General features: G+C 37.0%; 1 protein-coding gene and 1 pseudogene across 1 annotated transcript; one reads left to right on the top strand and one right to left on the bottom strand.

Moving 5' to 3' along the window:
- Positions 1-28381: 28381 nt before the first annotated feature.
- Positions 28382-44211, top strand: LOC130829805 (60S ribosomal protein L23a-like; annotated as a pseudogene).
- Positions 44212-55922: 11711 nt separating this feature from the next.
- On the bottom strand, positions 55923-56810 carry ZFP42 (ZFP42 zinc finger protein). Its single transcript, XM_057696396.1, has one exon. The coding sequence runs from the start codon at positions 56808-56810 to the stop codon at positions 55923-55925; it is 888 nt and encodes a 295-aa protein (XP_057552379.1).
- Positions 56811-72089: the final 15279 nt, after the last annotated feature.

Genomic DNA, 72089 nt, shown 5'->3' with positions numbered 1-72089 from the left:
TCTAGGACAATGTGGGCGACTTGGAGAAGGTCATCTAGACAAAAAGAATGGCACCATACAGTCAAGGAGAAGAAAAGTAGCTGTTTTGAGTAGGAAAAGTACAAGGAGTTTAGTATGGCTGGAATGTAAGGTTGCTCATTGGTAGGTGGTGAGTAAAGGTAAGACAGGAAGTGATTAGGGCCTCTCGAATGCTAACGTGCTATGAAATCATCTGGGGTTCTTGTTAAAATGCAGGCTCTGATTAAGCGGAGGGGAAGTGGGCCTGAAATTCTGCATTTCTGAATGCAGATGCTGATGGTGCATGTCTACAGCTCTTAACAGAGTAGCCCAGATTCAGACCAGTGGGTTGAAATCCTGCAGGTGTAAGAAGGAAATGAATGAAGCAGGGCAGACCTAACGAGGGTGATCTGGAGAGCCTTTCCACTCCAAGAAAGTGTTGCTAGATGGGAACAGCTGTTTCTGCCAGATCTTCCCATTATTTTCCAAGAGAAATAGGAATCAGTATTTGAAATCATTCAAGTAAAAGTCTAATAACTGAGAAAAAAAAATTGGTCTGCCAGTGCTTCTAGCTTTTGACCCCTATGAGGACCTTTGAGATTCTTTTAGGGGGAGTGTCCTAGTGGCAAAGTGCAACCAAAAAATAGTCTTGAGAAATAACCTTGCTGAAGGAAGTTGAGATCAGGATGGCCTGAGGCACTGTGACCTTCCATTTACTCTTGGAACACCTGAGATCCCACCAAAAAGGCAGAAATAGCAAGTACTGTATAGTAAAGCAAATTCCAATTGTTGGAAATGATGACTTCATTCTGAGCACATGGAATGACCTTATGAGATTTCTTAGTATCAAAAAAAAAAAAGGGATCTCCTTAGTGGCACAGTGGTTAATCCTCCTGCCAACGCAGGGAACATGGGTTCAATCCCTAGGCCGGGAAGATCCCACATGCCTTGGAGCAACTAAGCCCATGTGCCACAACTACTGAGCCTGCTCTAGAGCCCACAAGCCACAACTACTGAGCCTGAGTGCCACAACTACTGAGGCCTGTGCTCCACAACAAGAGAAGCCACCGTACTCTGAAGCCTGCGCACTGCAATGAACAGTAGCCTGTGCTCGCCACAACTAGAGAAAGCCTGTGCACAGCAATGAAGACTCAATGCAGCCTAAATAAATAAATAAATAAATTTATTTAGCGAAAAATAAAAAAGGAAGAAAGAAAAAACCCTCCTGATTTTCTCAGGTAAGTGTAGTAAAATGAAACTCTGGGGTTTTTGAATGTCTAGTGTTTGGTAAAAGGCAGTTTTCTCAAGGCTGCAGCATAATTTGGCTTTGGGAGGTTCTTGATCCTAGTTTTCCTTCTGGATGATATGTAGTACGGAAATCAACAGGGAAGGGCTCGAGTGTAAATCGTTTAAAATCAGCTCTGATTTTGATTTGGCAAAATCGAGTAACTTTGTGTTTTCCTTGAAGAGCCACATTGATGGTATTCTCAGAAGGCGGGGTTACGAACAAGTCTGGGTCCCTGTGTGTGTCGACTAAAAGAACGGTTCTAACACCTCCTCCCTCCAGGGAAGAAAGCAATTTAATGGAGAAATTTGCATCTATTCTGTTCTCCCAAAGAGGGTCTAGGACAGAATTGTATGGTTCCAGTAAGGTGATTTGTTGATTCACTAATATGCTATGAACTGGGACTCTGGTCTTTGCTGAATGGCCTGGGAAAATAACGGAATGTTTTCTTTGCACAGAAGGAAGGAACTAATATATTATCTTCCTTCAGGTTTTGTCAGGAACAACTCCTTATGATAGTTCATGGAAAACACTGAAAGTTTGTGTGATTAAATGTCTGAGCTGTCATGAAAATGGAGAAATATGAACAACCCCCTCTAGCTCCATCACACATACAACTGTAGTTGATTTAATATGGAGTATTTATTACAATTATCCTTCCTCTATTAAGGTTTTAATTTGTGTAACTGAAATCATACTATATATAATTATAAAATGCACTCTCTTTTCTTAGATGACTAAACTATAAGGCAACTTGTTTTTTAAATTTATATTTTGAATAGGTAATACACTTCCCTCTCTACATCTACTCATCCTCCAACCAAGTATCCCTCTCCAGAGAATCTGCAAATATACAAATATGTATATATTTCTTTTTAACAAACTAATTACAGTACTTTTCCATGTTTTTTTGCAAAATAATACACCATGGAATTCTTTGTATTTATCTGTTTTCAAAATTTCACGGTAACACATGATGTTACAATAAATAGCCTTGTGTAACATCATTTCATATAACATCATATAACATCATTTCAGTTACATTTTAGAGGGAAATTCCTAGTAGAATCAAAAAGTATGTGCCTTACAGTTTTTATATATGTCATAATTCTCCACAGAAATACCAACGTATATTTTCATCCACAATTGTCTCTTTCCCTTTGACTCAGTATAATCAACCTTTTTCAATGCATTTAATTATTTTTTTAGAAATACACATACATAATATATGTATGTATAGATAGATACGCATAAGTATGTTTGTGTGTATATATATATATATTTTTTATAAGTTGATAAACCTTTATTACAAATGATTCTACAGAATGCAACTTGCCTTCGGAGGGTTAAAAAGTGTGTTAGATACACACACAGATGCAAATGATAAAGCAAACAGGGCAAAGACTGAACAAAGCAGGGTAAAGCATATTGATTCATGTTAAAAGAACAGATCTAGCTTAGAGAAGTCCATTATGCAAAACTACTCATTTGGGTTTGATGAGGAGGAGCCACTGAAAGAATATGGGTTCAGGACATGCCCAGGCACCCGGTCAGTGATGTATAAAGTCTAGACCCATCTGTAGAGAGACACAGGTTAGGGCTGTGTTTCTAGAATTGCACTGTTCAACACACTAGCCATAGCCATATGTGGCTATTTAAATTTAAAATAACTGAAATGAAACTAAAAATTCACTTCTTCAGCCAAGTTGGCTGCATTTCAAGTACCCAGCACTTGGCATCCAGTGGCCCCCACGCTGGACAGTGTTGCGGCTATAGAATACTCCCATCACTGCAGAAAGCACTCTTCTAAAAAATTAAACTCAGAGCATTTTGCAAAATACACTGGGGCCAGAGAATGGGTGGGAAGGATCCTAACAGAAGGCTGTTTTTGTAGTCCATTCGAAGATGGCGTTAGTAAGAAGGGAAAAGGAGATTGATGTGAGACGGTGCTCAATTGTTATAGGGTGTAAAACGTGATGCTCTAACTTCTAACTTGGGGGACCGGGAGATATAAGTGTCATGAAGAGAAATATAGGACACATAAGCAACAGCAAGTGTAGGAGGCAAGGTCCTCTGGGAATATGCTGTGTTGGAAATGGGGGCCTATCCAGATAAAGCAGATCAAAACATGGGCTCATGGAGTGAGTCTTATAGTCAAGAGTAGATTTTGGAGACAGATCAGACAGTTACTTTCTGTTTTTTGTCTGTTTTCGTTTATTCAGTTATTTATTTGGAGGATTTGTTTGTTTTTCATTTGACTTTTAGTAACTGGATATGCACAGCCTATTAGGAAGCTTTTGTTTTTTTAATTAGTTAAAATTTATGTTGAATAACCCAAATTTAAAGGTACGGCTTCATTAACTTTTACACATTTATGTACCAGTGATACTACAACTTAAGGTTTAGATTCAGGTTTCTGACACACCCCAAAGTCATCTAGTGCACCTTCCTGTACCATACCTCACCTTCCCAAAAGTAACCACTATGCTAACTTCTGTTACACAAAATTAGCTTTGCCTGTTCCTCAGTGTTATGTGAATGAAATGATAAAATACTGGCCGAGAGATTTTGCCATGCTATTTCTTGTATCGGTAGTTTTATTATTGTTGGCATCACGGTGTAGTACCCCATGGTAAAAACAAATCACAATTTTTAATCTATTCTCCCATTGGCAGACGTTTGAATTATTTCCAGTTTTTAGCTGTTGTGAACAAAACTGCTATAAATGTTCTTATGCACATTTTTTCACAGACACGTGTTGATGTCACTTGGGTAGATGTTTAGAAGTGCAGTTGTTGGGCCATAGAGTTCTGAAACATGCAAATAAAATAATGCATCCAAAATTTTATGTACCTCTCACATTTTTGGATTTTATTCTTTGTTGCAGGGTATGTGTGCATGTGCACGCATACAGTAGATGTAACATCAGCGCTAACTTAGTAAAATAATGGAAAGTCACAAGTAATCTCATTCATTGAGAGAAAGAACCCTCAAAATTATAAACTAGCTAGGCATTAACAAGAAACATGAAAGACTTATGGAAAAGTTAATAATAAAGTTTACTTCAAGACCTTAAAAGTAGGAAGACACACTATGCTTCTCAATGGAACACTTTGTATCGTACAGATGCCAATTCTCACCTAATTTCTAAAGTGATTCCAAATGTAGTCCCTTTAGGATTTTCTTGGAACACAACAAATGGTTCTGAAGTGTGTATGGAATAATAAATGTGTGAAAAGAGCCAATGACAAGTATCCAAAAGAAAAAATAATGAGATGGGGACTCCCAACCAGATATAGACGATAAATTATTCAGTAAACAGTTTGAGACAGTTGGCTCTGCCTTTAGGAATAAAATATATACCCTTACCTCAAACTCAATAATAAATTCCAGATGGATTAAGGGCAAGTGCAAACAAATTAATCCAACACTGTGAAAGAGACTACAGAAAAAAATAGCTTTATAATTTTGGACTAGGAAAGACTTTCCTAAGCAAGACATAAATCCTAGATACCATAAAATAAGGGTTGCAATATTTAAAACTACATAAAGTTAAAGACAAATGGTGAACTAGGGGAAGTGTTCTGCAACATATATGACAAAGTATTAATAGTCTTAATATAAAGAGCTCCAACAAATCAATGAAGAAAAGACAAAGAGTCCAATAGAAAAATAAAGAACATGAAAAGATATTTCACAATGACAGCGATAGACAGTAAATATGCTTTTACCTTCACTAATAATACATGATATACAAATTCAGACATTAAGAAGATAATTTTTTTTACATGTGCAAATATTTATAGCACCTTTTTCCCAAGGTTATGGGAAAACAGATACTTTCATAATTGCTTGGAGAGTGTCTGTAAAAAATCTATTTAAATGCATTGGTTTTGATCCAGTAAGTCCACTTCTAGGACTTAACCCATGGAAATAATTGGACAGGTGTACAAATATGGATTACAAGGCATTCATTTTAACGTTATAAGAAGGGAAAACGTCAGTAGGGGAATGTCTAAATAAATTATGAAATGTTATGTGATTGTTAAATAGGAGATGGATGGATGGATGGATGTAAGGAAAAGATTCCTGAAATATATTTTGAGCAACGCAATGATAACTTCCAGAAAAACTTTTAAGTTTATATGTATTGAGAATTCTGGGTTAAACAATTTGCATGGAACCTCTCATTTAATCTTTAGAACACTGATTGTCTAGTATATCAAAACATTTATTACAAATATGTCTTCTTAATAAGAGCCTGCCTTAAATGTGCAATAAAGTAACAGCCAAGGCTTTGTGAAGGAAATCTATCTTGAGATACTATTTCTTACCCATGAGATTGGCAAAAATCCAAAATTTTAACAGCCTACTCTTTCAGGGCTGTGGAAACAGGCACTCTCTTATCATTGTTTGTAAGACTATGAAGTTCTTTATACCCATCCACACTGGTCATGTCCTTCCTCAGGAACTTCCACTTGAAGTTTACTCTGTGCAGAGCCCGCTAACTTTTATTCATTTGTCAGAGCAAAATTTAACCTCACCTCCTGAAGGGTGTCTTCTCTGACCTTACCTCCCTCCCCTGTGTCCTTCTGCCTTAAGCATTCATAATACCCTTTCCATAGCGCCTCTCATAAATGGCATTTATTCATCTAATATTTGTTTTCCCCAATCGAATTCAAAATATGTGAGGCTAGTAACCTTAGCTATCATTTCCCCCACTACTTAGCACCTAGTAGGTACAATTGTATAGCAATTAACAAGTATACTTTAATTGTGGGTGCCATTTAACTAACCTCTCCCAACCTCTATTATATCCTCAAGAAAATCTACATCTCTTTGGGTTATTTCAACTACTAGGTGGGTACCATAAAGTACATAACATAATGCTTGATACAGAGAAAACCCTCAAAAAAAAGGAAAACTATCTTAATATTTAATTACAATTATCATTACCAATACAGTGTGTATTTGGTTGCGGTGTGACAGATCAATAGTTACCAAACTTCAGTCACCCTCATCTCTACTTCACTGTTATTGCAGTAGCTATGTTCTGTCTGAACTCTTATTTACTTAATATTTTTCTTTGCAACTGGCTTCTTAAAGTTAAATGTCAACTGTAACCTCATGCTAAATTGATCCACAAAATTATTAGTTTCTGTAATATGTTTTCTGCAATAAATCATTATCTAATAAAAAATGTTATTGGTGATCAACAGCAATCATGAGAAGGTGGTACTTGACTCAATCTTTGGAAAATGCTGAGACACTCACTTGATGTTGATCATTTCTCTTCTTTGCATGTCTCAATTGCACCTATTAAAGTTATTTATCTTCCCATTTATCTTCATCATTACCTAGATCTCTAAGGGCAAGGATTGTGACTGTAAATTCTATTGCCAGTGATTACCAAGATACTCTCCCAGAACCGCAGCTCAATAAATGTTTGCTAAATGAATTAAACAGCTTTTGAGTACCTACATTGATTAAGGAATGTGCTCAGCATGTTGGCAGAATTCAAAGAATAATCAGACTCAAATTCCCAGTTAAGAAGATAACAAACTACAGGAGAAATGCTTTTATTTTTTTATAAAAATACATATGTTATACATTTTATATGTATATTATGCATGTATAGTTAATTTTCATGAATGTTAATAATAGTAAAGATAGAAAGCTTTCAACTCAAAATTACACTCAAGCTATATCTTGAAAGTCAAAGATGTGAATTATTAATATGTGTGTATCAATGCCGATTTAAGATTTAAGGAAATACTAGAAAAAGTCATGTCAGGAAGAGAGAATTGCAAATACAAAGCCACTGATGTGGGAAAGTGAGGGAAATGTAGTGAATGAAATTACAGTAGAGTAGAAAATAGTAAAAATGAATCAATATGTAGAGTTCTTGACAATTCATGGAAAAGAAAATACAAATATCTTTAAAATGTGAGAATGACTAACAAAATGTTTTATTTCATTTACAGTTAAAGAAAAGAACACAAAAGTTACAATGTGATATCCTTTTTTGTGTTGGCTAGCATGAAGGAGAATGGTGCCCTTATCCATTGTTTTTTTTTTTTTTTTTTTTTTTTTTTTTGTGGCACACGGGCTTAGTTGCTCCGCGGCATGTGGGATCTTCCTGGAGCTGGGATCGATCCCGTGACCTCTGCATTGGCAGGCGGATTCTTAACCCCTGCGCCACCTAGGAAGCCCCCCTTATCCATTGTTGATGGAAATGTGGATTGGTATAATGTCTTTGGAAGTTTGACAATATTCATTGAAATTTTAAATATATTCACTCTTTGATCCAGCAGTTCCACTTATAGGATTTTATCCTCCATATACTTGTACATATGAGCAATGATATCCATACAAGAACATTTACTGCAACATTGTTTAAAATCACAAAATCTTTGTACCCTATATACCCTAAATACCTCGATAACTGGTCAAGTAAATTGAGAACATACACCTTCAAGGAATACCTATGCCATCTTTATGAAGAAGAGAGTTTTCCAAAAATTATTGTGAAATGACGCCCAAAATATAGTAGTTGCAAGAGATAAAGTTGTTCCCATTTGAGGGGAGAAAAAAGGATAATTATGGTGTACACACACACACGCACACATACACATCTGCCTATTCTATAAATGCACACATGTTTGGTGGGCTTATAATACCTCTAGAAAAATACAAATGAAATCGGTAAAATGCTAATTGTCTCTCTGGATAGAAACTGGGTATCTGGAGAGATAGAAAGGAAAATTACTTTCCCTTTATACCTTTTTGTAGCTGTTGAATTTTATAATCCTGAGCCAGAAAATGTTTATTGAGTACCTGCTGGTTCCAGTTATGTTCATAATTGCTGAAGATAAAGCATCTATCCTCATGGAATTTACACTGCATATGTATATGTTATAAACATTTTTAAAGCTCATAGGACAAATATGATTAATGTAATATGGCTAACATAAATATGATTTTTAAAAATTTCATCCCTGTACATAAAGATTAAATTATTTTAGCCCTTGCTCGCTTTCAAATCTAAAACTATTTTAGTTTTTACAATAAAACACAAGCAGTAAAATGTACTGTCCTTTTTAATTTTAAGTGGAAGTAAAACTATACTTTTAAACTTATTTTTACTGTAAACATTTAACAATTAGAAAGCCAAATCTTAAAGTTAGAAAGTTAGGGATCAAATAAAGGATGCTACAGCTTGGATGCTAGATTTACAAGTTTAAGAATGAAAGTCTCAAATTTGTTGGGTTAAGTCAAAGATTATTACAGTGGGTTTTTCAACAGGTTTTATGAACCTGAATGAACAAAAGTGACAGCGTAGGTGAAGCAAGAGCAGCAACAAGAGGAGAGCCCAAACAGAATGGTCCAAACTTTGGATTTGGAGGTTTAAAGGGCAAGGTCTCAATCATGATCCTAAAGATCTGAGTCTTCTTGACTTCAAGGTAGGATGTGCCAGAATAGGAGGGAGAATAACATATTGAACTCAGTTTGGGACATGTTCAGCTCCAGATGATTTCCAGACTCAGAAATAGCAGAAAATGAGGATCAAGGACTAGAAGAAGCAGACAGGTTGGGGTTTGAAATTTAATTAAAAAAATTTTTTTTTCACACAGGAGGTTAACTGTGCGATGACCAATATCAAGCCTGCAGAAAGAAGATGGAACTTTGGGGATGAAATCAATAAGAGGAGCCGTGAAGATAGAAAGGGCAATAAATGGATTAAGGGGAGAAAAGAACTTGAGAGACAAAGCAACGAGGGAGAAGAGTTTCATAAGGATGACATACTTAATGAGGTCATTGTGCAGGGTAAAAAAGCAGATAGCTAAAGGGAAAGTCAGCCACTAGTTGTAACAAGTGAGGTATTCCTTTTAGGAAGGCAAAATTTGGAAGTGTCCTGAGGCTAGAGGGCATTTTTTTTTAGAAGGTAATTTTTTAGAAGTTAATTAGTAAGCTACAAGAGAAGACAGAAGTTAAAGTAGAACTATAGATTACTATGGGGTCAAAATAGAAATGACTTAGCATGTTGATTTCACACATTTCTTTCAGATCAGCTAATTAAGGCCATTAAAATGCCTTAACGTGAGTATGCTTTGTGGTGTATCAGGAGGCTTGCAATTGCTGAGATAGCATTCTACACTAGCACTGTATTTACCTTGATTGTTCTTCTTGTTCGGTTGATCGAATTAAATTCCTTTTTATTTTATTGAGCTAATTGTTCCATTATAATTTCTATGTATCCCCCCAAAGACTATTTTCTTTATGATAGAATACAATGAAGTAGCCAAGAGAGACAAGCAAAGTATAGGCATATTATCCTTTTAGTTGAAGTAGAAATGTATTCTTATTTTGTTATAATTTATTTTTTTATTTTATTTTTTTCTTCAGATCTTTATTGGAGTATAATGGCTTCACATGTTATAGTTTAGGTTGGATAGGGAGGTTAATTCTATTAAGTTAAACCCCAGAGACGTTACATGAATATGGATGGAGGGAATGTTTGTTAGGAGACTTTCCAATTATATGCTGAAATCTGAAAGGAAGGAGATGTAGCAAAACAGGGGAAGTTAGGTGAGGTGGTCTGAATCATTAGTGTCCTTAAACATTGCAGTCCTTGGAAAGCTTGGGAACATTAGGTGCCTATGCTGTTGAGCTAATATAACATAAAAGGCGGGTACGCTTTTGTCTGTTGCTAACTCTAAGAATTACATTGCGACTGAAAAAAAAATGCACAGCCTCAAAATTGAGAATTGTATTTTATTTGGTTGACTTACTGAAGATGAAAGCCCAGGATGCAGCCTCTCAGAAAACTCTGAGGAACTGTCCAAAAAGGTAAGGGAGGAGCCAGGATATATAAGAGTTTTTGCAACAAAAGAAAACAAACCTAGGTAGCTGAATATCAAAAGATTACTGCTAATTAAAGAAAAGTCAAACATCTCAAGTTAGTGAATTTAGAGCTTTTCTATGTAAGGGAAGATGCAGGAGTCTTGGGCTTATTGAAATTATTCCTTTGATATGCACCTTCACTGTCTAGGGCCAGTATCCTGTTTTTCCACCAAACTGAATCCCTTCAGGGTGTTCTGTTGGGGAGCAGCTGCAGTGGCTGATGGCTTGATGGCCACAACATTCTTTGTTTACTGAAATGACAGACAACATTCTTTGTTCACAGGGTCTATGAACAAGGAAAATGGCTGTGCTTCTCATACCTAAAGATAGCCAGAGATTACTTAGTTGTTCAGTTTTTTTTAAACCATATAAACAAAATAGCAATCTTTGAATGTGGGTGGTTTTGCAGGTTTTGCCACCTATCTCAAGAATATCTGCAAACATAAAAGGCTTACTTCTAACTTGAATAAATGTTAACTTTCAGTCTGTGAGACAGCCTTAATTTGAAGAAGATGACGAAAATCAAAAGCGAACAAACAATATCTTGTTTTCTTTAATTAAAGGTGAAGTGAATTTAACATGAAAACCAAAATCCATCAGGAACAATGGAAACTACTTGTTGGCAGGCAAGCATGTTCCGCTTGTGTGTTCTTTTTCACTTCCAGGAGAACATGGCTCAGTAAGTGCTTCCCAAAGAGAAGGGGACAAACCATTTCTGGGAAATATATATAAGGACCTAGCTGTTTCCTGCAGGCAAACACAGCATGTCGTGTGAAAATATACAAACCGGAAAGCGTGTTCTCCTGAAATTGAATAGTTGTTAATCACTTAGTATATATATCATATATATCTGATCTTAAATTAGGGAGTCTCCAAAATATTAATAGAATAAACCAGTTTAAAAAAAAAGTATGCAACATAGATAATGTTTTTTGGGAAATCAGAACATTTGTCCAGAGGTATGCTGCTAATTTAGTTAATTGTTGTTGTTACTGATGGTGGTTATTCAATATAAACTATTCCTCTAAGGAAGTGCAGTTTGTTCTGTTGAAGTGGTCAGCGTGTTTATTCTCTATCGTGAGACTTGTTCCCAGTATTGGTTTGGTTGTTACTATTGTGCTGTTTATCTTTGTAGAGCCCAAGTGTTTTCATCTATAAAGATTTCAGATTTCTGGGCTTCAGTTTTTCTGTAACAAATTCAAGTACCCTAGGTCAGTCTTCAGTTTTGAAGTCACATTTGTGGTTAGATAGATTGGCCAGGGAAAAGATTGAGGTTGGCCCACTCAGATGTAAACTTAGACCATTTTGTTTGCCTTCTTATAGTAAATGAATAATACTAAACTCTGCAAAAGATAGTCCCTTATTCTTAAAAATTTGAGGAGTGTTAGACATAGAGACTTCACACAATGTTTACTTGAAAAATAATCCAGATAAACGTAGAGTCAGAAGCAGGTCTTAACCTGAATAAATCTGTATTCACAATGGTTACTTTTAAAAAAGATATCCTTGTCTAACTTTGTCAAAGGTGTTCTCTAACATTTTCTTGTAAAAGTTTCTTGTGTATGTTTCCAGATTTTCTCTAATCATTTGGCCAGTTATTATTTTCTTTTTAAACATAGATGGAAGTGTACTATATGTAGGGCTCTGAAACTTGCCTTCTTCACTAAATAAATCTTGCCCAGCATTCTGCATGCGTAGGCAGAGATCTACTTAATTGTCTTTAATGGCTGCATAGTGTTTATATTATGAATGTTCCACATTAAATTCAGCAAGTTGCCTCTTGATGAATCCTTGGCCGTTCCTACATTTTTGCGACTAAAAATATTTCTGTCTTGAATATCCTCCTAGATTACATTTATGAACTTGACAATTGTCTGTAGAGTATTTCTAGGCGTAGAATTGGTGGGGCAAAAAGCAAATACCAAAGTTTTAGACTCTGATTTTAAAATGTATTGGTATTTCATTCTTACTTGCAATTTTCTGGTGTTTAAGGATGTATACTCAAGAAACTATTAAATGTATTTACTGAAATCAGTAAAATCTCATTTACAATCATTAGCTACTAATAATAACTCATTTGAATAAAAAATAAACACGAGTTTTATGAATGTGGTAAAAACATTTTATTGTGTACACAGATGATGAAATTACATTTCAATTTAATAGTAGGGTAACTATTAAATTTAATAGTAGGGCAACTAAATATTATATGCTTCCTAATGTCATACAATATAAAGTATAGTACAACTTATAAAGTGTACTTGCCAAAAATACTTACCCTGTAGCTAATGAAATCCTTACATCTCACTTCCATGTTACAGGAAATACAGATAATAAAGAAAGTTAAATGATATGAGGAAACTAGGACAAATCTAGAAGGTGGAACGTTACAGCAACTCAACCAGTCTCTTCAATATGTCGATATAGAATTTAAAACAAAGAAAAGCTACTCTTCTAGATTAAAATACTCCTTAGAGGCATAACAAAATGAGAAAGTTTGTCATTTATGGTATTTTGATTTAAATAAACATCTTCTTGTGCCAGAAAACAAAGATGTGGTCAAAAACCAACAGGGACATGTCGCAGAGACATAGAAGTCAACTTGAAAGCACTCCTGCTTGTGAAATTTGGGACAACTTTAGAATCCTAAATGAGCAGTGACAGAAAAGTATTAGAAAAAATGGATAAAATACATTCATGAGTCCACACTGGCAGAAAAAAAAAATTAAAAGAGGAAGAAGGAAAGGAAGGTTATTTTCTGAAGAAAAATTCCAACTAATATATTTTTTTAAATCACCATTGCATAACAACCGCCATTACAACTGATTCTGACAAGGTTCATCAATGAGCTAATGAGTGAAAGGTTGTTGGGGAGCATGATATTCACACATCAAATTATCAGCCAAATGATAGCTTATTAATTACAAAGATAAAAGAGTACTTTTTAAAGGTGAGATCTGAAAGACACCCATTTTAACAAACCTCAATAGCCAAATTTTACATCCTCAATTATGGGGAAAACTGACATAAGCTTCCTGACATGACAGGCACATCACCTATGTGGTATTCCTGCCAGAAATGTTTAACCTGAATCTATTTATGAAGAAACCATTGTATAAATGCAAATTGAGAGATATTCTGCAAAACAACTGCTATTTTAAAAGACGATGTCATAAGAGACCTAAGAAATGTTGGGTAACTATTCCACATTACAGAGACTTGGGAACTGAATGTAACCTGTGTGCCTTGATTAAATTTTGAGTTGGTGAAAACAACAACAAACAACCTAGCTTTATTAGGACAAATTGGGAAATTTAAATAAGACAATATATTTGATAAATGTGTTGAATCACAGTTTACATTTTCTGAATGTAAAATTTGTAGTGTAGTCAATGTGGAATATGAGAAAATGTGCTGGTCCTTGGGAGATGCCCACTGAAGTCTTTAAGGAAAAGTGTGGTAATACCTGCAAGCAAAACTCAAAGGGTTCACCCCTTTCCCCAGCCCTGTGAAAAGTGTGTGTGTGTGTGTGTGTGTGTGTGTGTGTGTGTGTAGACATGCGAATGTAGCCAAATGTTAACAATTAGTGAATCTATATGAAAGATGTATGGGTGTACTCATTTTCTAAAATACCACAGATGAAGTAAGTGGCTTAAACAGAAATTTAGTTTCTCATAGTTCTGGAGGTTGGAGGTCCAAGGTCAAGGTGTCAGCAGGGTTGGTTTCCTCTGAGGCCTGTCTCCTTGACTTACAGGTGGAGGTACTCTTGCTGCCTCTTCACATGGTCCTCCTCCTGCACTCACATATCCCTACCATCTTTCTGTGTCCGAATTTCCTCTTCTTATAAGGACAGCAGTCAGATTGGATTAAGGCCCATCCTAACAGCTTCCTTTTAATTTAATCACTGATTTAAATCCCTGTCTCCAAAAGCAGTCATATTCTGAGGTACTGGGGGTAAAGGCTTCAACATATGAATTTTGGAGGGACACAATTCAGCTCATAGAAATAGGTATTCATTAGACTGTTCTTGAAATTTTTCTGTAGGTTTGAACATTTTCAAAATAAAAAGTTGGAGGAAAAAATTAAGGACCCAACTGGTCCCCATATACTTCTCTAAAATCAAATTGAATTGAGAATCTGAAATATTTTGGTGTGTGCTTGTGGCTAAATTACATAGACAAGCTTTGTAAGATACTATAGAAAGATTTTGTTTTGTTTTGTTTAGAAAAAAAATCAGCAGAAGCTAGATTGTGTTAGTCAATTTCCATGTGTCAGCCCAGTCTGGTAAAGGAAAATTACTTGCACCAACAATCTCTCTACACCCCTGTCCCCAAAATAAAAATATCCTGGAAGCTGAAGCACAGATTTGAAATTCAAAATGAAAAAAAAATCCCCCGTTACATTTTCCAAAAAGTTACTTCTTCACTAATTTATTAAATGTAATGTCTCATTGACAAAGAATATTCTCAATGTGACACAGGCCAACATCATGATATTGCTAATTCTTACCACCATAATCTTCAGATTTTTAAAATATTTCTATTTTGGGTTTTCTCCTATTATAACTTAGCTATAAAATAAATGAATATACTGTAATTGCATTCACCTTTCATTTCTAATTATTCTTGATATTCTTCAGTCCTCAAGCTTTTTTTTACCTCAAGTCGTGATTTGTCAGGTTTTATAATCTCTGAGTATTGTCAGTGTTGCCTGTGTGTGGATTGGAAGCCTCTAGGGAAAATCCAGGGTCTATAGAAAAAGACATTGGTGATTCAGGAAGTGCTGTCCATTCCTCTGAGTAAGTATTGAACCAATGCCCCAGCGCAAGAGGTGCTATCTTTTTGAAAATGACATCAAACAGAGGTCTTAACTTTAGTATGAGGCTCTTTCATAAAAAGCACCCAGAAACTACCTCAGTTTCAGATTTCATGAGCCATCTTAAGATTTTTTTAAAACATATATACAAGACTTTTAATACTTCAGAAGAGGAGAGGAATTTTACTGAGTTACAAAGATATCTTTAATACCTGATTGCTTTTTCAAAAGGAAAGTTCTATTTTTTTTCTGAATATAAGGTTAGATAGTTTTCATACAAGAAATTCCAGAAATAAAAGTATAAATGAAGTGAAAATGCATACATAATCCCATCATCCAGAGACCAGAATTGTTAGTATTTATCCAATGTATTATTCTAAAGTCTAGTAAATAGGGGCTTCCTAGGTGGTGCAGTGGTTAAGAATCTGCCTGCCAATGCAGAGGTCATGGGCTCGATCCCAGCTCCAGGAAGATCCCACATGCCACAGAGCAACTAAGCCCGTGTGCCAAAAAAAAATAAAATAAAGTCTAGTAAATAAAGAAAAATTAAAAAACCAAACATTTATCCCGACTTTTTTTGTATGAACTATACCTCAGGATAACTAAGAAATTACTTCTTGACACAAATATTAGCATGGAATGTTTTTATTGTTGTTTAATTCTAAATTCTTCAAAAGGATTCTCATTTTGCTCAGGAGCTTTTTAATAGCATGCTGTTAATTTTCCAGACAATGTTTTAAATCAATCACCTGCTAATGATTTTTAATTTATTGCATTATCAGCAGACCATAATCTGTATGTTATTGAATATATTGAAGCTTTCTTACAAGCATTTGGTTGTATATTTTAGTAAAAGTAGATGCAGAGAGGTTAAGGAGAAAAACAACCAGCCTTTAGTATGTAATTTATTGGTATAGTCACCACCTAGGATAGGGTCGGCATTCATAACTATTCTTTTTTTTTTTAATTAATTAATTTATTGGTTATGTTGGGTCTTCATTGCTGCACATGGGCTTTTTCTAGTTGTGGTGAGTGGGGGCTACTTCTCGTTGTGGTGCACGGGCTCCTCATTGCCGTGGCTTCTCTTGTTACAGAGCACGGGCTCTAGGCACATGGGCTTCAGTAGTTGTGGCACATGGGCTCAATAGTTGTGGCTCATGGGCTTAGTTGTACCACATTATGTGGACTCTTCCTGGAGTAGGGATTGAACCCATGTCCCCCTCATTGGTAGGCAGATTCTTAACCACTATGCCACCTAGGAAGTCCAGTAACTATTCCTAATATACTTCTTGGAAGTCCTGCCCTCATTAGCTTCCAGAGCTGGTCAGATCTCCAATTTATCACTTTTCCTAATCTCTAGACACATCATGAATTGGGAGGAAAAAAACCCTCTTTCTTTCAGTTCAAGTAATTTTTGTTGTAGCTAATAAACTCACACAAAACATAGACACACAGCAGGATGGGAATCATTGAATAACTAGCTCTCTGAAGCAAAGTGAAGTTTTAAATCCTATCACCCTAATTTAGTCTTAGGAACTAATAACTCAGTGTTTATTTGCTATTAGTTGTTGGGTGATTTTGTATTTGCCACGGTGGGGACAGAGGTGGGAGAGAAGGTGCATAAGCAGTTATTCTGAGAGGTAGAACTGTTACTGATCCTCTCCAGTCGGTCCCCAGCAAAGGTTCTTCTGCCCAATGTCATTCAAGCCAGTGGAATGAGACAGAGTTCAAGTTCGGTTCAGAAGCCAAGGAAAGCTTTATTCTCTGATCAAAGAAAGGAAAGGTGTGAGCTCGCTCTAGAGCACATGCTCTCCCCAAAAGGTGGTGGCGGGGCCGCTTGACACAGTTCTCGCGAGTTGGCGGGGTCGTGCTGCTCCGCTCCAGACGGCAATGCCGAGCGCAGCCTCTCTGCACGCGGCACGCGGCCGCCATCTTGCATGCACGAGGTGTGCACGCGGGCCTCTTGGCTGACGTGTCGGCGCAGCAGGTTCACACTAAAAACTCTCGTCTGAAGTGCCTGCTGGGAGGCCTCTGCCCGTGGCCCTCTGTGAGGAAGTGAAACCAGACGAAGCACAAAGGACAAAAAAAAGGTTAGACTTTATTTTATTCCTGGATTCTTTTTTTTTTTTTAATCCAACTATAGTTGGTTTACAATGTTGTGTTAGTTTCAGGCGTACATACCCGGATTCTATTTTTATTTCCCGGGACTTGCTACTGGGCTTTGCCGGTGACGAATCCCTCCTCTGCCTTTCGTGCTGCTCCTGGTTCTGGAGGGGCCCTGAGGGCTAAGGTGCGGCTTCTGTAACTGCCTCCTGCTGAGGCCTGCGTGGTCTGGACGGGGGAGGGGGAGGGGAGGAGGGGGAGGGGGAGGGGAGGAGGGGGAGGGGAGGAGCGGGCCCTCCGCAGCCGCCTTTAGGTGCGTCTGGTGGTCACCAGGCCTTGGCCCTAACTGTTCGTAGCCCTGAGTCACCCCCCCTTTGTCTAACCTTTGGAAACGAGGGACACCAGACAATTTAGGATGCATAGCTCATATGTCAGCAAGAGAATAATGGTCACACATCAAATTTTTCTTAAAAATGAAGGTCTCTCGGTCTTTCGTCTGCAGGCACGTGTGCCGTGATGTGGAGGCTCACTGCCGGGGCCTGAATATCCCTGGTCTCACTTTATTGTTATTTAGAAAAGAAGCTTCAGGTCAGAGAGAGGTTTCCATGAGTGGTCGAGGGGGCCGTTGCCCCAGGTTTTCTCTGTGGAGTTTGAGGTTTGAGGGCCTCTTCACTGGAGTGTGATGTCCCCACAGGGTGACCCCTGCAGCTTCGGGGCAGATGGGTGGTTAGGATCACGAGTGGGTCCCTTCCACTTACGAGTGAGCTGGGATTGCAGGCTGCCAGTTTTCCAGGTTTTTGGATGCAACCTGTCTCCTGGCTGGAAGGAGTGCAGGGCCAGGTCAGTGGGTGCGGGCAGCACCTATCTGGTCACCATATTCCCTGAAGGCTTTCTCAATTTCTTCTACCTGGTAAGCATACTTGAGTTGTTCCTTTTTTATTTTTATTTTTTATTTATTTATTTTTTGGCCATGCTGAGCAGCTTGCAGGATCTTAGTTCCCTGACCAGGGGTTGAACTCGGCCCCAGCAGTGAAAGTGCTGAGTCCTGACCACTGGACCGCCAGGGAATTCCCGAGTTGTTATATTTCAAGGGGACTAAGGTGTCCCTTCTCTTGGGCCTGGGAAATATGTCTACCATACATGTGTTCAAACGCACTTGACTTTAACTTATCCCCTAGGGCAATTGTAAGCAACTTAATCCAATTTTCTTGAGTTTTCTGGCATAGCTTACCTAAGGCCCATTTCAGGGTCTGATTGGATCTCTCTCTCTTCCCCGACTACTGGCGTCTCCAGGCTGAGTGCAAAGTCTGCTATGCCCAGAGTACTTGCATCCCCTTCCCCACTTGGACCGTATCGCTTTGCAGGGATCCTTGGACACCAAACCTGGGGATTATTTCTTTTAGTAATGCCTTACCCACTTTCAGCTCCTGTTGCAGTTGTAGCAGGAAATGCTTCTGTCCACCCAGAAAACATGTCCACTAGCACCAAGAGATAGACGAAATGCCCAGTACTCTCAGCCATGATTGTGAAATCAACCTACTAGTCTTCCCCAGGGTATGTTGCTCATGCAGATGGAGCATGTCTCAACCATCTGACTAACTGTGCAAGAAGTTACCATGACCTCAGCTAACCAATTATATAGGGCTTCCCTCTGATAATCAGTTTCTTGATAGGACTTCCTGATGGCTTGACAAGCTGTAGTTTGGGGGAAGCAATATTGCTCACATTCATTAATTAGCCACCCGTGGCCTCCTAGATCTCTATTGAAGCCCCATTTTCAGACTTTGTCTAATTCTTCCTTTGTGTAGATTGGGGAGTAATTAGATGCCATGGTGTGATCCCCTCAAGGGGGCACAGTCCAGATGACTCTGAGGACCATGCTGTGTGCACAGCACACCTGGGTATCGGGTTGCTGGGCAGAGTTGCTCTGAATTTGGCTGAAGGCTGCCTCCTTCTCCTCTGTCAGAGTGTCCTCAGAGATCAGTCAGTCATCCTCACACCAACCTCCCAAAGCCTCTGCTGTCCTCCCGCTGAAGCCTGGGCAAGCCCAGAGCCTAGTAGATGGGCACAGGAGAAAAGGCCACAGCTTTTTTCATCGTGGCCACCAAAATTTTGTTACCAACCCTCCCAAGTCAGTCCCCAAACAACGGTCCTTTTACCCAGTGTCCTTCAAGTCAATAGAATGAGACCAAGTTTGATTCAGAAGCAAAGGAAACGTTATTCTCTGATCAAAGAATGGAGATGTGTGAGCTCAGAGATGTGAACTTTTGCTCACACAAAAGGGTTTTCCGAACGGGGGTGGGGGGAGGGGAGTCTGGGTGGTGCTTTATAGGGATCTGTCAGCTGGGGGAGGGGGGGTGGTTCTCACAAAGTGGGAAGGCTGTGTTGCTCACAGCTCCAGGTCGCAGTGTTGGGCACAGCATCTCTGCACGTGGCCCCCGAGCTGAATTGTTGGGCATAGTCATTTTGCACTAGGAACTCTGGTCTGAAGTGCTTGGTCAGTGCAAGGCCTCCACATGCAGTACCCAATGAGCAAGTGAGACTAGACTAAGTACAAAGGAAAGGAAAAAGGTTAGACTTTATTTTATTACCCAGATTCCATTTTTGTTTTCTGGAAATTGTTAATGGGGTTTGCCAGTGACAGAACTATTTCCTTTAAAGTTTGTTCAAGTAGCATCTATTGACAAGACCTGGAACATACTTTGAGTAATGGTGTATCAATGAATAGTGTAGCTGACAGGAAGACTATCATGATCTCCGATAACTAATTATTATTTCCTTCCTTTTTTGAGTAGGGAGACCAAAAGCCCATCTCTTTCCTCTGCCACTGATCTCTATAGAACTGACTTTCTGATTGCATCTTTTTTGTTTGTTTGTTTAAATATTTATATATTTGGCTGCACCCAGTCTTCGTTGCGGCACACGGGATCTTCGTTGCCGCGTGTGGGATCTTCGTTGCGGCGTGTGGGATCTTTAGTTGCTGCGTGTGGGATCTAATTCCCTGACCAGGGATTGAACCTGGGCCCCCTGCCTTGGGAGCGTGGAGTCTTAGCCACTGGACCACCAGGGAAATCCCTCTCATTGCATCTTGAGTGCCCTTCCCGCTATGAGGTCTGCGTGTAACATAAGACAGCTTCCTAATGGTCTTCCCCATGAAGGGCCCAGCAATGGCAGCCATGCTGGAAGCAGGAGGCACATATTAGGGAAAGTTTGAAGCCTCGTTTCATGTATGGGTTCCATTCTGTTCACAGAATTTTCATCATGCCATGGCAAACCACAACTGCCATTTTTAATGGGGCATGTATCCTGAACCCTCAATTCAACTCTACAGCAGTCAGTGTTGGGCCCTTTGTTGTTGTATCCCCAGTGGGGGGCCCAGTGATGTTTGCTGAGTCATCGAATGATATGTTTATCTTCAGAATCCATGTTATTCTTCGAACAAGAAATTACCCACTGTACTCTTTCCTCTCATCCGAAAGATCTTTATTTTGCAGTACAAGGCAGCTTTACTGTTCAGAGAAAAATCACAGCATTTTAGTGACCGACTATGATGCTTTCAAGGTGAGAATCATTTGTCCTCTATTTTGGGGTCAGCAAAAATATATTTTTATCTCTCGGGAAAAGCAATCGGGTACATTTTTTTTTCCTATTGAAAAGGTTTTTTTTAAAATTTATTTGGTCTGTGTTGGGTCTTTGTTGCTGCGTGCAGGGTTTCTCTAGTTGTGGCGAGCAGGGGCTACTCTTCCTTGTGGTGCTCAGGCTTCTCATTTTGGTGGCTTTTCTTGTTGCAGAGCATGGGATCTAGGAGAGCAGGCTTCAGTAGTTACAGCACGTGGACTCAGTAGTTGTGGCCTGTGGGCTTATTTGCTCCGCGGGCATGTATGATCTTCCCAGCCCAGGGATTGAATCCATGTCCCCTGAGTTGGCAGGCAGATTCTTAACCACTGCACCACCAGGGAAGTCCCCAAAAGGGTTTTTTTTGAAGTGTGAAAGCGCTCCCTGCCCACATCATGCACACACACAATTGTTCAATGATAGGAAAATGGGTAGCATGGGGTAATCACTGGACTGTGAAGATCACTAGTCTGCGTTCTGTAGGAGACCAGGTGGCCAGAGAATAGGCTTTGGGGGACAGGTTAGTGGCTGCTTACAAATAAAAAAAGAATATATTCACTTTAAGTTCTGAAACAGTTCGTTTTCTGAATATGTGAAAGTAATTATTAAAAGAATATATAGCCCCTTGAGCTTTACTTTAAAGTGAGATATAGTCTATATTAAATTAATAAAACTCATAGAAACATCCAAGAATATGACCTATTCAGGAAAACAGATCAGAGTTAAAAATACTGCCACATTTTCAAGTTATTATGACTTTTCCAAGAGGTTACACAACAGTAAAGAATTATAAGTTAATCTACTGAATTACATGGTGGGAGAATGTGTGGCTGGGGGATTATTATGAGAAAGAGACTGACTTTTCATTGTAGGTCAATGTATTTTGAATTTTATGTTTTTTGAATTTTGTATTATGTGCACGCATGTATTATCTACTCTTAAAAAATTAATTAACAGCTGGCTCTGTTGGGAGATAATAAATATAGCTAAAACCCTATATGTAGGTGAAAAGCTGCCTCTCCCAGCCAAAAATGACAAGATTGAGGCTGATAAGCTATACAGTCAGTGGCCAGGTAAATTAAGCTAAAGAGCAGATTGCCTTTTCGTGCCTGGCAGAATTTCAAAATTGACACTACCTCAACATTTGATGCATGCCAAATAATACAGCCAGGGTTTGACAAAACAACAACAACAACAACAACAAAACAAAATTCTAAAGTCTGGAAATTTTCTACCAATGAAAATTAAATATTAGCAGACTAAAAAGGCAATTTGATGGTATTAGCATAGTCCTTTAGCAATAAAGTGAAACTCTTAAGATGTAATTTTATATTGGCAAGACATAACTTTTCCAAAAATATCACCCTAATGAGGGTGGTCTTTGAACAGAACATTAATACACATTCAGGCTTCATATGTTTTATAATCATAGAGTTTGGCAATTTTCATTAGCTTTTAAGTTAACAAGGAAAGTTATGAATAGGAAGATTTTCCAAATTACTCTGTGGCTTTCTTTACACAAAGGTGTTCTAAGACCCTGAAGAAAATCAACAAATGTATAGAGTTTCAGTTCTATTTCTTGAGCAGTTGCTAATGCTGTGTCTCTGTATCTCTTTAGTTTATCAAGTTCTTTTGTTGGTGATAATAAGAAAATCTGATCTCTCATGACTGTTGGCCCATGAGCAAACTAAGAATCTTGTAGAAATCTGACACCCCCCCCAACAAAAAAATAAATAAATAAAACTAAGTTTCCAAGGACTCATAGGATTGTAGAATGACATAATCTATTTTAGGGATCAATTTCATCAAATCCCTTTATTTCATAGATGAAAAATCTAAGGGTCATAGAAAGTAGATAACCAGTTCATGGTCACTCAGCAAATAGTTGGTGAACAGAACTAAAATTCAAATTTCTTCCCAGGTTGCCTTGCAAGGAGTGTATATATGCCTATTGTTAAATACACATATATCATTCACCGATATTCCCAATGTAGCCCTTGATATAAAAATACTGGGATAGAGAAGAGCTATGCAGGAGGCAAACCAATTCACTACAAATGAAGTCATGGGAGAAATCTTGAGTCCTAAAAAAAAAAGAAAAGAAATTAAGCAGAGGAGAGAGAAGATACCAATCTAACATCTCACAAAACAGGCTTCTACTCCTTAATTCTATGACAAATTCTCTCCCCCTACTACACTCTAAATATGGGTCTTCATTCCCAACGAAGTAGCTCTGTCTGAACATTCACCATGGACTGTATTGTTTTTGAGACATTTCTTGATTCAAGCTAATCTTATCCATGCTTCCTACTTGGATCAATACTGGATGGGGAAGTTTGGAAATAAGGGAAAGGGGCATGATGCTGGGGCTGAGAGCAGCAATAGCCAATTCTAGGGATAATGGCAATAAGGAAAGCTCTAATTAATAAGATCGCAGGCAATACAAAATAACATACTGAGGATTTAAATAATTCTTAAGAACATCTCTTCACCAAATCCCAATTTTCCTGGTACACTGCCATGCCTGGAATCATGTTTTTGTTTATTAGCTTTAGCTAAAACAATTCTTTACTCTCTGTAATTATAAACAATATTTGTAAGCCACTTCTCTTCAGTGTAGTCTTGCTACAATCATCCTTAATTATATGGCTTCTATTTTGATCCATTATGCAGAATTATTCTTGGACTTTGTGTTCAAAAAATGCAAATTATGCACCCTACTAGTTCTACTAATTAGACACACATGGGAATAGTGGTTTCTGAATAAAAACATACTTACAAAGGACCTCTATCATATTTATTTAGGAGTAGTTTTTTTTTTTTTAAGGAAAAAGAACTCTCTAGATTTTCTTATTGCCCTTGCTCTTTACTTCAACAAGAGTAAGAGAAATGCAACCAACAATCTCTCAGTAATTCCCTGCTCTAGTATCCTGCAGTGGGCACTTGACATTTTGTTGTAGGGGTTTTGATATTGCTGTTTTCATACTTATGTTTTGATTCAGACTGAAAAAAAACCATTAAACTTTTCCCTCAAATGGAAAAGCTTTATTATTTTCCTGCTTATAAAAATAAACAGAAATCTTGTTGTTAAAAATGGAGACTTGATTTTATCTTTTAAAATTTTATATGCATCCTGAAATGCTACTGAAAACATAGCTATGAATAAAGAGAGAGTTCAAAGAATTTTTGGAAAGTGGTAACAATGATTGAGAGCTTAAGTTTAGTACCATGTAAAATAAGGCATTGTAAATAACCCTAGCTTCAATTAGTTTACCGCATAGTTGGAAAACAAATGCACCCACATGAAGTATTATAAGACAATTCATAATTAAGAGCTAAGTTGAATTGCAGGGACCAAGAATGCTACCAGTTCAAAGCATTGAGGGCTGGAACACAAAAAAATTCTTCCTGATGAAATGTCTTTCATGTCTTCCTCTCTTCATTTGCCTAATTCATAGGTTTATATCTCCCGGAAAATTACTAACTTGTTCTTTAATCAAGAATATGAGTGCTAAAAAAATATGTAGGAAAGATCATTTGGGATCAATTATAATTTTATTGGATGTGATGATGGTATTATGATTGCATTTTAAAATTTTCCTTATCAGTTAGAGATGCATATTAAAATATTTATCAGATGGTATATGTCTGAAATTTGTGTTAAAATACTCAAAAAACAAATTTTTGGTGCATTAGATGAGGTAAAAGAGCAGAATATTGTTCATTAATGAAACTGGGTAATAGGTACACAGAGATTACTGTTCTTTCTACTTTTCTATATGTTTAATTTTCTTTATAGTTGAAAACAAAACTGAAAATAAAAGCAAAACAAAGCAAATGTTATGCTGAAATGCAAGATTAAAGTTAGTAACAAAAATAGAATGTTCTCTGTCCTCATTTCTTTGGCATCTCTAGAGTTTAGCTGTGGAAGGAGACCAGTGGCCTGTGCCAATTCTCTATTTTCCGACATATTGTTCACGTATGGATATGAGCATAGTAACAACACAAAATATAAAAACCATGGGGTTGTGGGTGGCTTGCCAGATCTTAGTTCCTTGACCAGGAATCAAACCCGGCCCTGGCAGTGAAAACACCAAGTCCTACTACTGGACCGCCAGGGAATTCCCCATTTTCTCTTTCTTCTATAGCCATAGAACCACTGCCTTGCTGTTAGGTAAGGCCGTGTAACTAAGTGTTTAGCAATAGACTGAGAAACTAATTTGTAGCCTTTGTGGGACCGAGTTTTCAAGCTCATTTCCCCCCTGCCCACTGGCTTCAACAGAGAGGCGGTGGCAACCCAGCCTTAGCCATATAGATGATAAGAGAGGGAATGGCAGAACTAAAGAATGGAGGAAAGTTACATCCCTGAATGACCACAGAGAGCAGAGCTGCCACAAAAATGTGGACTGCTCACATTGAGATCACAGAAAAAAGAACTAAAGTTTTATACATTATGTAAACTAGTGGGGGATTTTTAAAAAGTTATCACTGTTTTATATATTTATCCCTATATAAAAATGTGTATATGAACACATTTCTAAAAAAAATTACTGCAATCTTTAAGGTATGGTAAGCTAAAATTATCTTTATGTATACATACCTACATATTTGAGTAGTTATATAGAGAAATTAAATATTAATATTTAAAGTCTGTAAATTATATAGGTCATATGTATGCCTCCATTTTCACGCCTGCTTCCAAAGACATTGTAATGTATAGCAGTTAAATTTTTTTTCACTATAGTATTTTGGTGGTATTACTTTGATGTTCATTGAATACAATGAAGTTTCAATCTTTCAGCCATATAACTGACATTAGAAATTGAGTTACACGTACTTTATGTGTTAATAAATCTCATTTGAAGTTCTGAGGAAAAATGTAAGCTTTTGAGTAAAAAATTTAATTTTGTGAAACCTAGAAAAATATGTACAAAGTTTATTAGCAGATAATCAAACTTAAATGACAAATGTTTGACTTTTTTTTTAGAAGTAAAGAGAAAAAACCCTTCAATTAAAACACAGAATTTCAATTAGAGATTCTAACTAATTAGGCTTTCAATAATTATTTTGAAAATCCTTTTAAATTTCTATATATAGGAAGGTGTTTTTGTTTGATTTATCTTGATCTTAGTATAAAAGGTAATTGTACCACACTCAATTTAAGTGATAAATCTATCATAAATGGATGATAAAATTTTAAATTGAGAAGATAGTTTTACTGAACAAAACTGCTCAGTGTATTTAGCCAAAAACTTTTGAATGCTTGAATTTCTTTTCCTTGTAATCTTTGAATAAAATAATGTATGAAGTCAGAAGTAAATATCTTGTAGTTATTAGGTGAAAATAATGTTTAAACTCAAATATCTATTGTTAGAGATCTGTTAAGAAATTATGGTATGTCCATAAAAATATATAGGAGACAGCCACAGAAAGAATGAAGATTCTCTCAAGGTACCAATAGGGAAGGACTCTAAGACACATCATTAAATGAGAAAAATAAGGTGTAGAACAGAGAGTATATAATATGCTGTATTTGCATTAAAAAAAGGATAATTTTTTGGCTATTTGAACTACGTGAATAAATTATTATATAGTTTTGCAAACAAATTAAAAAATAAGAAATTGTGCCAAAACATATCTAAGGAGAAATATTAAAAAATAGGACACACTTCAGAAATAGTTACTCAGATTCAGTTTATTTTATCAGTAGGTAATCTTTTAAATAAAAAATTATTTTTACTGAACTTTTAAAGGGATGAAAGATGGAGGGAAATAAAAAGAAAACTAATTTCATAATATCCTAGTAAATATTTTTAAAAGAATACTTAAGAAACTGCCTATTTTTCAGAGCACTCACTTTTGCTATTATATCAATGTCATATCTATCCACTCACAAGTTTTTGCATTATTATTTATCACAGATGAATTTGCCTTCCAGCACTTCATTAACCTTTTCACAGTTTCTGTTTTTACCATTCCTCTCTATTTGCTTATTATCTAGCAAGGTTTGAAAGGGAACCAGTTTCAGATTTCTTTGTGACACAATGGCTCACCTACTAGGATATTTATTTTTCAAGTCAAAGCAATTCTCCTTCCTGTCCTTCCTGGAGGAAACTAAGCAGGAGGCTTAAATCTGCACAATCTTCCAATTGTTATGTCACCTCTTCCTAGAGAAATGTATTTTTTCACTTGGAGTGTCTTCCCGACTTCTTAGATTATTATACATGGCTATATTCAATTTAGAATCGAAGACACTTGAGAAGAGTCACTTTTTACCTTTCAAATATATCCTGTCCATTTTCATTCACCCCAACTCATGCAAGGAAATAGCTCATATTTTGAGACTATTTTAATACTTCCTGTGACCATAGATTTTCTGCCAGGAAGTTCTTTATACACATACACACATATATTTTTACTACAAAGGAATTTGATTACTCAGGTGATTACTCACTTGATATTTGTCAAATATTGTTACTTGGGCTTTGTTTCTAGATATTAGCATTTTTCTAATTTGTCTAAATAAAAAATAATTACTTATTTCTATCCAGTGACAGTAAATAAAAGAAGTCAAACTTTTTTCTTTAGCAGTCTACACCAGACTGAGTTAAGCTGATTGCCTTGCACCGAAGAATTTTAAGCTAGTTTTCTTTTTTTTTTTTTAGCCATGCCATGCAGCTTGTGGGATCTTATTTCCCCAACCAGGGATTGAACCCAGGCCCTCAGCAGTGAAAGCGTGGAGTCCTAACCACTGGACCACTAAGAAATTCCCTCAGCTAGTTAAACTAGTTCAAAAATTTTAAGAGTAAGTGTTATATTATCTGGCCCAGTGTTCAGCATCAAAATACAAATTTTAAAAACTTTACAGTTTTTAATTAATTGCTAAGCCATATTGATTTTTACCTAAACATGGCTCATTTGAACTACTATAAGAACCTTACAACTGGTTTTTATGCCTCCAGCCTCTCCCTATCCAGTTCATTCTTATCAAATCTATCTTTCTGAAGTTCCAACTTCCCGTCAGGTCATTATTTGACTCTAAACCTTTCAATAAACCTTTGTGATAATTTTAATGACAGTTATTTGAAAAGATTGGGCTGGTAAAACATCAATGTGTCAATAAGAAGGGGTTGGTTAAATAAACTGAAGAATTTATGGCTTTTTTGGAGCTAAAGCCCAGCTTCTTCTTCTTTTTTTTTTTTCCCCTCATTTATCATCTAAGAACATGGATTTGTGAGTTATTCTTGAAAACAAAGGAAATGCATGGGGAATTTGGTTCAGTTAAAAAAGATTAGGTGTGTACATTTTTTCTCCCCCAATAAAGTAATCCTCATTATGCTATGTTGAAATATTATATGTACTGTTCACCCTATTGTATAACATAACACAGTTTTATCTATAAATATTTCACATCATGTCTTTAAAAATTGTGGTATTCAAGTGTGCCAGAATTTTAAAAAAATTTTAAACCATCTGATTACTTGATTGGGAACTTTCAAAAGCACTTGAAGAAGAATCTGTACAGGCCTAGGTCCTAGTGAGCAAGTTGAGGACTCTGAGTAAGATGAGCTGATAAAATGTGGCTATAAATGCTAATAAACCCTCCTGGTTCCCACAGGCTGGTAGGCTCTAGGTTCAGTGTGTCTGTATTTTTCGCTCACGATGAGTGCCAGAGATGTTGAAGTGGTGCTATCCAAAGATATAACTAACGAATGGAGTTGGAACAAAGGTGGTTGGTGAAAATTCTAGACAGTGTAGGGACAAGTAGCAAAGCCATTTTAGGAGCCAATAATTTTATCAGCAGTTCTCAGATTCAGTGTAGCTGTACAGGGAATTGTCTTCAGCAGCTGTGAGATAGGTGAGTATTTTGCTACTAACAATAAAGTACCAAAATTGTAAATTGTGTTGTACATAAATTAGGACAGTTATTCATGTAATACCTTATTGTCATGAATTTCTTGAGTGAAACATAAGAGTTGCAGGTAGAACACATGCATGTGGAAAGAATAATCTTCTGGTTTGTGTGATGTAATTTAAAGTGTTTGGAGAATGTCTTTCAGTCCACACTCCCTCTAACACAGTCCAATCTCTCTAAACCTCCTACATATTGATATTTTATTTTGTGTGTTAATTTTTTTTAATTTTATTTTTTAATTTTTTTGGCTGCATTGGGTCTTCATTATTGCACTCAGTCTTTTCTCTAATTGTGGTGAGTGGGGGCTACTCTTTGATGCAGTGTGTGGGCTTGGCTCCAGGTACACAGGCTTCAGTAGTTGAAGCATGCAGGCTCAGTAGTTGTAGCATGTGAACTCTAGCACACAGGCTCAGTAGTTGTGGTGAACGGGCCTAGTTGCTCCTAGGCATGTGGGAACCTTCCGGACCAGGGATGGAACACATATCCCCTGCATCGGCAGGTGGATTCTTAACAACTGCAACATCAAGGAAGTCCCCTGATTTGCAATTTTAAATGTTAGTCAGTAAGATAGTATATTGTGCTTATTTGAGAAATAGGCCTTTTGTGTCAGTTGAAATGAAAATGTAGGATGGGGTCACTAGTTGTCTAAATTTTTAATTACAGGAAAATCTAATTTCATGGTTCAGACTTTCCTATAATTAATAAACAAAAGTAATTGGGGTCATCAGCTGTCCTGTGGTAATTCAATTAATTCTCTTTCTGTCAAATATCCATTTTCTACCTGGTACCGAGCCTAAGAAGCTTGAAGTAAATACCCCCCGCTCCAGGTTTTAAGATTAATCTCTTTGGTTTCCATAGTTTCTTTTTTTTTTTTGAAGTTTTAATTTTTTACAATAAACTGCATATATTTAGAGCATACAATTTGGTATCCCAATCTTCCAATCCATAGCTTCTTAATCCTCTAAAACTGATAATAATAAAAAAAATAATAATGAACATATAGATCTGTTTAAAAGAATTTTACACGTGCTGACTCTAATCACTCACAAATAACTTGAGATGTAATGTTATTATCCTAATTTTGCTGATAAGAAGACCGAATAGTTGAGAAACTCTCCCAAGATAAACCTAGCCAGTAAATGGCAGAGGCAGAATTTAAAACTGTAGTCTACAACCAAAGCCTATTTATAGCTTTACAGCTTCTCTAATGAAATGGCTGTTGGGCCTCCCTTTTGAAAAAAGCCAATGCTAAACTTTTAGAAATGCGTATTCTTTAGATTTTTTAAAAATGCAAAATAATTATTTAAAGCAACTTAAATATAATTTAATATGAATACTCCTACAGTCTATGGACATTATTTTAGGTTTTAAGTATGTATGGTTTTGCATATTGCATATTCTATATGTTAGTCTGTCTCATCATGAACTGGGCAATCAAAGACACTTTGTTTCTTCAACCTTCTTTTTTTTAACATCGATATGGGCATATGATAATTATGACATTAAACATTAAAGGTTGAATTCTTTGATTTCATAAGTATGTTTGTAAACAAATTATGTTTTAGAAAAAAACTACACATTTGTGTAGCAACTTTAATTCTCAGATCCTCATGCAATATCCCATTTTATCCTAAACCTAAACACAAGAAAATAAGACAGGCGTTACTGTTTATATTTTACAGACGAGGAAATTGAAGTACAAAAATTAAGTGTATTGTCCAAGGTCACACTGCCAAGTAGAGGAAGAGGCTGTTAGGATCTCAGTTCTCTTGAGTTCCTGGTTTCAGGGTCTTTGTTATCCTCCTCTAAGAAGCTACAGTCCTTGTTGAACATCTTCTGTTACTTCTTTTCTTTTCTTTTTATTTTTTTAAGGCCCATTTTTAGAGGAATCCTTGGCAGTAGCCTTGATTTGGCTATTTTTAAAAGTTGTGGAACTAATTTAAACTGTGTCCTTAATAGTTTATATACTGATTTGTATGTTTTGGGGACTTTTTTGGTAGGGAGGAGTCAGAGACACACGGTTGTGTGCTGCATTTGAATTTCCTCATGGCCAATGAATAATAATTATGTGGTTGCCAAATTAGTGCGACCAGTTTGAATGTTAAGCAGGCAGACAAGGGCAGAGAGGTATACCCCCAACTCTGACAGGAAATTAATGACAAAAACCTTTAACCAAAGGAAAAATAGCTCTGGAGTTAGTAAAGGGGTCTTTAGTTCAGAACAATTATCATTAGTAAGTGATTAGAGTAGAGCTTTTTAAAGTGGGCTGGTGGACTATTTGCATCTGAATCACCTAGGGGCATTGGTTAAATCCCTGAGCTCCACCCACAATTTACTGAATCAATCTCTGGGCTGGGACTGTGAATTTATAACATTATCTAAATTCAAGAGGAACCAATGAATAAAAATAGGTAAGATGGCAGAATATTTAGTTGTTTTCAAATACCAAAAATATCCAGATTTAAAAATACTGTAGATGTAGACGGTCCCCATTTCTTAAATATCAGCAGCACGTAGTGACTTCCCTCCAAAAAGTATGGTGTGAAAAAAGATAACTTTACAGAGAAAAAAACCTGACAAATACCACATCAGCCAAGTGATCGAGGCCAACATAAACTGTAGTCAGTCATAGTATGTACTCTTCATATGAAGTGATGAGAATGGCAGTTTTCCTCAATGACCTTCCTCTCAAAAGTATATTACCCCAGCCTAATTATGAGAAAAACAGCAGACAAATTCAAATAGAGGGGCATTCTACAAAATATAAGATCAGTACTCTGAAAAATTGTCCAAGTCCAAAATCATCAAAAATAAAGTGTGAGACACTTGTCACAACCAAGAGGAACCTAGGAACTAAATGTAATGTGGTATCTTGGATGGGTGCTTAGAACAGAGAAAGGGCATCTGAATAAATGATGTAGCTATAGTGGTTCATTGATTGTAAGAAATGTACCGTATTAATGTAGGATGCTAGTTCTTGCTTTTTTTTTTTTTTTTTTTTTTTTTTGGTCAGCGCCGCTGCAGCATGTGGGATCTTAGTTCCCTTACCAGGGATCCAACCCACGCCCCCTGCATTGGGAGCTTGGAGTCTTAACCACCGGACTGCCAGGGAAATCCCAGGATGCTAGTTCTAAGGGTAACTGTGTGGAGTATATGGGCGCTCTCTATTATTTTTTAAATTTTTCTGCAAATCTAAATCTGTTGTAACAAATAATCTATTTTTAAAGAAAGTTCTGGGGACGTCCCAGTGGTTAAGACTGCGCTTCCGTTGCGGGAGGGGGGTGGGGCAAGTGTTCGATCCCTGGTCAGGGAACTAAAATCCCACATGCGGCATGGCGCCCCCCCCCCAAAAAAAAGAATGGTCTGGTCTGGTAATTGGGGGGCAGTTATAGTCAATGGTAAATAGAGAAAGAACAAGGATTACCTGGCGCTACTTTGTGCCATGGCCGTGCAGTTGTTGAAGGGAAGCTAGACCTGGATCAGGGGCCATCAGTGCTTGCAGACTGATACTCATGATTGGAAAATCCAGCAGTTGGTCAAGCACAGGGAATTCTGTCTCCCAGAGAAAAAAGAGCTTTAGGCAGACTAAATATTCCTTTTAGAGGAAAAAGAAAAATGAGAGCTTCTTTAAGTCACTGTTGCTTGAACAGATTTGAGAAAGAAGAGGACACTGATTGAGGGCTTACTGTATACCAAGCCCTGTTCTAAACATTTCAAAGGTGTTAACTCATTTGCTACTTCCATTAGCCCCATCAGGTAGGCATTTGATTAACCCCACTTTACAAATGAGAAAAAGAAGGCTGAGAGAGGTTCAGTGGTTTGTAGGACCCTGTACAAGACAGGGCAATATTTGGCTCCTTTACTCTACTGTACTGTACTGTAGCCAAGAGGGTTTTCCTAGTGAGATTGTCCTCTCCAACTTGAGTTGAGAATGTCTTATGTCACTGGAGGTTAATTTTCCCCTTCTTTCTTTTTTTTGTATTTTACATCCAAGCTATTAAGCCTGTGACCCTATTTTCAAAGTAAATAAAGAATCTGATCCCTTCTCACCACGATTCCCTCCACTGCCATGCTGGTCCAGCCTCCATCAAAGCTTGCCTGACTGTTATGATTCAGTGAATTTTGACAAATGTTAATAGTCACGTAACAAGAAGAATCACAAAATAAAACAGTTTCATCAACTCCTCACATTTCCTCGTATCCCTTTCAGTTAATCCTCCTATTACTGCCATCACCACCTACTGGCAAATGTTTGTCAACCGCTGATCTGCTCTCTATCACTATAGATTTGCCTTTTCTAGAATCCGTTACATTTAAATGAAATCATATATGTATGTATGGCTTTTGTATATGGCTTATTTCACTTAGCAAGTGCTTTTGAGATGTATTTCTGTTGGTATATGTATCAATAACTCATTCCTTTTGATTGCTCAGAAATATTCCATTGTGTAAATATACCACAATTTGTTTATCCATTCATCAGTTGATGAACGTTTGAGATGTTTCCCATTTTTGGCAATTAAAAAATTTTTTCTAATTTATTTTTATTTTTAACTTTAATTTTTTTGGCTGCACTGCACAGCATACAGAACTTCCCCTGACCAGGGATCAAACCCATGCCCCCTGCAATGGAAGCATGGAGTCTTAACCACTGGCCCACTGGGGAAGTCCCAGTTTTGGGCAATTTTGAATAAAGCTGCTATGAAGGTTCCAGTGCAAGTCTTTGTGTGTACAATATGTTTATTTATTTCAGTTGGTTAAATACCTGGAGTAAGTTTGCCTGGTCTTATGTGAGTCCATAGTAAAATTTTTAAGAAACTGCCTAGTGTTCAAAGTAGTTGCCTCATTTTGCATTCCCATTAGCAATTTTTGAGAGCTCCAGTTGCTTCACACCCTTGACGTGCTTGTTATTTTCAATTTTTAAAAATTCAGTCATTGTAGTGGATATGCAGTGGTATCTTTTGATTTTAATTTACATTTTCCCAGTAGCTAAAGATGTGATTTTTTTGTGTTTATTTGCCTTTCATATATTCGTTGATGAATTATCTATTCAAATATTTTGGCCAGCTTTTAATTAGGTTGGTTGTTATTTCATTATTGTTATAAAAGTTCTTTATGTATTCTGGATCAATTACTTTATAAAAAATATGTTTTGCATATATTTCCTCCCAACTTACGGCTTGTCTTTTTGGGTTTTATGCCATTTAAATTTTGGTGAAGTACAATTTTTCAGTTTTTTTAGTGGTTTGTACTTTTGACATCTTATTAAAGAAATCTTTGTTAAGAGAGAAATACTCACCAAATTGATCCATAGATTCGATGAAATCTGGATTAATATCGCAATGGCCTCTTTGGTAGAAATTGAGAAGCTGGTCCTAAAATATGCATGCAAATGCAAAGTACATAGAATAGCCAAAATAATTTTGAATAAGATCAAAACAAAAGGCTTTAAATTACCAGAAGTCAAGATTTTCTGTAAAGCTAGAATAATCAAGACAGTGTTGTATTCGTGTAAAAATAGACATAGAAATCAATGGAATAGAATAGACTCCAGAAATAGACACACACATATTCAGTTGATTTTTGACAGACGTGCCAAAGTAAAGGGAAAAGATAATTAAAAAAAAAATAATGCTGAACAGTTAGATAACCATAGGTTAAAAAAATAGAAAAGAAAAACACAGGAACTCAATTCTTAGCTAATACCACACACAGAAATGACCTCAAAGTGGGTCTCTGACTCCAATGTAAAAACAAGACTATAAAACTTCTAGAAGAAAACATAGGGAAAAAAAATCTTTGTGTTCATAAGTTAGGCCAAAGCAGGGGATTTACAGACTAGGGCCATAGGCACAATGTGGCCCACTGCCTTTTTTTGTACATAAAGTTTATTGGGACAGAATCATGCCCATTCACTTACATACAGCCTGTGGTTTTCATGCTGCAGGGCCTGAGTTGAGTTGTTGCAACAGAGGTAAAGTTTAAATAAATAGAGTTTAAATATTTATAATCTGGTCCTTTACAGAATAAGTTTGCTGACCTCTGGGCCAGAATATTTTATTTTATTTTATTGTCATTTTATTTATTTATTTATTTAATTTATTTATTCATTTAGTTGCACCGGGTCTTTTTTGTTTGCTTGTTTTGTTTTAAATTTATTTATTTATTTTATTTATTTATTGGCTGCATTGGGTCTTCGTTGCTGCACACAGGCTTTCTCTAGTTGCTGCGAGTGGGGGCTACTTTTCATTGTGGTGCGCAGGCTCCTCATTGTAGTGGCTTCTCTTGTTGTGGAGCACGGGCCCTAGGTGCGTGGGCTTCAGTAGTTGTGGCACTTGGGCTCAATAGCTGTGGCACTTGGGCTCAATAGTTGTGGCTCACGGGCTCTAGAGCACAGGCTCAATAGTTCTGGCGCATGGGCTTAGTTGCTCCGCGGCATGTGGAATCTTCCCAGGGCAGGGCTTGAAACCGTGTCCCCTGCATTGGCAGGTAGATCCCTAACCACTGCACCACCAGGGAAGTCCAGCGCCGGGTCTAAATATGGCAGGCAGGCTCCTTAGTTGTGGCTTGCTGGCTCTTTAGTTTATGGCACGTGAATTCCTAGTTCCAGCATACATATGGGATCTAGTTTCCTGACCAGGCATCAAACCTGGACCTCCTGCATTGGGAGCCAGGAGTGTTAACCACTGTGCCACCAGGGAAGTCCCTGGATGAGACTATTTTAAATGGAAGTACAAAGTCCCTGAAATTCAGAGAGACCATCTGAGTGCTATAGTATCTTACATGGTCCTCTATGACTTCCCACCAGTCTCCCATCTCTTCTCATCTACTCTACTCCTCCCCCAACCCCCAGCCCCTTTTCTTAAATAAAAAATTATAGAATTCAGTTCTCTGTCAGAATTACAAAATATTTTAACTCTTTGTAGTGTAGAGTTCTTGTCTTGTTTATGTTAATTTATAATTTATAGAATATTAAGAACACCTAGGGACTTCACTGGCGGTCCAGTGGTTAAGACTCTGTGCTTCCACTGCAGGGGGCACAGGTTTGATCCCTGGTTGGGGAACTAAGATACCAGTATGCCTGCAGAGCAGCCAAAACAAACAATAGACCTAAAGGAATGATTTTACGATGCATTTTTTCTTTTAAGGCAATTTCTTTGCTTCATTTTGATTCACAAATAAATTGCTTAACATGCTGCAGAACTAGGAAGGCTGCTTCTTATTATCTAATCCCTGTCTGTATTAATGTAATCTATTATTTATTCTCAGACCAAATTACCATCATATTTGATGTTTCAGCTAGATTAGTGACTTCTGGCCAGGGCCAGAATAAACTGACAAAAGTGGTTTCAGCATTTTAATGATTTATACCATCCTGGGTGCAGCAGAAGCTTCTCCATCCTTTGATCCTGAAATGAACAAATTAAAATCAGTGTAAACCATGTCAAAAGCTTCTCCAAGGGCTTCCTAGGTGGCGCAGTGGTTGAGAATCCGCCTGCCAATGCAGGGAACACGAGTTCGATCCCTGCTCCAGGAAGATCCCACATGCCACGGAGCAACTAAGCCTGTGCGCCACAACTACTGAGCTTATGCTCTTAAAAAAAAAAACAAAAAAAAAAACTTAAAAAAAAAAAAAGCTTCTCCAAGTGATAGGAGCAATGTTTGAGTGAAGTTAACCAAGCTGTGGGTAGAAAGAGTGTGGCCTTCCAGGTGCTCTTACCCTGTTTATGTCTACTGGCCTCATTGCCTGCCATCTCCCCTGACTTTCAACGTTCCAGTTTTAATGAAAATGCCTGCATAGCCTCAGGACCTTTAAAACTGTTCCCTGGAGTATTTGGGGCCTCCCTCTATCACCACCAATCCCCACCTCTACATCTTTCATTTCTCAGCCTAAATGTAGGTTTCATCCTCAGTCTCCCCTAACACTGCAAGGCTGGTTTATAGGTTCTCTCTTCATACACTGCACAGACCTGTCGTACCATTTATTAAACATTGGACACAACATCTTATAACTGGCTGTTTACCTGTTTGTCTTGCCTAGATTGTAAGAGAAACCATATCTATCTTATTCCATATTATAATCGCAGTGTTTAATACAGTACCTGGCATATGATAGTAATTATTTGTTAAGTAAATAAACCTCCTAAAGATCATCTTATATGAAAAAGTTGTAATGCAACTACCCTGTAGAATTAAGATGGTAAAATAAGATGCTAGTTATGAATATGAAATGCTTAGCAGGTAATAGACATTCAATAAATGTTAGTTGACTACAAAATCTGCATTTTCTCTGAGTCACTATAAAGCTCAGAGTCAGCTTTTAAATTTTATTGTAGATTCAAGTCAAACTATGTATATTATATACAGCATACTAACATTCCTTTGCTTTTTACATGGTCAACTTTTTTCTTTTTGTTGTTTTTGTTGTTTTCTTTTTTTGGTTGTTAAATGGATTGTAAAATAAGCTGAAAAATTTAATGCCCTTTTTAGTAGGGTTGGGTAACACAGTGATTTTGTGAAGCACATTTTCCACTATATATTAAGTAAAAATATTTTACAGAAAATTAAAGCCATACATTTCTGATTTGTTTACAATTAGAATACAATTAACATTCTGCTTCAAGAAGTGTCTTGATACTTAATTATTACTAAATACTTAATACTTAATTCTGATTTGTTTACAATTAGAGTACAATTAACATTCTGCTTCAAGAAGTGTCTTAATACTTAATAAATTATTATACAAAATGTACCTTTTTTCATGAGTGTATGCTAAATCTACTGAGTGAAGGTTGATGAACAGGATATATACATATTCTCCAAGTATTTCCGCACAAATTATTTATGAATGACAAAGGAAGAACAATGACTTTCCAGTTGAGAAATGGAGCAGACACCACCTTTTAACCAAGTGCTCAAAGATAACCTTACCCTGGAGAAACCAACATTATATTCCTTTTGATGTAATGCATGGTGAAGACCACAACATCACAGTGTTATACTTCTACCAAAGATGCACAATATGAATCTAATCATAAGGAAACAACAGACAAACCCAATTTGAAAGATATGTTTCAAAATAACTTGCCTGCACTCCAAAAATGTCAAGGTCAAGAAACACAACAACACTATGTTAAAGGAGACCAGAAGATCATGACAACTGTTATGTAATGTAAAACATGATCCTGGATTGGATCCTTAACCCAAGGGCAAGGAGATAAAGAACAGTACTGGGAAAATGGATAGAATTTGAATTAGAGATTATGGATCAGATAATAATTTTATCAGAGTTAAATTTGATAACTGCAGTGTTTATGCAAGTAAATATCCTTGTCCATAGAAATAGCCACTGAAATATTCAAGGATAGAGGGATATGATATTTCGAACTTATTTTCAAATGGCAGGGGAAAAATGACAGAGAAGGAAAGAGAGAGACGGAAACAGAAACAGAAAGAGAGAATAGAACAAAGATGACAAAATATGAAGAGTATATGGTGGTTCCTTGTTCTATTCTTGCAACTTTTCTGTGTTTATAGTTAAATCAAAATAAAACAGTACCTCAAAAATGCCCTTCTCTGAAATAAACTTTGTACAGTTTTGTGTTAGATGTCCAAATATAATGATTAAGTGGCCAATTATTCATTGGTTACCATGAAAAAGTTAAAGCCTCTAGTAGTTTCTAAGTAAAAATAATTCCAACTTAGTAGCCTAAAACAACAACAATTTATGATTTTTTTTATGACCCTGAGGGTGGACTGAGTTCAGCTGGACAGTTTTCTGCTACACGATGCACTGACTAAAGGCATTCATTCTGCTGCATTCAGCTGGTTATTCATTCTCTAGGGTTTCTCTTCATTGAGCTTGAGCTGCCTTATAATTAGGAACTGGCTCCAAGATAGGAAAAGAAAAGCTGCCAGTTCTTTCAAAACTGGGCTCAGAAGTCTAGATTGTCTCTTCCACAGTATTCTGTGGTCAGAAGCAAGTCACAGTACAGCACATATTCAAGCGGAGAGGAAACAGAATCTATTCTTTTTTTTTAATTATTTTATTGGCTATTGGTCTTTATTGCTGCACACGGGCTTTCTCTAGTTGCAGTGAAGAGGGGGCTACTCTTCGTTGTGCGCTCACTCCTCATTGTGGTAGCCTCTCTTGTTGCGGAGCATGAGCTCTAGGTGCATGGGCTTCAGTAGTTGTGGCACATGGGCTCAACAGTTGTGGCTCACAGGCTCTAGAGCATAGGCTTAATAGTTGTGGCACACAGGCTTAGTTGCTCCTCGGCATGTGGTATCTTCTTGAGGCAGGGATTGAACCCGTGTCCCCTGCATTGGCAGGCAGATTCTTAACCACTGTGCCACCTAGGAAGTCCCAGAATCTATTTTTGATGAGAGGCATGGCTTATGCTTAAAGGGATGGGAAGAATTGTTGGCAGCCATATTGGAAGGCTATCTATCACAGAGCCAAAATAAACTCATTTAGATAACTTTTTTTTAACAAATTTATTTATTTATTTATTGGATTTATTATTTTTTTATTAGCTGTGTTGGGTCTTCGTTGCTGTACATGGGCTTTCTCTAGTTGCTGAGAGCGGGGGCTACCCTTCATTGTGGTGTGTGGGCTTCTCAGGGTGGCTTCTCTTGTTGCGGAGCATGGGCTCTAGGCGTGTGAGCTTCAGTAGTTGCAGCACATGGGCTCAGTAGTTGTGGCTCACGGGCTCTAGGCACAGGCTCAATAGTTGTGGTGCATGGGCTTAGTTGCTCCACGGCATGTGGGATCTTCTTGGGGCAGGGCTTGAACCTGTGTCCCCTGCATTCGCAGGCAGATTCTTAAACACTGTGCTACCTAGGAAGTCCCTCATTTAGATAACTTTGAATGTACCTATCAATGAGTAATTTAAGAATATTAGCATGTTAAATAAATGCCAAAAGAATTTGCATGGAAGTTAACATATTCTGTTGTGTATGTGAATTCAGAACCATCATTTGTACATGACAATTAGATACAGTCTATTATAATTTTGTTTTATTATTATAAAAGTGTCAGATGGATGTTCTAGCTGGAACCTCTCTTAGAATTTAAACTAGTTTGATTCTTGTCAGCCACTAGGAGACCATTTGTATAATGGACTTTTAAGTGAAGGAAAAAATAGGAGTGTTTCTAGAGTTCACGCCTGAAGAATGGTCTCTGCCTCAGATATTGTCCCATTTTCCTGACCCCATAGACTTGCATTGAAGAATTCAATTTTCATTCATTCATTCATTCATTTTCCTTCAGAATCAAACTATTAGAGTTATCTATATAATGTGAGCCTGTCATTCCTTCCATCCTAGTCACTGCTGCAACTGATGGAAATGTCCTGCTGAATCTTAATCACCCTGTCACAAGACCTGTTGAAACCTGTAATTTTTTATATTGTTCTGCTCTCTTAACTCAAAATTATTGTATATAAGCTGGCTGAGAGCACATTTCAAAGATATGAGTTCCATGCAATTTTATATCATTTAAGTTTTCTATCAGTGATCAATATTACAGAATGCTCATAATGCTAAAGATGTTAATGGCATTTATTTTTTTCCTCCTAGGAGTCTTAATTTCTTTTTTTGTTTTCATATCTCTTTATTATGGAAAACTTAAAACATACACACAAGTTGAAAAAAAAATAGTGTAACTTTTCTTTGAAACTATCATTCAGCATCAATGATTATCAACATATGACAAATCAAATTTTATCTCTACCCCTTCAGTCCATTTTTACCCAGACACCTGTTGGATTGTTTAAAAAGCAAATTCCAGACATCAGAATCTTTTACTATAAAAGCATCATATGTATATTGACACAAGGACTTTTAAAACATCATGATTATGATATTATTTTTGTACCTGGAACAATTAATAATAATTTCTTATGTCACCTAATACAAACATACCTTGGAGCTGTTATAGGTTTGTGTCCAGACCACCACAACAAAGGGAATATTGTAATGCAGTGAGTCACATGAATTTTTTGGTTTCCCAATGCATGTAAAAGTTATGTTTACATAACTGGAGTCTATTGTGTGCAATAGCATTATGTCTAGAAATACAATGTATATACCTTAATTAATAAATACGTGATTGCTGAAAAATGCTAACCACCATCTGAGCCTTCAGCTAGTCATAGTAGTAACATCAAAGACTGCTGGTCACAGATCACCATAACAAATGTAATAGTAAGGGAAAAGCTTGAAATCGCGTGAGCAGTACCACAATATGACACAGAGACACTAAGTGAGCAAACGCTGTTGGAAAAATGGTGCCAACAGGCTTGCTCCACACAGGGTTGCCAAAAACCTTCAATCTGGGGGAAAAAAACACCAAACCCCCACAATACATGCAAAGCACAGTAAAATGAGGTATGCTTGTATCTAGACAGCATTCAAATTTCTCTGAAAATTTCAGAAATATACTTTTGGAGTTTGTTAACTTCAATTCTCTCCCTCCCAACCCCCATCCCCCTATTATTTGGCTGACTGTCCTTTGTGGTGTCCTTGTGTCCTTTAATATGTCCCAGTAGACGCAGGTTTTTTTTGTTTTCTTGTTTTTGGCTGCACCATGCAGTTTGTGGAATCTTAGTTCCCAGACCAGGGATTGAACTCACAGCCTCCGCACTGGAAGCGTGGAGTCCTAACCACTGGACCTCCAGGGAATTCCCTCAAGTGTTTTTTGAGAGAGGAATTTGGGGGCGATTAATTAGGTTGAAAAGGTTGGGAATCACTGCATATAGTAGAAATTGTGTAGGGGTGATACGAGTACCAGGGGAACAAAATGGGAGGCAGTGTGTAATAGTTTTTGGTGACAATAAGTAAGAATGATAATCTAGAATTAATAAATTCAGTGAAAAAGCCTTATGTTGACACCTACTACATTCCCTTAGGGCCTCTGACTTCAAGAAGTTTAACAGTTAAAGTGAGATCTTAGAGTCTTTCTGGTGATATTTTATTATTGATTCTACCGTCTCCATATTTCCACTTTGGCCACATATCCGCCTGCTCTATCTTACATTCAACTACAATCCTTCAGCTAAAGCCTTGAGACCGGATGAGAACAACTGGAGAGTGAATTGGTAATTCTAAGAGCTGAGATTTGAGCTTGGGAGGGACGGGGGAGTTCAAAATTTAGAAGTGAGGAAAATAAATAAAATCCAACAAATGAAGAAAAAGAATTAGCCAGTTGGTTGGGAAAACCAAACCAAACCAAACCAAAATAATAATAAAAAAAAACCAGGAAAGCCTAATATCTTGGAAATCAAAGTATTTCAAGGAGAGAATGACCAACTATTGTAAATTCTGTTGAGAAGTTGAGTAACATATGGACTTAGAATTGATGAATTAACTTGGCAAATTAGATATCACTGATGACTTGACAAGAATAGTTTCAGTAGAGCGGGGAAGAAAAAGAATGCTTGAGAGGGGTTCAATGGAAAACAGAAGCATAAGTGGAGAGGAGAGGACGCTAAACTCTTTTGAGCATTTTGCTCTAAAAGGAGTGAGAAAATGGAGAGGCAGCTGGAAGGAAATGTGGAACAAGGGAACTTCATTCAGTTCTTATTATGACCATCCAACTCCAGATCAATTTACTATTTTCTAAGTCTGCTCCCTACCGTTTTAATGCTGTTGAAATTCCACTCATCCCGTGAACATGCTATGGAAACTAGTCTGCTGCCGCAGTGAAAGAGAATTGCTGTTTGCTCTGCGCCACTGACAGCATTCACAACCATTAGTTTTATTTTTACAATTTTTCTTTCACAACTGGCCTTACATTGTAGCTTTTGAAAAGTTATAAGTGTATTTATGGGTCACATCATTTAATTTCTAAGCTGTTACGGACCATTAATTTGTATACTAACCAAGTCTGTTTGTTTAGGCTAACTTTCCTATCTATCCCTGAAACTATGAACTGTTTGCAGGAAAAAAAAAAAATTTTTCTTACCTATTCATTTCTTTTCAGCTCCATTACAATTTCTGGTATCAATTACTAAGTACCCGATAAAAATGTGATAAATGATCACTGAAGTACATTAAAATGAGGAACTTATGTTCATCCAAACCATTAAGAGTGAAAATCAAAGATGCTAAGCAAGGGAAGATATTAATATCTTTGCCCTAAACACACACACACACACACACACACACACACACACACCCCTGATAAAGGACTCCTGTCCATCACTTGAGAGCTTGTTTGGAGGTTCTAGCAGGGGAGCGCAGCTACTCGTATACCCTTGACCGAAGAACGGGGAAGGTCGTCCTCTTCAACCGAGCACGCAGCTTCAGGAGGGACGCACATGGAGTGGTGAGGGAGGAAGGGGACACCCGCCTAGCCAGCCAGATCAGCCGAATCAACCCTGGCGATCAATGGGGTGACAGATGTCGCAGCCGGATCGCCCTCACATCCTCCTGTCCATCACTTAAGAAAACTCTTTAGAGGAATTTTCTCTCTCACTTTGGAAAACTGAAAATCTCTCTTAAAGTTCATCATATACATATGCAAAGAATGAACAATTCAATTTCTAATTATATACAGAAGAAAAGAGCACATTTTTCTCCAAAAAACATAAGAATATTCATAGCAGCACAATTCATAATAGCCCCAAACTGGAAATTTCACAGATGCCATCAACAGTAAAAATGGTGTTACAGGTCAGCAGTGTGGTTACCTTTTAGGGGAGGGTGGAAAATGTCTGGAAGGGGAAATGGGAGGTGAGTGCCTTTGTGATTTATTTATACTTTTTTTTTGGTATCTAATTCTTCAATAAAGGATTTACATTAAAAAAAGAATCTGAGGGACTTCCCTGGTGGTCCAGTGGTAAAGAATCCACTTTCCAATGCAGGGGATGTGGGTTCGATCCCTGGTTGGGGAACTAAGATCTCACATGGTGCAGGGTAACCAAGCCCAAGTGCCACAACTAGAGAGAAGCCTGAGCGCCACAAGGAGGAGGCAGCGTGCTGCAACTGAGATGCAGCCAGAAAATAAAAGAAAGAAAGAAACTAACTAAATAAATATTTTTTTTAAAAGGGGGGAAATGGCATTTCTACAAAAAAAAAAAAAAGGAAAGAAAGAAATTGAGCCTTTTCACGAAGTTGGTGCTGAAGGTGAAGATAGAAGCCCTTGCCCTGCCCAAAGCTGAAGCCAAAACAAAGGAGTGGAAGGCCAAGAAAGCAGTGTTGATAAGTGTCCACAGCCACAAAACAAAAAGAGCCGGACATCACCCACTTTCTGACAGCCCAAAACACTGCAACTCAGGAAGCAGCCCAAATTATTGTCTGAAGAGCACCCCTAGGAGAAACAAGTTTCGCCACTATGCCACCATCAAGTTCACCCTCACCACCAAGTCAGCCATGAAGAAAATAGAAGACAGTGATACACTGGTGTTCACTGTGGATGTCAAGGTCAACAAGCACCAGATTAAACAGGCTGTGAAGAAGCTCTGTGACATTGATGTGACTAAGATCAACACACTGATCAGGCCTGATGGAGAGAAGAAAGCATATGCTCGACTATGATGCTTTGGATGCTGCCAACAAAATTGGGATCATCTAAACTCAGTCCAGCTGGCTAATTCTAAATATAAAAGTTTCTACTATAAAACAAAATAAAACCAAAACACATAAAAAAAGAAATTGATGAATAAGTGAATGAGTTTTTACTCTAAGAATACCTGTTACTTCTTGTCAATACATGTCCTAGAACTCACCTTTCCAAAGTTCATTCTTTCAACATACCTTCCTCTTACGTGCTACATACTGCAGTGGGCACAGGGGATACAGAAGTAAACAAAGAGATTTGGTTTCTCTCTCTTCGTGCAGTTTACAGTGTAGTGTATTTGCTTTGAGCAAAAGTATATTACTGTGACCATTTCTATACAAGTCTGGACCAGAATTCACTGATGGAATGCTCTGTGACCCAGTTCTTTTCTGTTTGTTTCTTTCACCTATTTCCTTGACCAGGAAGTCTCTGTATCCAGAGATATATAAAATTATATATATATATAATTTCTCCTAGTCTCTAGAGGTTTTCTGTCAAATTCACTGGTTTCTAAGATAAGATATTTAAATTTGACCATATTTAAGCATCCTGAAAGGATAAGATTCTATTGAGACCACATCTCTTGTGAGCTTTTTCCTTAATGAATGAGTGATTTACAAAAATGCATGCTCTACATTTTCTTCCTTTAAGACTTACGTGAGACATTATCAATTCCTCATATTTCTTTTGGAAGGACACAAAAGGGACATCATTATCTACTCCCCTATCTTTCAATGTGAGAAGCATGTGTCCAATTAAATCTAGTGCTTTTTCTTCATTGTTCTATATGAGTAATTAACCTTTCTAAGTGCTGACATCAGGAAGGTTTTGAATCCCTTTTTCTTCCATGGGGAAAATAAAATGAAGAGCGGAACTGACACTTCTTTAGAGTTTTCTTTTTAATCACTTGGAAAGATAGTTAATAACAGTAAAATGCAAGTGTTAGAATCTAAAGTGTTGATTCTGAACATTATTATTTTGTTTAGTCTTTGGTGATAATTGTCTTATTATTAATGTGGGCTTCTCTAAAGTAATAATGTCCTCTAATGCAATCATTTAGAACAATATGGTCACCAATCCACTTTCATTAGTCACATGGGAACATTATAAATCAATTCATATGATCTTTGCAATGGAAACTTGCAGGATGCCAGCTGTGTTACTATCTGTTAATTATTATCCTTTTAAACCTCATTCCTTCTGTAAGTAAGATATGCACTTTAGGTCTTTTTTTATAGTTTAAATTGTTCTGCTCATCCTCCTACAGGTCTCCTACAAGGTTTTTGCCCCTCTAAGTTGATTTATAATGTAACCTTGAAACAAGGAGAAGCATTAGTCTACGGCTGTTTTAATAAATGGCTTGTCAGCTATTTTACAACTATGGTGATTTCTTTGACTAGAGAAATTTTTAGATAGTGGGCTTTTGAATTCCTAATTATTTTAAAGATTTGGCTGGACACTCTTGATCAAATCTGTCTTCTGTGCAAATAAATACTTGATGGCTAGCGGGAAAATAGTTCTGATATATGTTGATTTTGATTTTATATATTCTGATTTTGTCATAGACTTACTAGTCAATTTGGAGGGTTGAAAATGTAATAAAACCATTTTATATTTAACCTGTTAAAATACCAGGTAGAGTCTCTGTTTTGTTTACTTAGTTTGCAGCACAGAGTTAAATTATCATGAGAAATCAATAAAATTTTGGAACGTGAATTCTGCAAAACTCTTAGCTTCCACAGTCAAATTTAATTAGGCTCACTTTTCAACAGTGATTTTTTTTTCCCAGCATGCACAATGGCCATTTCAAAATAAGTCTCATCTTAAACTGAAATTATCACATAGTCTCTCCTTGCTTTTTTCCTGCCTTCCCAGTTTCCACCTCCCTTAATGGCATCAATCCATCCACTCTACCAAACTGAAAATCTTAAGATCATTCTAGATGTTTCTTCCTTATCTCATGGCATCCCGACGGCCTGAAAATTTTACCAGAGGATGCCCTTAGTCTCCTCTCTCTTTATCTCTACAATTGCTGCCTTTGGGGGGCTTTCAGTATTTCTTACTTCCAAACTGACCTGTTTTCTCCAGTCTTTTCTTCTCCCCTCCTTCCTGTTACACTCACAACCATAGACACAGCAGTGTTTGATATAACATACAAATCTGAATTTATTACTCTTTGATTAAACTTACTGATTTTTAAAGAACATCTTTATTAAAATGGTTCCTTCTAGGTGGTGAAACTTTTAGTGTGTTTATCTTTTTAAACTTTTCTTTCTTCCTTTCTCTTTCTTTCTTTCTTTCTTTTTCTTTCTCTTTCTTTCTTTCTTTTTCTTTCTTCCTTCCTTCCTTCCTTCCTTCCTTCCTTCCTTCCTTCCTTCCTTCCTACCTTCCTTCCTTCCTACCTTCCTTCCTTTCTCTCTCTCTTTTTTATTTTGCCCACGTGTTTAGTTCCCTGACTAGCATTCAAACCCTTGCCCCCTGCATTGAAAGCACAGAGTCTTAACCACTGGATGCCAGGGAGTCCCTATACTTTACATTTTGCTACATCTCTGGAACATGAGCTCCGTTCTTGTAACAAAGACAATAAGCAATTAAAAACAACAATAACAAAAAAAACAAAGCAACCTAGAACTCTCCCTTCTAAGGCTTTGGGTTCCATATATGAGAAATTAAAGTTCCCAAGCACAGGATAAAAACCTTTTTAGTACAAGACTCCTACCCACATCTCTAGTCTATTCTCTTGCCTTACATTTTATCTCCTGACTATTCAGTGCTGATTCATATCTCCATGCCTTTCCTGCTACTATTTCCTGTGTCTGGAATAGTCTATTCCGGCTGCCATAACAAAATACCACAGAGTGGCTTCAACAACAGAAATTTATTTTCTTACATTCTGGGAGCCTGGAGTCCAAGATCAAGGTGTTGGCAGGTTTGGTTTCTTTGGTGTTGACCTCTCTCTGGGTGTCTCCTTGTGTCCTCACGTGGCCTTTCCTCTGAGACCACATATCCCTGGCATCTATTTTGTGTATCCAAATGGCCTCTTCTTATAAAGACATTGGTCAGGTTGGATTAGGGCCCATTCTAAACTCATTTTAATATAATCACCTCTTTAAAGGCTCTGTCTCATAGTCTGGTGTACTGGGGTTCAGGCTTCAACTTATAAATTTTTGGACGCATTCAGTTCATAACATGCCATTGTATGCTCCTACAGTACTTCCTGTTTTCAAAGCACTTTGCAAATATGAATGTATGTCTTTATTATCTAAACCAAAGCTAAAATAACCACCTGTTATTCCCTTAAAAGCCCACACTGTGGTTTCAGCAAGTGTCCTTAAGTCATTAGTAATAGTAATAATAACAATAATGACAATAATTTCTCTCTCATACCTTTCACTTTATTACCTTAAAATGATATATTTATCATCTGTCAACATCATTACATTAGAATAGACTTTCAGAACTAAAAAGGGTCTTAGAATTCTAGGAATGGAACTCTTTAAATTTGCATGTTGCCATCTTGTCGTTCAAGATACCAGGAGCTGTAAGTACTTCCATCGTATTTTAAATGTCTCAGTTCTCACTCGTAACAGATGTACCTAAGTGGCCTAAAGTATTACCTAGTCTAGAGGTCTTCAGAGGGACAAAGTATTTTCCTAAAAACCAGAAAACACCTACTGTTGGACCTGAATTATGTCTACAGACTAGGCAGAAGGACCATCTTTTATCTACACTAGTGAGATCAGGATAAGAGGAACATGCCCTGATTCCCACACTCACTATCTCAGAAGGAACTGAAAATCAAAAAAGTGGTAAAAATTCTTTAAAATTATGAATATTCTTTGTATGTTATTTTTACTTTATCCCCCCCCCAAAAAAAAAAAAAAAATCTGGCAGTAAAAGAGTGTTAACACCTGTAGGGAAAACTTTATCTGGGGAAAACCTAGACCTAAAGGGATGCCATTGGTTCTTTTTTGATGACAGAATGCTAGAAACTGCTATAGTTCTGCCTGAGGATCTACTGGGGGGAGCTGTGCTACTGAAAGAAAGATCCCAGAATTGCTTTGTTCATTTAATAACAGAAAATGTCCATGGAAACTGGCTGGTGTAAGAAGAGAAGGTGATCTGGGCTTTGTAAATATCAGACCTACCGGTTTTAAAGTTATCCTTGGAAAACCTTCAAATGCATAAGCCACAGGGGTTTTTGTTTCTATGTGTGTTTTAATTTTAGAAAACAAACAGATGAAACAAGATACTGACTTTAAATGTTTTTATCTTCAACACACTTTTCAAAAGTTAATGTATATGCTCATTAAGGAAATATAAACATGATCATTTTTATCAACGACCTATAACGTGCTGTAAAATTGTGGGAACCTCAAGGGCCAGGGGCATGGTCCTAATGCAGTATCCTTGCTAGAGGTAATATTAGTAATACAAAGAATAATAATAATATCTAATATTCATTTAAGAAATCCTAAATCTGTATTCTTAACCCCAGTTATTTAACCTCCTGGATGTTCAATGTATTGTATGATTGCTTTTGATGAAAGTGACTGTGTAGTTTGCATAAGTGATTTTTAAAATAACGGCTTTAATGAGATATAATTCATGTACCATAAAATTCACCCTTTTAAAGTAACAATTCAGTGGGTTTTAGAACATTCACAGAATTCTGCAACTATCATCACTATCTAATTTTAGAATGTTTTTATCACTCAGAAAAGAAACCATACTGGTCACTGCCTATTCTCTTCATGCCCTTGCCCCTGGCAACCACGAATCTGCTTTCAGTTTCTATGAGTTTGTCTGTCCTGGGGATTTCAAATAGAATGGAATTGTATGATACAGGGAATTGTGTCTGGCTGCCTCAACTTGGCATGTCTTCAAGGTTCATTGTTGTCAAAACATGTATTAATACTTCATCCCTTTTTATGGCTGACATAATATTCCATTGTATGGGTATATCAAGTTTTGTTTATTCATTCGTCAGTTGGAGGACATTTGGGGTGCTTCCACTTTTTGGCTATTATGAATCTTGCAATTATGAACATCTGCATACACATTTTTATATCTCTCTTGGGTATATATCTAGGAGTGAAATTACTGGGTCATATGATAACTGTGCTTAACATGTTAAGGAAAAACTAAACTGTGTTTCAAAGTAGCTGCACCATTCCACATTCCCACTAGCAGTGATGGAAGGTTCAAATTGCTTCACTTTCTGACCAAGACTGGTTTTTTTGGTTTTTTTTTAATAGCCATTCTAGCAAGTGTGAAGTGTTTTTGTTGTTGTTGTTTGTGGTTTTGATTTGCATTTTTCTGGTGAGTTATAATTCATCATCTTTTCATGTGCTTATTGGCTGTTTTTTATCTTCTTTGGAGAAATGTCTATTCAAGTTCTTTGCTCATTTTTCATTGGATTATTTGTCTTTTGATTGTTGTGTGTCAGTGAGATTAAATTTAGTGCATCTGTCACTTTTAAGTTTTTTACTACTGCTTGGAAATCCTTTTAACTTCGTCTAGTCAAGCATTTATTTAAACATCCATTAATCATGTATTATGTTCTATGCCTGTGCTGGAAATATAACATCCAATAAGACATGTTGTCTCGCCTGTGGATTATGCTGCCTGTTTTCCTACTCCTCAGTCCTCTTTACCCTGCATCCCAAATAATTTTTGTAAAAAGTTAGTTTGATCATGTTACACTAAAGCCTTTACTGCTTCCTTTATTGACTACAAGAAGTTCTAGTTCTTTAAAATGATTTCTAAAGCCTTCAAAATTTGTTCCCTGCCAGCCTCTTCAAAGTTATCTCTTGTGTCCACCCTGTGCTCCCATCTGGGATAACTTTAGGGGTCTTCTAGTTAAATACCACATCTAGATATACTAAGGTTAGAAGCTAGTGGTATAAGTTGGTCCTCACCCAAAAACCTGAACCAGGTCTCAGGTGAAAATGAAAAGAATCACTGGAACTTTTTCCCTGAACTCTCTGGGTTCCAAAACAGTGGATCTCTCTGAAGCCTGTGACATGAGAAAACAAGCTGTATTCTGTTATCCTCATCTCTGATGGGATCTTTAGATGTTCCAACCTCATCTTATTTTTACTGTTAAGTAGTAAAGAAAGAGCTAGAGCTTGGCTCAGTGTTAAAGGGGAGCCCAGCCCTTTAAGGACAGTGGTGGTGGCAGCAGTAATTAATGGGATTCCCTCTAGCAGAAAGTGGCCGGCTCAGGATGGCAGAACTAGTGGTCGAGAGAGTTTCCTTCTGAGTGGAGATCTCCCTCCACCAACCTTAAGAGACGAGAGCTTTAGTTTTGTTAAAGTCAGCTGCAGTTTCCTTAGATAGTCAAGCAAATACATCAGTTTCTGCTCGTCTAGGAAGAGGGGATTACTACCTCACTGCATGACACTGAAAATAGGTCTAGGATATACATTTGAAAATAAAATAAAAATTTCTTTTAGGCATAAACTAATTACATGGTAAAATCTATCTATATGTATATATACACACAACACACAAATATAAAGCAGACTATAAAATTCAAATTACATATCCGAAGTGGAGTATGTGTTATCTATTGCTGCATAATGAACTAACCCCAAAATTCAAGTGGCTTAAAACAACTATTTTATTTTCTCATCTTTATTGAGGAATAAAATTGTAAGCTATTTCAATTGTACATTGTGATGATTATATATATGTGTGTGTATATATACATATGTGTATACACACACACGGTGAGAACGTTGAAGTTCTATTCTTAGCAAATTTCAGTTTTACAAATTATCGACTATAGTCACTATGTTAAAAAATTATTTTACTTTGCTTAGCATTTTGTGGCTCAGAAATTTGGAAAAGGACCATCTAGGCCCTACAATTAATTTGATGTCACCTGGGGTGACTGAGGCTGGGTGACTCTTCCAGGATGGCTCTTTCACTCTCGTGCCTGGCATCTCATGACGCCTTGGCCTTGCTCTCTCCATGTCTTATCCTCCTGGGCCTCTGCAAGTGGCTTGCAACAGCTGCTGTTGCAACAGCTGCCGGTTTTCTCAGGATGGTAGTCCTAGAGTAGTTATACTTCTTAAGGTGACAGTTGGTTTCTACAGGAGCAAGGCAGTAGTTGCCAGGACTCTTAAAAGCTGGGCCTGGAATTGGCATAGCTATTATAGCATCATTTACACCATACCCTACTGATCAAAGCAGACCAACAGAGACTCAAGGGGAAGGGACATAGATCCCAACTATCAATTGGAAGAATAGCAAAGAATTTGCAGCCATCCCTAAGCTGCCGTAAGTATAAGATCTTTTAGGCATATATATCTGATGAGCACAAAGATTTCCACTGCTCCTCCCTCTCCCCTCCACCCTCCCACCCCCAAATATCAGTAAGCACCATTATAAGTCATCAGCAGTTTACAAATGTATTGGTTGCCTTAGATAAAGATGGGGTGCTATTACACATATTGTGTATAACTTTTAACAACTTTTAAAATATTTAATGGCCAAATATTTAATGAAAATTAAATATTTAATCAAAATTCTCTAAAGTTGTGTTACTTCTTTGATTTATACGTGTATTTTACGATCAACATTTTGAGCTACAGGAAACATATAGTATGCTTTTTATGACACATACCCAAGATCTTTGGAGTATTAAAAATAGTTTATTAATGCCCAAGGTATCATTCTAGCCTACCTAATACCTTAATTTATTGAAGTCACAAAAGTTATGTTGGCTTTTTTTATGGATATAACTTTAGCCACAGTGTAAAGCATAGCTTTGTACAGATGTTTTCACATGTCTGATCCACTGACATCAAAGAATTTAACCCTGGGGTCATAGAGAGAAGCAGCAAAAGACCTAATAAAAAGCCCATGTTAACCGTTAATGTTCATTTACCAAATCCTACTTAAATTCTTGTACTCTCAAAGCTAATTTCATCCAATTGCTTTTTAATTATAGTCTCTTGCTCAGACTTGCAAATATAATGGCTTTTTAATATAACTTGCACTGTTCTGTGTCCAATGTAGGATGTAATCATGCAATTTATTCAGCCAGAGCTAGTGCATTAGGTAATTAAAACATGAGCACACATGGATTTCTGCACATGCATATTTGGCAGGAAAGTAATGTAAGAATCTGACAATTCTGCTTTTGCATAGAATTCTTTTTGGATAGAATAGGATGGGAATCCTGTGTCCACCAATGCACACTGTAGCTAAGGTGAAATACAGAAGTCAAATGACTGGGAGAAATCAAATGACTGCAGATATCACAGAGAATAAGATAAACTAATGTAAAGGAATGTAAGTAGTTTAACACATTGTTAACTATCTAATCACAGTCTTGGTAGATATAAACCTCAAGGCAGGATAGTTCATTATCCAAGATGTTAGGAGGTGGACACACCCTCAGTCTCCTGTCCCTTTTCGAGGAAGACAGGAAAAAAAAAGGGATTTAAGATAATTTTCACTATTAACAAAAATGATCAAACAATACAATAAAAAAATCGTTTTTTGAGTAGTGATTACTTTTGGGGAGTAACTGTTGATATATGCATAGGTCATTAAACATTTCTGTGGTTTCTACTGTTATTTTGGAGTAAAGATTTTATGTAAAAGCAAGTAATATTTTATTAGCTGTTTTTGAATTACATATAATTTTGATAACTATAATTACCTTTTAAAAAGCATATTAAGCTACATTTTTACATATTCATTCCATAATTTATTAAGTACCAACTAACTGTGCCCTATATGTTACAGTGATGAGCTCTGCCTTAAGATTTTCAGTTTTTTGTAGAATGTATTTCTCTAGTGTTACCTTTTAACTGTTAACCTTTGGCCATTTAAAAAAACAAAAAGAAAAAGGAAGAAAAAAGATACAGGCCATGAATTCAAATACCAGCATGAAAACAAAACTTTATTTATTCATCAGGATTTGGGGTTTGTAAAATGCCAGTATCTGGAGACATAAAAATCTAGATGGATTCATTTTTTTTCATAGTTTTCTCTGGATTATGTATTCACATATCTTGTGTTCATTCTTCTTAGTTAAAATACAAATGTGGAAAGTATATGTATATTTTCTGAAATATTAACAAAGATTTCAGATGACATATCCTCATTAGCTAATCTCCTTTCTTTTCTTTTTTCGTTATATCCATATGCTTTCTTCCTACGTACAGTTAGAAGGCTAGCCAACTAAAGTCCTACTCCCAAGTCAGAATTTAACTAAACCTTGGAACCCAGATACACAAACACATTCTCAGATTGATGTTCCTTGTATATTTATGCATTAGGGTTGTAAATACTGAGACTTTGGCCCCTTCAGCTCCAGAAAGAGTAGTCTCAGAAGCAGACCAGCCTCTACACACAGGGGAAGCCAATCTTGATCTTTCTTGATGCCCTGAGTCCGAGGTCTATAGCCTAAACCCTGCCATTGACTTTATCTAGTCTATTTAATCCCACCTTTTATGTAGTCCTCAAAGGTGCTATTCTAATAGCAACTCTAATTCAACTTTGGAATAGAAATTCCTAGAGGATCAAATCAAATATACTGCTGTCAAAACAAAAACCAACAAACATATAACCCATCATCTTGATCAAACACCAAATTCTCATCCTAAATTCTATACTCAGGTGTTTGATTCAGAGGAAATTCAAACTTACGAATGGATTATGTATCCTGTATTCCTTTTAACTTAGAGACTCTGGACACACATTTCTATAGAAATGATGGTATAAATTTCACATCAAATATATTATGAATAAGAAATTAAATTTCCATAATAGTCCACAGTAATAATTAGCTTATTCTTAAGTAAAAATGTAAGCCCTTGATTTTTTTTTCCCTTTTAAAAAATCATACGTATTTTTACATTTTGGCATTTCTAAAAGCAAGATTAATCTTGTTTGATTTGTTTATATTTTTTTTTCCTGAAAAGCTGTTTACAGTACATATTACCATTATCTCCAATGGTGTCTTAAATCTTAAACATCAAACTTCCTCCTACTCTATGGCTTCCTTCTGGCCTTTACAGCCAAGCTTCCTATAAGCATATTTGCACATTTCCTATTGAATAGAGAGGTATCAAGATTTATGCAACTTGTTCCCTTTTAATGGATATTTAAGTTATGAATCAAACTATTATCAAAATATGCTTCACTGGGACGAAGTGAGAAGGTAGCACAGACATATATACACTACCAAATGTAAAATAGATAGCTAGTGGGAAGCAGCTGCATAACACAGGGAGATCAATTCATGCTTGGTGATGACCTAGAGGGGTGGGATAGGGAGGAGGGCAGGGAGGCTCAACAGGGAGGGGATATGGTGATATATGTGTAAATACAGCTGATTCGCTTTGTTGTACAGTGGAAACTGGCACAACAGTGTAAAGCGATTATACTCTAATAAAGATCTAAGGGAAAAAAATACGCTTTAGTCGACATCCTTGAACAAATTATCTTTGTACACTAGTGCACATATTCTGTAGAATGGAATGCTAGAAATGAAGTTATTAGGTCTAAAAAAATGCACGTTATGGTTCGAACTGTGTACCCTCAAAAATCCATGTTGAAATCCTAACCCTCAGTACCTTGGAATGTAACCTTATTTGGAGATGGGCATCTTTATAGACCAAGTTAAAATGACGGCATCAGGGTGGGTTCTAATTCAACATGTCTGGTGTCCTTTTAAGAGGAAATCTGAACACAGACATGCACACAAGATGTGAAGATACAGGAAAATGCCATGTAAACATGAAGACAGTCATCTACAAGCCAATAAGAGATATTTGGAACAGAGCCTTTTTTTACAACCCTAGGAAGGAACCAATCCTGCCAATACCCTTTTTCGAACTTCTAGCCTCCAGAACTATGAGACAATAAATATCTGTTTTTTAAATCACCCAGTTGGTGGTGCTGTTATGGCAGCCCTAGGAAACTAATCTAGCACACATCTTCCCCAGATGGCTGTAACAACTTTATTGCTTAATCCACCAGGGAGAAGAATAACTACCCCCCCCCCCACACCTCACTGATACAGAACAATCCATTTTCACCATGTTTTGCTAATTTTGAAGACAAATAAATGGTATCTCTTTTTAATGCACACTTCTTTGATTTTTTAATACAGATTTAGTACATTTCTCGGGTTTTATTTCCTTTTATTTCAAAATATCTAAAATGGATTGACACTATCAAATAACCATTTATATCTACTGTATGATTTCAGTATAGTCTGATACAATGATAAAAAAATAAAATGATAGAACAAGGTATTTAACTAAAAAAATTTTTAACTACTCATTCATTTATTGACAATCTACCGCAAAATTTTCATTCCTAGAATTATCACATATTAAGTATATTCCTAAGAGGAAAAAGCTAAATAATTGGAAACTACAAACTTAAAAAGCAAAGTTAATTCCATATTTATAGTATGAAATATAAAGTCCCATATCCAAAAATCCAGTTTGTAATATATTATGCTTCTGAAGTAAGTTCATTACTGACCTTACTATTGGAAGCACACTATAATTCTGTACACAAAGTTCTAAAATAATATCGGACTATAGAAGCGTCTTAGTAACATTAAAAAAATATACCTTGTAGGGTGAAAATTGATTTAAAAATTGTTTCCCAAAACAATGATCAATGAGGCATATTTGTCCCCAATCACTCTTTTGTTAACATGCTTATCAAATTTTCAGGATTATTTTCCCTCACTTTGCATGAGTTAAAAGGTGAGCCTTCATGTTACTTGATTGAATGAACTTCTTCCGACAGCCTTCAAAAGGACACATAAAAGGTTTCTCCCCAGTGTGGATGCGCACATGTGTACGCAAATTAAAAGACAGGGAAAATCGTTTTCCACACCCTTCAAAAGTGCATGGAAATGGCTTCTCTCCAGTATGAACCAGAAAATGTCTTTTTAGCTTTGAGCTCTCTTTGAAGGCTTTCCCACATTCTGCACATACATGATTGCGGGGACTATGAACTCGGAAATGCTTTCTCAGGGATGCTCTATTCTTGAACTCTCTTATGCATCCGTTCTCAGGACAAACAATTTTTTCTGGAGTACCATATTCTTTATTTGTACTTGGCTTCACTGTAGTACATTCTGTGAGCTGTTTAGGATCTGAAAAGTCAGTGCTGGGTATACCTGCAGGAGGAAGCTTCTTGCCTGTCATGTACTCAGAAAACTCAACAAGTGAATTCTCTCCAACAATCTGTTGAGAAAGTTCTTGTTTTGCCCCCCTTTTCATGCATTCCAAGGAACATTCAAGAAATGAGCTTGCTGTAAGAACCTGTTGAGAAAGCTCTTGTTCTGGTCCTTCTTTCAGACAATCAAAGGATTTAAGAAGTGAGTCCTCTTCCATGATAGGTTCAGAAAACTCACCTCTTATTATGCATTCTATGTAACAGTCAGAGAAGGAATCCTCTTCAACAACCCAAAAGCTAGTCTCATAGCACACATCCTCATCACATAAGGTCCACGTCATGGCAGGAGGTTCCTGCTGGACTGGCGGTGAGTTGTCCCCACGGACAGCTCTTCTACCCAGGCCTTTCTGGCCAAGTGTCTTTTCCCTTTTCTTCAGTTGCTGGTCCATGTTGTCTTGAGAGCACCCTCCTTGAAGGTTTGCACCAGGATAGATCAACTACTTTCGGGTAGGAGTGATCTATATGAGTTGTCTTCAGCAAGCACCTGTTTGAGATAGCAGTCATTAGGTAAAATATATTCTGACATTAGAGCCATTGTCAGAATGTGACCTCAAAAAATGGCCTAGAACTCACTTTCCAGTAACAGAATGGCTGCATTTTTATCTTTGACTAACCCTGCAAAAGAGTAAGAGAATTAGCTGTGATATATGTACGTAAGATAAGGGTCATAACCATTTCTTACTGGGTATTCCCCACAAGTTACATGAGCTCTCTAATTGATTACCCAACGTTTATTGGGCACTCACTGAATGCTAGCTCTATTCTAGGCTACTCATGGGTTGAGACACACCAGTGAATAGATATACCAAAAAATGTAAGCCTTGTGGAGTATATGCTCTTGTGGGCACACAAAATAAATAAGTAATGTACATTGTATGTTATAAGGCAAAGTGCTACAGAATACACCAAGGGACTGGTAGAAAGCAGGAGTTTGCAATTTCAAATAGGGAGCTCCAGGTAAACCTTGACTGAGGTAGTGGCAGCTGACTAAAAACTTAAAGGAGGTGAGGAAGCAAGATATGCCTATATTCTCATGTAACACTCCTGTGAAATTCAAATTAATATTGCATTTAAAGTGCTTAGCACAGTTCATGGCATAGAGCAAATGCTGACCATTCACGTGAGCTATAAGTAGATGTTGGATCCTTCTAAGTGCCAGGTACTATTCCAGACCAAGGGCAGCAAACTTTTCCTGTAAAGAGCTGGATTTAAGCTTTGTGGGCCCTAGGGCCTGTGTCATAGCTTTTCAGTCTCACTGTAGCACAGAAGCAGCCATTGACGGTACACAGCGGACGGGCAATGCACAGCAGAGACTGACTGGTGCATGGCTGTAGTTCACCCACCCTTGTTCTAGAAGATGGCGATCCAGAGAATAAGCCACATGAAATCCATGCATCCCACCTCCTGTGAGTGCAAGTCAAAGTAAAGGCACAGGGGAATTTGATGGGTTTTGAACTTTTTCTTAAAAATCTAAAAGTAGCATTATGAAAATTACAGCATGAATATATTATATTCTTCTGAGTCCTTTGCTTAATGTTACGATTGTGTCCTATAAAAGATCTCTTAATTTTAGCGTCCTGATATCCTGCTGTAGGAACAAAAATTAAATGCTTTTTAAAAAGGAGCAAATGTAAAAGTACTGGAATGAAAATTAACAGCTTGAAAATATTTTTAAATAGCCACATTAAAAGACGCTGCCTCGAAAAGTTTGTGCCATTTACTTTTGATAAAATAATACATAGAATGAAAACATGCTTTTATGTCTTCTTAAACACTATAAACACACATACACATATTTATATATGTAAATATACTATATAAATCATTCATAAAATAAATTATATATTTACTTATATAAAAATATATAAATGTTATATATGATATTTTAAAACTACTAAGGGAAGATTTTAAAATGTCTTCTTAAGCATTTATGTATACATATTTACAGATAAATATATAATTAATATTTTCATATGAATGTATTATATATTTAACTAAGTATAAATAAAATATTTATATGTAAATTGCTCAGGGAAAGGTTGAAATGTCTTCTTAAATATATGCATATAATATATAAACAAATATATATTTCTATATAATATATATACTCATGTTTAAGAAGACATTTTAAAACTCTTCCCTTACCAATTGAAATGCATGTTTTGTTTCTATTGTATTTTTTTCTCTTTTGCCAAAAATAAATAGCAGGATTCTTTTGAGGCCGTTATTTTTAAATGTGGCTATTTAAAAATATGAATTTCAGGGACTTCCCTGGTGGCCCAGCGGTTAGGACTTTGCCTTCCAATGCAGGGGGTGTGGGTTCAATCCCTGGCTGGGGAGCTGAGATCCCACATGCCTCATGGCCAAAAACCCAAAACATAAAACAGAAGCAATATTGTAACAAATTCAATAAAGACTTTAAAGATGATCCACATCAAAAAAAATCTTAAAAAAAGGTATTTTCAAGCTATTTATATGTTATATTCTTAATGTATAATATATACACTGTTAGTGGTACAAGTGTTATTATTTATTCTGTCCTTTATATTTGCCTAAAAAAATCTTGCTCTGATAGCTAAAAAATAATTTTAATTTCATTTTTTATTAGTGAAAATAGCACCTTTGGAGCAAAATCACTAGCAATAGACTAAAGTTTAAGTAGGAAAGAACACAACAGCTCCCTCCCTCAATTAATCCATTTAAAATAGCTGCAATCGGCTTGATTCCAGCTTTTCTCTCCAAACTTATCTCTTGCCATCTCCAGTTCTATTTCATCTCCAGCTGTAATAAAGTCTCCTTCCAATAAAGTGCCATGCTCTTTCCTCTCAGCAAAATACTACCTACCCTCATACTGTACACCTGTAAAATATAATATTGCTATACATCAACTATACTTCAATTAAAAAAAAATAGGATAAATACCAAGCTATATTATTAAAAAAACAAAACAAAACAAAACAATCCACTCTCAATCCCCCTTACGATTCTGAGCATGTGCACAGACAGGGCACCCAGAGATTTACTTCCCACCCACATTTTCAGATCTCTGCCTAAATGTCACTTGCTCAGGCAAGCTTCCCTTGATTCTCAGTCTCAGTTTGGTCCCCAAGCTAAACACTCTCCTAGCTCCCTACTTTATACCGACCACAGCCCTTGGTTCTGATTATTTAAGATACGTCTTACCTGCTAGACTGTAAGCTCTAAGAGAGTAAGGGCCTCTCCTTTCTTATTCACATGCCCCAGCAGTTAACTAGATTTGTCTAATGAAATGAATTGATGAATACACATTTAGTCATCAGACTAGTGATATCTGATTTAGCAATCCTATAAAATTAATTAACTAGAAAATCATTTGGGATGTTAAATACACTTAATGTGTAAGTTTCAAAAAGTTGTCTATCAGTGATGCCAAGGCGTTATCTAGAACATCTCCTCTGAGATCAGGGTTGAGAGAAAGGTATTTTCTTTATGATTTTACCAAGGTTCAAGTACAGCCCTTACCTTTCTAAACTAGATTCTTCTCTGAGCACTACGCCATTTCTCACACAATATGCAAGCTTGTGAGAACAATGTATAAATTGAAATGGTAATTTATTAATTAATTATGAGAACACTCCTGTTTATGTAAGTACACTCTCAGTTGGTAGAAATAACCACAGGAAAACATAATGTTTAAACATGGTATGAAGACATAATCTGGATGTCACATGAATTACATAATGGCATGAGACTATATACTATATTTTATATTTATCAAATTTTGACAGAAGTACTTCCAAGGGTGCATCATTTACTTATTCAATCATTCAACAAATATGTAGTATCAAACAGTGTCTAGGTCCTGACCCTTTAATTTTTTTTTTTTTTTTTTTAAATTTTTGGCCTGGCTGTGGGGCATGCGGGATCTTATTTCCCCCACCAAGGATCCAACCTAGGCCCAGGGCAGCGAAAGCTAGGAATCCTAACTACTTGACCACCAGGGAATTCCCACGGTGCTGACCCTTTGAGCAGCGGAAAAAGATACAATGTCCTGGTTTTCATGAAACTTTTATCTGTGTGAGATAGAAATGTAAATAAAGTTTTTATAAAATGGTACATAAAATAGTTTCGGTTGAGAAAAATGCTATGAAATGAAACCAATAAGGGGAAAGTGGGGGAGGCTACCTTTAAAAAGAATGTCTGTAAAGACCTCCAAGGAACCATTACACCGAGACCTGAAAATAAAGAAAAGTCCTAGCCAGTTGAAAGAGGTGGAAGAAGAGTGTTTTTTTCAAGCTGCAGCAGAAGGCACCAAGGGGGTTAGCTTGCTGGATGGCAAAGAAAGCCATGCTTGTTACACAAAATGGCGGGCAAAACCCATAAAGGTCTGAGATAAGGTTGAAGACGGTGCAGGAGGGAGCCATTTGCAAGTCATTCCCAAACGGATGCGAACCATTAAGGGGTTTCTTTCAAAAAAGGAGATTAGCATACTGTAATTTAGGTTAAAAGACTACTCAGGCTGATTTGTGAAAAATGGATTAAGGGATTCAAGAGTGAAAGCCGGGGAAAAAAAAAATTCCCTTAGGCTATTTTGTAATCTAGGAAAAGAATGTTGGTGATCTGGAGCATGTGGTGGCAACGGAGTCGAAATGGAGGAAGAGAGGGAAAATGGAGACAGAGCCTTCCAGACTTGCTTTCCGGCTGGAAAAAGGGGGTAAGAGAAAAAGGGATCAAGAATGAGTGAGGAGTCCAATTTTTCGCTTGAGTAATTGGGTGGATGGTAGTGCCATTTGCAGAGATAACTGAAGAGCAAAGAAAGGGAAAATAAGTTTACTGTCTTTATAATAAATAATTTAAACGTTTTAGCAGAAAATAGACCTAGCCGTTTCTTGCAATGAAACACAATATTTATAGCAATTTTTGAAACAAAATTTAGAAATGCAACTTCAAGGAAATTTCAACCAGGCATCTGCTTTCTTGAAAGTGTACTGACTTTCCTCCTTTATGTTTGGAAAATTTGAGGCCAGTGGCCCAAAACAGCTCTAGATTAACACAGTTTAAACACCAGACGTCTACTGGCCAAGGTCCACTCCCCACCTGGTTCTAGGATGATAAAACGCTTCCCGTCCGTGGTTTTCAAAATTTTTGATCGGTTAAAAATCCATCCGAAGTAGTGAACTCAATACACACCCCGTCTCCAATAGCTGAAAAAAAGCAGTTCCACTGAACAAGACTTACCCATGCTACTGCGAAGCACTATCTCCTACTCCAGTTCCTTTCAAGGTTAAGACGTAGAAGAAAGTGCTACTCGTGCTCTCGACAGCTGTTGAAATAAGCGTGGCTTTACGCTCCGCCGGTTGGGCCCACCCTCCTTTTGATGGACACATTGTCATCAGGCTACACCTACTTTTCAACTCTGCATTGATTAGTTGAATTTCCAAGGAAAGGCTCTACCAGCCCTGGGAAGGTCGAGGGATCAGGCAGCGGTGGGCGTGGAGGTGGGTGTGGCTCAGCTCCGGGCCGGGGTGGGGTTGGCCGCCCGACCTGCCACAGCTCGGTCACCTTCAACCGAGAGCCGAGGGGCAGAGGCGACCCCCACCCCCCATCCGTACCCCTCACCCCGCGCCGCAGTCATTGGGCCTCCGCCACGTGAGAAAACCTCTTTGAATCCCCATCACCCAGTCTTAGCAAGAAGGAGGCACTCAGTAAATCTCTGCTGAACAAATGAAAGTGAGTATAATCAAATTTAGGCAGTTGTAGATCAATGAAAGAAAATCCATTTTGGTAGAGGCAGTTTTTACCCCCTGGAATGCCCACCACGCCTTTCCCTGTGCTTTCTCTTATCTTCCCCCCCAAACTTCACCCTCGATCTGACTCTACCCCCAGTCGCAGAAAAACTCCTATCATTACTTTTTCTTTTTCAGCCATTATGTGACCGTTTATGTCTCTAAAGGTAACACAACTCACTTTGAAAGCACCGGTCAATCAACGCTCACCATTGGTTGTGGTCTAGTGAAGTTTAATAGTTCGTTTAAGTACACAGACCATTAAAACAAAAACCAAATCAATGTTTAAAAGCCTCTTAAATTTTCACTTGATGCTTGCCTGCAATTCACATATATATCTGGGGACAGTTCTCCACTCTTTTTTCTTTTTTGGTCTATTTTAGAATAAATGCCAGTGAGAAAAATAAAAGATCATTTCCAACGGGGGAAATATTAAACTTTAAAAAAATGTATTATTCCCTGATCTCCCCCAGTAGGCATACCTAGTCCCCATCTGTTTGATATTGAAGCTATGTAAAGCTTCCTTAGCTCCTTACCTTAAAATATTTTTATTTGCAGGTGAATTTCTGAAGGCAGGAATTATGAGAAACTACTTCTCTCTTGCTCTCTTGGTCTCTAGAAGCTGCACAGGCAAGTTCTCAGAGCAGGTTTGAACCAGATGTGTGTGTGTGTGTGTGTGTGTGAGAGAGATAAAAATGCTAATGTTTTGGGTTTCAATAAAGAAATACAACTTCAAGAAGCCAGAGAATCCTGAGAAGAGCATTCTTCTCAAGTCTTTAAATGGCAATGTCATCGGTCGTTGGAAGTCCCTGTCCTCACCGGAGGCTCTCTATAAAATCTCACCATCATCATTGTTTATATATGTAAATGATACACGTAATGATGTATAAACAAAATATAAATAAATGATATGTGATGTATATATTATATATTTATATACAGGATGACACATATGCATAGAGAAAGAGATATACACGCATATAACTAAAAAAGATCCTTTCGTCTAAATCTTGCATCTTATTCAGCAGACCACACCTTTTTGTTATCACCCCCTTAACCTTTGAGACAGTGCATACAATCACCTAGATTAATTTATAATCCCCTTCCCCAGTCTGGTCACTTGGTTTGTGTTAATGTAGCTCTGCTTGTAAACTAGAGACTACATGTTTAGAAAATCTAAGTTTACATTTCACACTACACCTCTTAACATAAATTATTTTCGTTCCCATTTTGTTTTAGCTTTCCTTTCCATGACCCCGGAGAAGTAAATCAAAAAGAAGGAACTCATCTGTTGTCACATGAACCCAGCTCAAGGGGAAATTGAATTTCTCCAAAATGAGCTGGGGAACCAATTAAACCCTAAAACAAAAATGGGCGGCCTTTTGAAATTGATACAAGAGGGTGGTGGATGGGAACAAGCGGCTTTCTGGATTGCTGGAGTTTTAGTCATAGTAATTCTTCTATGAACAACATTTCAGCTGGTTTTTAAAAAAAATTTTTTTTAGTTTGACAGTTTATTTCTGTGTTACCAACCAATATTTTCCTTAAAAAGCAGAGAATTCAAAAACTACAAATATGCTTTAATTCACGCTACGCGTATTTGTTTCTCCCCCAGTCAGGACATTGTTCTGGGTCCTGGGGTATGTATCCCTGGCCTCCTGGAATTTGCAGGCTGCAGTTTTAGGACCAGAACTAGGGTGAGGCATGTACGTTGCTGGTTTCCTGTAAAAATATTCAAGGGGTGTCCTAAAATTCAGTAATTAAGGTTAATAATATTTTAATGCAATGATGAACAAGATGTCAAAAATTTAAATAAAGACAACGAAGTAATCATGCTTTGTAAATGTTGAAATGCAGCTATTATTAGGACAATGAAGGGTAGGTATTGGGTGTTATGAGAGCCCAGAATGGGAGACTGTGACAGAATCAGGAATTTCAGGAAGATTTCCCTAGAGCTGTTCTGATCTGAAGGTGGTCCGCTGAGAGGGCAGATCTCCCTGACAGTGGATGGAATACCTACCAAGGCAAGGCGAGCAAGAGGGGACGTGCAGCGCCGGACCCCCAGGCCTTGTAGGTCACGGTAAGAAGTTAGATCTTCATGCCAGGAACAATGGGAATGGAATATCTGAAGAAAACTTGTCATGTATAGTCAACACATATTAACCTTAAATGTGTAACACATTGTTTAATTGTTGGAGCTTCAGTCTATCTCTATTTGACTTAGCAAAAAATGTTTTACATGCAGTGTCTCATTTTATCTTGAAATCAAACTTACAAAATGATTATATTACTATTATCATCATTTTATTAGTATATTAAAATGATAATTCTGAGACACAGAGAAACTTTACACACTGGCTAACCTCAGATTAGAACCTGAGTGTGCTTAATTCTTTGAGATACAGCATTTTATATTGTATTATGGTATTTTACAAACTTCGTGGTTATAGCTTTCATAAAAAAGCCTCTTGCATTATTATTTTCTATAATTTATAATGCCTTTTTACATACTTATTTGATCTTGATAGAAAGCTCATGAGTTGTTATTACCCATTTTATGGATAAGGAAATGGGAAGTCAGTAATGACAAATGCCTTATTCAAAGCCACAGAGATATTAGTTTATGGGCCAGAGTTTAGAACCTAAGTCTTGCTATCTTGACACAGAGTTTAAAGGCAAAGCTAATTTTCCAAGTTCAGTCAGTTGTTTAAAGAGCTTTTAAAATATATTTTTAGAGTTTCCATTAAAAAAAAAAAGCTAGTCAATAATAAATGTTTCTCCTTGGAATTTGGTATCGTAGTAGAGTATGATTTTTAAGAGGGTATATTCAGGTACATTTTGAATGCATTTTTAAAAAAACTGAGATGTAATTAACATATAACATATTAGTTGCAGGTGCACGACGTAATGATTTGATATATGTATATATTGCAAAATGACCACCACAATAAGTCTAGTTAACATCCATTAACACACCAAATTACAATTTTTTTTCTTGTTATGAGAACTTTTAAGATCTATTTTGTTAGCAACTTTCAAATACACATACAATACAGTATTATTAACTACAGTCACCATTACATCCCCAGGACTTATTTTATAACTAGAAGTTTGTACCATTTGACCACCTTTACCAGGCCCTGGAGGGGTGAGGGGGAGAGTGGGGCATGAGGGTCATAAAATGGGTGAAGGTGGACTCTGCGTTAGAAAAAAAAAAGTCTAAATGGAAGCTGTTTGATACTGAGCAGAATGAGGCTTGTATCCAAATCTCGTCTATTTTCAACAGCCTTTACGCTCTTTAGATGAAAGCTATAACCACATAAACATTGTCGTATTTCATTTTCTTTGTGAGAATTTAGCAGTGAGCCTAAGCGCAGGAGCTAAAGGCTACTTTTTAGACCACAGATTCTCCTCGGACTTTGGCAATGATCGTGAATGTTATTACTTGGCAGTTTCATAAGATCCTTTCTTCCTCTTAAGAATAGACTATCCACATAACTCCCTTCTTATTAAAGGACCTATTAAAATTGGGCTTGCCTGGAGAAAATTTCAGAGCTTGATCTAACTTACTTTAGCTAATTTCTCATTTCCCACAATAATTTATGAGTCAGCTTTAGATGTGGTTTTTTTTTTAACTTTCCTATTTTGAGATATTTGGGGGTTTATGGAAGAGTTGCAAGATAATACAGAGAGTTCTCATATATTTCTTCACCAGCTTCCCTTAATGTTAACATCTTATATGACCAGTGTACATTTAGCAAAATGAAGAAATTGGCATTGGTACAATATTATTAACCAAACTCCAGATTTTATTTGGACTTTTCCAGTTTTTCCAATAATCTCCTTTTTTAAAAAATCTGTTCTAGGATCCCATCTAGATTCCATTTTTTATTTAGAACATAGTTAAAGCACAGACATGAGCTCCACAATCTAACCCCAGTTCTAGCCCAAAACATGTAATTTTTATCTTAGAATATCCTCTCTAACATCACCCCTCCCATAAAATCCACCCCAAGCTTGATTGCAAGCTCATACCTCTCTTAAGACTCAAATCAAGAATCACAACCTCTCAGGAAACCTTTCTTTTGGAAGCTCAATGCCATCTCTCCCTGTATAGAATTACCTTGGCTTTTAGGAATGTATGATATATGATATAATCAGCCATTTAACATTACCTTTAGAGGTTTTTTTGTGTGTGTAATGTGGTAAGTAAAAAACCAATAAAGTGCACATCTGTACAGGAGAAAATCATTGTGGCACGTTGGATGCTCCAGAGTTTTTAAGGTCTATATACTCTAAATAGGAATATGGTAGGACAATTTGGTTACTGGTTTGTATTATTTTTGAAGTAGTGAGAATAAATGATGAATGTCAGCCTGTAAGTAATACTGGCTCTGCCTTATTTGGGCAAAGAAAAATGTGTTAAAAAATAGTTATGCGCTACACAGTCATAAATAGTCATTTTTGTTTGTTTTTGTTTTTTGGGACTTTTTAAGATCTAAATTCATGTTTTCAGACTGACTTAGAATCAATGGGTGAGCATTTTGTCATTGCCCAAAAAGTTTGAAACATGCAGCTCTAAATAATTTGTTTACATATCTGGTTAGAACTGTATCAAAATGGGTAAATATGTAAACATCAGTGATTCAAACAATCTTTGCTTTATTTATTTATTTATTTATTGAAGTATAGTTGATTTATAATGTGCCAATCTCTGCTGTACAGCAAAGTGACTCAGTTATACACATATAAACATTCTTTATTTATATTCTTTTCCATTATGGTTTATTCCAGGAGGTCAGATATAGTTCCCTGTGCTATACAGTAGGACTTTGTTTATCCATTCTATATGTAATAGTTTGCATCTACCAACCCACAAACTCCCAGTCCATTCCTCTCCCTCCCCCCTTCCCTTTGGCAACCACAAGTCTATTCTCTTATGTCTGTGACTCTGTTTCTGTTTTGTAGATAGATTCATTTGTGCCATATTTTAGATTCCACATATAGGTGATATCATATGGTATTTGTCTTTCTCTTTCTGACTTACCTCACTTAGTATGATAAGCTCTAGTTGCATCCATGTTGCTGCAAATGGCATTATTTCATTCTTTTTTATGGCTAAGTAGTATTCCATAAACAATCTTTGATTTAGAACTTAAATATTTTATGTTTTCTTTTTAGGATAAAACCCCCAAATGTGCTTTAAGACAATTTTGGTTTAGGTGATCTACATTATATAATTAGACAGTGTAGGTCCTCATTTCTCCAGTTATACTTTACTGTTCTGTCCCCAAGAAAATGAAGTAGGAATGAAATATATAAGAATTAGTTTTTTAGCTATACCCATATTTTTAACTTGCAACATTTAATATTTTGAATAGTTTGTTAAAATTGTAGAAAGCCTTAGAATGTAACACAGTGGAGCCCAGAAACAGGCTTGTACACATGGGGTAACCTGACTGGTCTACATCCCCCCCGATCTTTATATTCAAATCTAATCCCCAACATGATGGCATTTGGAGGTGGAACCTTTGGGAAGTAACTTGGTCATGAAGGTAGAGTCCTTATGGTTGGGATTAGTGCCATTATAAAAAGAAGCCAGAGAGCTGGCTTATTCTCTTTCCATCACTGTGAAGATACAATGAGAAGTTGGCAGTCTGCAACTCAGAAGAGGGCTTTCACCAGAACCGACTATGCTGATGCCATGATCTTGGGCTTCCAGCCTCTAGAACTATGAGAAGTAAATTTCTCATACGGTGATAAAACACTCAGTTTATGGTATTTTATTATAGCAGCCTGATTTCACTAAGGCACTAACTCAGGACAAAGGTGACAGTGGGAAAAGGCTAGTATTTGTAGAAACAATACTGAGACAATTAGCTATACATGTGGCCAAAGAAGAATCTTGACCCCTAACTCACACTGCACACATAAATAAGTTCCAGATTGTAGCTATAACTATGGATTGTAGATATACTTGTGGAAGGTAAATACAACTTTGAGAAGGAAATGGGAGAAGAGCTTCTTAAGTTTGGGGTTGAGAAAGATTTCATATTCAATACACAAAAATACTGAATATAAAGGGGAAAAAAGATAAATTGGATGAGATTGAAATCATGAACTTTAAGAGGTACTACTGAAAGAATGAAAAGTTATATCCTAGTGATTTTTTAGAACGGTAAATGAGATGCCACTTCCTCCAATGGCTTTCCATCTCCCTTAGAAAAAAATCCAAATTCCTTCCTGTCTAAGAAGACACCATGTGATCTGGTGCCCACCCACCCTCCTGCCTCAACTGTGCTCCTTTTCCTCTCAAGCCAAACCATTGTCCTTGTTCTTCCATGGGCGTACCATGCTCATTGATAGGATTTTTGTACTTATCTTTTTTCTGTCTGAAATTCTCCACCCCAGATTATCACAAGCCTGGTTCTTTGCTTCATTCTGATTTCAGCTTCAGTGGTAGGGAGGCGCCAGTGTACATGAGTTTGCTCAAATGCTATAGATCTCCATTTCCTTAAAGACACTTTTCACTATAAAAAATATTATTAATTCCCCCAGTGCTGGAGGAGAGTACAGATAGAAGAGAGGCAGCCCAGGACCAAATTTCAATTGTCCCACTTAAAGTGCAGTCTGTAAATAACAGAGGGCAAAGAAGAAGGTGAGTGGATTTTCTGCAGGGTACTCATCAAGTTTCTTCAGTTCTCCTGGGGTTTTTTGCTTGGGCGAATACAAAGTTGCTCATGGCAGAGGTTTCTGGGTATATGTTTACTTTTCTACAGAGTGAGCCAAGAAACCACAGCCATGGTAGGATACTAAAGGTGTTTCTTGCTGACTCAGTCCAGGAATTCTCTAGGCTTGGAAATGGGTCTCAGACATGCCTTACTGGGTAAGAATCGCTTATAGCCTCCAGTATGGGAATTCTCCGTTCTCTGCGCCTAGGGTTTCACCCACAGTGGCCAGGCATAAAATTCAAGAGAAGTAAGTATTTTAAGAAATTGTCATAGAATTCTCCAGTCACAAGAGAAAAGTAATTTTAGCTCAGATACCAGCTTGGACCATATTCTTGGATCGCATTTCTCTGAACTCTTCTCCTCCTGTTGCCTTTTTCTGGACTCCTCTCCCCTTTCTTTACTAGCATCATATTCTTATCTTCTGAGTCATTTGGGTTAAATTTCTTTAGTGTTTCTAAGTATTGTTTTTTCTTTCTGTCTCTGTGCCTTTCATGTGTTTCCTCTGCCTGCAATTCTTTTCACAGTTCTGTTTCAGGACACTGGATTGGCTTTTTTTGTTCATTTGATAACTCTCTCCTCACAGTATGTTCAGAGAGGTAGTAAAATTATATATTTAAAATCCTTTCAGTGTTGTCACTTTATTTCTAATGACATTGAATGTCTTATACTTTCTCAAACAAAGGGGTGCCTGGGCGTTTATGTCTCCTCTTCTCCGCATAAGCACCAAGGCCTCTAAACAGACACTCTGCAGCCCATCTCTTGTCTTTTTAATCCATTATTTCAACTACAACCACTTACATTCCTGAAACACTGATGATATATCTTTTGCTTCCATGACAATTTTGAATAGGTTCTAAAGCATACCAAAAAAAAAAAAAAAAAAGCAGAGGCTTTAGCATGTTTTTGAGGCCTTCTCTAATCTGGTTCCAACCTCTTCTTCCCTTTTACTTTCTACATATTAAACTATTCCAGAGTTTGTCCATCTTTGGTCGAAATCTGGACTGCTGCCTACCATAAGCTAAGAAAGGTTTTTACATTTTTATTTTTTAATTTTAAGTTTTTATTTTATTTTTTAGATCCTTTGATCAAGCCAATATTTGTTGGCTTTTGCCATACCGTTTTTCTTTTTTTTTTCTTTTGGCCGTGCCCCACAGCATGTGGAAATCTTAGTTCCCCGACCAGTGGTTGAACCCATGCCACCTGCATTGGAAGTGTGGAGTTTTAACCACTGGACGCCAGGAAAGTCCCTGGTGTTTACATTTTTAAATGATTGAACAAAAAAATCAGTTTCCTGACATTGAAGATTATATGAAATTAAAAGCTCAGTATCCATAAATAGAGTGTTATTGAAACAGAACCAGGTCCATTTGTTTACCTATTGAATATAGCTGCTTTTTGCATTACAACAGCAGAGTTGAGTAACTATAACACAAAACCTAAACCTGAAATATTTATTACCTGGCCCTTTATAGAAAAAGCTTATTGACCCCTCAACTATCCCATTTTAGCTAAATAGAGCTGGTTCATCTACAAAATTCTGTTGTTTATGTGTATCTTTAGGACTGAGCCAATTATTCCGTTTTGTTTTGTTTTGCTTGTTTTGTTTTGTTTTGTTTTTTTGGCCACGGCATGTGGAATCTTAGTTCCCTGATCAGGGATCAAATCCACTTCTGTCCCCTGGATTGGAAGAGTCTTAACCTCTGGGCCTCCAGGGAAGTCCCCCAGTTTTCTATTTTCTCTCCCTACCTGTTACTCCACACCATGGGATGTGTTCACCTTTTTCCTCATTGCTTCATCCAGACTTTTCTCTTTCCCTGTACCTCATACTAACCAGCTTTGTTGAAGCTTAAGACATCAGACTACTCTTTGATGCAGTCAGATCTAAGTATCCCAGTACTAATCTTAGTGATTGTTGTATCCGTGTGGATGTTTCTCTCTCACCTCAGCCACCTGATGGTGCAAACTTGTCGTTAACTGTAACTGCACTGGATTCATATTCTCAGTTAAAAGCATCACAGTCTGTGATCATCACTCCAGTCTTCCTGAGTCACTTCCAGTATGTCTAATCCAACAACCTGCAACTCTCCATCTTTTCACTGTCCCTTACTGCTCTTGTTCTCACTTCCTATTAATTCTCTTATGTACGTAGGTTATGATCTTTTATCCCAAACCCCTGAGGTCTGATCTATTTCCAGATTCGGATTTTTAAAAAAAATTTTAGAATGATAGTATATTTCTAAACCATGTTGTATATTATCTGCAGTGAAAGTGATGATTGGTTATTCCCAAATAAGTGGGATCAGCAAAGGCTCTAACTAGTTTTGTGTCTGTTCAAGTTGAATTTTGCTGCCACATGAGTTGGGAGCAACCTTATGAAAACAAAACAACGAAACAAAACTTCCCTTTTGCCATGCTCTTTTTGGATTATGGAATTGCAGAAAGGGATGTGGACCTGGACCTTAAACTTTCTTGTTCTATTCTCAGTCCATTTTCTTTTCCAGTAAAGCTGCCACCCTGGTTAAATGCAACTTGCCCTACTCTGAGCTTGCATCCAGGTAGCTGAGCAAAATGCACACCCGTGCTAATGGGTCTCCCATGAAATTATAGCCCCTAATGGAGTGGGCCCTTCGTCATGTCTAGCAACATAATCATTTTCACCAAGAGTTATCGCCCCCTAGAGAACATAAGTGTTTTGTGGAGATGTTTTTGGTCTCCTAGTATCCTCAAGTCTGAGCATTTACATATGAGAATACATATTATTTTATTATGCATAACTTTCCTTTTATTTCTTTATATTATGGTGAGGGCATTGTATTGATTTTAAAGATATATGTGGGTAGGTTAAATTTTTATTTTTATAATAGTTGCAAAGGTGTTAAAAATACGTGTTGTAAAAGGGGGCATTGGGTCTGATGAGGTTGAGAACAATGGCCCGAATCAGTTTACCTTCTCACGATTATTGATTAATTTATTAATAAACTTTATTGTTTAGAGCAGTTTTAGGTCCACAACAAAATTGAGTGAAGGTACAGTGATTTCCCGTATACCCCCTGCCTCCACTCATGCATAACCCCGTCCTCCAGTTATCAACATCCCCCACCAGCGTGGTACATTTGTTACCTACACTGATGAACCTATACTGACACATCATAATTACCCAAGGTCCATAGTT

The sequence above is a fragment of the Hippopotamus amphibius genome, chromosome 10 (assembly GCF_030028045.1).
Source record: "Hippopotamus amphibius kiboko isolate mHipAmp2 chromosome 10, mHipAmp2.hap2, whole genome shotgun sequence".
NCBI lineage: Eukaryota > Metazoa > Chordata > Mammalia > Artiodactyla > Hippopotamidae > Hippopotamus > Hippopotamus amphibius.
This window is presented reverse-complemented; position numbering and strand designations above follow the sequence as displayed.

Excerpts from the sequence above, each read along its gene's own strand:
- ZFP42 (XM_057696396.1), bottom strand. The coding sequence starts at position 56,810 with ATGGACCAGCAACTGAAGAAAAGGGAAAAGACACTTGGCCAGAAAGGC.